At 42.6% G+C, this 70,138-nt stretch overlaps 4 protein-coding genes across 11 annotated transcripts in view; 2 read left to right on the top strand and 2 right to left on the bottom strand.

The window, feature by feature from the left end:
* Positions 1-13,500: 13,500 nt before the first annotated feature.
* On the top strand, positions 13,501-17,283 carry SLC25A35 (solute carrier family 25 member 35). 2 transcript variants are annotated; one of them, XM_069104127.1, is made up of 6 exons: positions 13,501-13,671; positions 14,240-14,636; positions 15,364-15,429; positions 15,969-16,121; positions 16,347-16,481; positions 16,658-17,283. In XM_069104127.1, exons 1-6 carry the CDS (start codon positions 13,664-13,666, stop codon positions 16,829-16,831), a joined length of 933 nt encoding a protein of 310 aa, XP_068960228.1. In that variant the 5' UTR covers positions 13,501-13,663; the 3' UTR covers positions 16,832-17,283. The 2 variants fall into 2 exon arrangements, with proteins under 2 accessions (XP_068960228.1, XP_068960230.1); XM_069104129.1 differs by lacking the exon at positions 15,969-16,121.
* On the bottom strand, positions 17,250-18,992 carry RANGRF (RAN guanine nucleotide release factor). 3 transcript variants are annotated; one of them, XM_069104132.1, is made up of 6 exons: positions 18,862-18,992; positions 18,628-18,712; positions 18,418-18,534; positions 18,108-18,261; positions 17,735-17,820; positions 17,250-17,528 (listed from the first exon to the last, which is right to left on the bottom strand). In XM_069104132.1, exons 2-6 carry the CDS (start codon positions 18,702-18,704, stop codon positions 17,396-17,398), a joined length of 567 nt encoding a protein of 188 aa, XP_068960233.1. In that variant the 5' UTR covers positions 18,705-18,712; positions 18,862-18,992; the 3' UTR covers positions 17,250-17,395. The 3 variants fall into 3 exon arrangements, with proteins under 3 accessions (XP_068960233.1, XP_068960231.1, XP_068960232.1); XM_069104130.1 differs by lacking the exon at positions 18,862-18,992 and adding an exon at positions 18,824-18,855; XM_069104131.1 differs by lacking the exon at positions 18,862-18,992 and adding an exon at positions 18,824-18,846 and having other exon boundaries at positions 18,111-18,261.
* Positions 18,993-24,417: 5,425 nt separating this feature from the next.
* On the bottom strand, positions 24,418-49,374 carry PFAS (phosphoribosylformylglycinamidine synthase). 3 transcript variants are annotated; one of them, XM_069104122.1, is made up of 28 exons: positions 49,263-49,374; positions 46,892-47,057; positions 45,018-45,153; positions 42,493-42,598; positions 40,753-40,942; positions 40,497-40,602; positions 38,754-38,894; positions 38,472-38,596; positions 38,106-38,234; positions 37,149-37,280; positions 36,543-36,671; positions 35,706-35,779; positions 35,469-35,625; positions 35,028-35,089; positions 34,610-34,771; positions 33,630-33,755; positions 33,317-33,448; positions 32,614-32,844; positions 32,117-32,297; positions 31,864-31,947; positions 31,234-31,389; positions 30,888-31,007; positions 30,524-30,669; positions 30,217-30,424; positions 29,928-30,019; positions 29,702-29,816; positions 27,658-27,981; positions 24,418-27,125 (listed from the first exon to the last, which is right to left on the bottom strand). In XM_069104122.1, exons 2-28 carry the CDS (start codon positions 47,031-47,033, stop codon positions 26,818-26,820), a joined length of 4,014 nt encoding a protein of 1,337 aa, XP_068960223.1. In that variant the 5' UTR covers positions 47,034-47,057; positions 49,263-49,374; the 3' UTR covers positions 24,418-26,817. The 3 variants fall into 3 exon arrangements, with proteins under 3 accessions (XP_068960223.1, XP_068960224.1, XP_068960225.1); XM_069104123.1 differs by lacking the exon at positions 49,263-49,374 and adding an exon at positions 48,836-49,056; XM_069104124.1 differs by lacking the exons at positions 45,018-45,153; positions 49,263-49,374 and having other exon boundaries at positions 46,892-47,014.
* A 14,520-nt stretch (positions 49,375-63,894) lies between these two features.
* Positions 63,895-70,138, top strand: part of CTC1 (CST telomere replication complex component 1) — a 48,645-nt gene continuing 42,401 nt past the window's right edge. For all 3 annotated transcript variants that reach the window (XM_069104119.1, XM_069104118.1, XM_069104121.1), the window contains exon 1: positions 63,895-64,055. In XM_069104119.1, coding sequence (XP_068960220.1) covers positions 64,023-64,055 — 33 coding nt within the window. In that variant the 5' untranslated portion in view covers positions 63,895-64,022. The remainder of the gene's footprint in view (positions 64,056-70,138) is intronic.

Here is a 70,138-nt window from a genome sequence, read left to right as displayed (position 1 = left end):
GTTTCTTGAGCTTCCTTGCTGCCATCTGCCCTTTATGGTAGAATTCTCTTTTTTGTTTGTTTGCTTATTCTACCAGCCTTTCCTGACTTGTTTTGAGGTTAGGGCTGGACCCTGCCATACTTAAGGAGGGAAGTTCTGGACTGGTCCTGTTGCTGCTTTGGGGGAATATTGAGTACTATGTTATTATGCTAGACTGCAGACCTGAAAGCCTTCAGCGCTCCCAAAGTGGTCTGATTGCTGTCCACCTGGTCTGACCTAGGTTTGGGTTTGGGCAACAGTAAAGTGCTGAGGGATTGAGCTGTTATTGGCCAGTTAGATAGCTCTGTTAGTACAGACTAACAGAATTCCAAATCCTCCTTTGGTCTAGGATTCCTGCCCCGGTTTTTCCTCTGCAGGCTGGATTAGATATTGGAGCAGGAGACCCCATTTTGCAGCTGGGGTCTGAGCCACCCCACTGCTGCTGGCTTCTGAACCTCTTCCCTTCTCAGTATACCATCCTGGACTGGGCCTCCCTACCCAGGAATTCCACGAAAGGGTCCCCTTCTCTGTTTACTCTGGATCTGTGACCTACAACTGGGTAGTGAGTAACAAAACTGCTACTTGGCACTTGTACTCATTGCAGCACCCCATCATAGATCTGGTAGTGCCTTGGTATGGATCTGGGATCTCCTCTTGCCCCAGGGTTGTACCTGGAGTGTCCCTGATTGTTATGTTACTGGGTGCTAGAGTTCTCCACCCCCCCACCCCCCCCACCGCCTGTGTGCTCCTGGCCAGACCCTCTTCCCAGGGTCTGCAGATCTCTCTGTCTGTGTCCCTGTATAGATTCAAATGATTCACTATGACTTTTTCTGGATTTCCCCCAACAGAATTTAATTATAGACTCTTTAGATTATAAAACCAATTAACGAGCATTGGCTTTCATTTAAAATCCTCTTCCACATTAACTCCCTGTAAAAATGTTAGACAATTCTTAGACTCTTTAAATTCAGATTGAGGTAAAATATAAGTTCTAGAAGGCATCCTTTTCCAGAATATACCTGTTCATCCACAGTAAAAAAAATTGTTGATCAGTGTATCCATCTTATCTGATTATTTTCTTAATCACTGTGTCCTCATCTCCACTAGCAGCCTCTCAGTAACTTTAATATTATGCAATTAATTCAATTTGCAAGATGATCTAACCAATCAAAATTTGAAGTAAGAATCTCTTCACTATGCACTCATTTCCGTTTTCTTCTCTGCCTTAAATAAACTAAACTTTTGTCTGAATGCTGTTCTGCTAAGAAGAATGCATTTTTTATTGCAGTCTTCAATCCACACAGCTAAAAGATGTGCCATTTTATATCACTGTAACACTTCTATTTCTTGTCATTGATTGCAAATCATAAAAAACTGATGCAACTTTGCCCTTTTCTTTTATTGCTTTTATGCGTCATATAATATTCTACACCATATATTCAGGCATTCCTACATTACTATGATTACAGGGTTTTTTTTAACAATTAATTTTTATTTTTTTCTCAATTACATGTAAAACAAAAGTTTTCAACATTCATTTTTTTAATTTAAAAATTTTTGAGTTCCAAATTTTCTCCTTCCTTCCCTCTTCTCCCTGTTCCTTAAGAAGGTAAGCAATTTGATATAGATTATGTAAGTGCAGTACAATTGACCACATTCAAGCTGTTCTGCCACCTGTTTTTGTATAGCCCACAAACTAAAGATGGTTTTTACATTTTTAAAGAGTTGAAATTAAAAAAAAAATAACATTTCGTGACACTTGAAAATCATATGGAATTCAAATTTCAGTGTCCAGAAACAAAAGTTTTTTGGAACACAGCTGTGCTTGTTCAATTGTGTAGCATCTATGGCTGCTTTCATGCTACAACATAGGCAGCATCGTCATCCCCTCTCATGTCTGCTTGGAGCACTACAAATTGCTGTGAGGCAGTTATAACTCAAAATCATTTAGAGTACTATGCCTATGAACCTGCTGTGGTATCTTTTTTTTTTTTTAAGTTACCAATGCATACCCATTCTGTCAAAGCAAGAATAGAAGAGAAAAAAAGACTCCAAATGTTATGCTTTTAAGGCACAGTGGAGTGTGGATTATTCTGTTATCCAATTAAATAGCAAAGATTTATGTTTATTATGCAGTGACACTATAACTGTACTAAAAGAATACAATACATGTAGACAACAATCAATCAGTAAATATTTATAGGCCAGGCCTACACAACATGTGGCCCACCAAAGGATTTTGGGCAGCCAGCAAAAAATGTAGAGGATGTAAAAGAAAATAAAGATGTAATGAGTGCATTGTCCATGCCCCCTTTAACCTGACTTTCATTAGTCACTATTGTGCCCATCATGTAACTTGGCAGCTGGGCTGCCACTGTGTACTCTCTCGTGTTTGTCATGTGACCCACAGCAATCAACAATTGAGTCAGTCTCTAGTCTGAGAGGAGCAATTTCATGATAAATAAAAATCTTAAGTAATAAGTTTAACTAATTGACATTAATTGAAAATATGGTTTATTTGCAAAATAGTTTAATCATTAGTTATACCTTTACTTGGAAAATTATTTGCTAAAAACCTATCTGTGGCCTGAAGAAGTTTAGCCTTTTTAATTTTGACCCCTATCTAATGCCAAATTGTTCAGGTTTGTACCAGGAGCTGTGCCAAATACTGAGGATACAAAAAAGAGGCAAAAGACAGTCCCTGCCCTTATAGAGCTCACAATCCGATGGGGGAAACAAGTAAACAAATATAAGGACATAAGCGATATATAGGATGAATGGGAAATAAAAAAGGTAAGACACTAGAATTAAGAATGGTTAAAGGGCATTAAAGGAAGCCAGGGAAGACAGTTGGCAGAGATGAAGAACTCCAGAGAGCATTACAGGCCTGTAGGACAGACCAGAGAAGAGAGATGAAGTATCTTGTTCATGGAAGAGCTGGGAGGCCAGTGTCACTAGGTCAAAACTATGTGTTGGGCAGTAAGGTGTAAGAAGATTGGAAAGGTAGAAGGGGGCTAGGTTAAAAAAGGCCTTAAATGCCAAATATAAGATTTTGTATTTGATCCTAGAGTTGACAGGGAAACAATGGAGTTTGCTGAGTTCAGAGGATTGACATGGTCAAACTTGTACTTTAGGAAAATCACTTTAGTGGTTGAATGCAGAGTGGATTAGAGTGGGGAGGGAGTTAAGGCAGGCAGACCAACAGTAAGATATTAAAATAATTGAGGCTTGAGGTGATGAGGTGTATCAGCAATGCCATAGTCACAATGCCTATGGAAATTATAGATATGCTGATATAATTATCTATCACAAAATACATCATGCTTGCCATATGGGGGAATAAGCTAGAAAATTTATTAAGATACCAAAAGACTGAGTCCCCAAACCAGAAGGTGAAAGCCATCAGAGTAGTTATGAAATTGGCACAGGTAGATAAAGTAGAAAACACCCACATTCTCAAGCCTTTAAAACAGAACAGGCTACCTCAGGCAAAGGTCCTCCTCTCCCCACTCACAGCAACCACCCAGCGTCCAGGAAGCGCTCTCCCAGCAGCTCCGGCCCCTGGCAGTCCTCAGCAGGAGTCCTTAGCAGAAATTCTGGCTAACTCAAAAAGGGCTTCGCGCTGCCGCTACCTCTGCTGCTGCTGTTGCCACCGTCGCTGCCACTGCTAGCCACCGCAGGAACTCTAGCTTGGCTTCCGCTTCCTCTTGCTCTGCCCCTTCCTGCTACATCAGCAAGTACAATGCGGCATGGAAGATCTTTAAATCCCATAACCCTTACATGAGGGTGTACACTAGGAAAGAAGGGGACATATTTAAGAGATGTTGCAAAAATGAAATTGACAGACCTTGGCAACAGATTGGATATGGGAAGACAGAGATAGTGAAGAGTCAAAAATGACACAAAAAATCTGTCACAAGCCTGAGGGAGTGGGAAGATGATGTTGCCCTCTATGGTAATAGGGAAGGTAAGAAATAGCAAGGGAATAGAAGAACAAAAATGAATTCTATTTTGGATATATTGAGTCTAAGATGGCTACTGGACATCAAGTTCAATATGCCTGAAAAGCAATGGGAGGTGCTAGATTGGAGGTCAGCAGAGAGTTTGGGGCAAGATAGTTAAATTTAAGAATCATCAACATTTGTTGCTTTTGTTCAGTTGTGTCTGACTCTTCATGGTCCCATTTGGGGTTTTCTTGATAAAGATACTGTAGAGGTTTGCCATTTCCTTCTCTAGCTCATTTTACAAATAAGGAAACTGAAGCAAACAAGGTTAAGTGACTTGCCCAGGGTCACATAGCTAGTAAGTTTCTGAGAATGGCTTTGAACTCAGGTCTTCCTGACTCCAGGCCTAGTGCCTGAGCTACCTAGCTGCTCCTATCAACATAGAGATGTTAATTAAATCCATGGTAGCTATTGAGATCATCAAGTGAAGTAGTATCAAGGGAAAAAAGAAGAGGACACAGGATAGAGCCCTGTGGGACATCTATGGTTAGACACTACCAGAGTAAGCATTTATCACAATATTCCCAATTCACAAGAAAGCAAAAGTCAGAAAAATTAGAAAAATATTTTAAATGGAATATCTCGTCACAAGAGAATTTTTTGGCAAAAATAAAAATGAGTCAGCAATCAAAGTTAATTTCCAAGTTTTCATTTTGTTAGCCAAACAAAGAGGGCAATTTACTAACAGCGACTTAATTAAATTGTGTTTGATTAAAGCAGCAGGAGAAATGTGTCCAGAGAAAATAAACTTGTTTTAAGACTATCAGCTTTTAGGCTCAATTAAAATCACATGCTCATGTATTGACATTAGTATTTGTCAGTACCTATCTGCATGAAAAGATGTTTTCAAAGGTGAAATATGTACAATCTTTCTGCAGATCAGCATTAACAAATGAACATTTATAATCCATTTTGATGATAGGGAACACTAACTTTGAACCTAAATTAAGCAAAACATTATACCCTTAAAAAAGAACTCAGTTTTTCTCATTAGTACATCTGTATTAGAAAAAATTTATACTCAATTATTATATTTTGAATTTTATCAATTAAAAAATTGTGGAAATTTGTTCTCTCTTGTTATATAGGTTTCTCTTCCTCCTCTCCCTTTCCCTTTCCCTTTCCCCTTTCCCCTTTTCCTCCTCCTTCTTCTCCTTCTTCTTCTTTCCAGTGATGGTGTTTCCACCTGAAGTATGCCCCCTCCACTCTGGAAGTAAAGTCCCACTTTAGCATAGAGTTAAAAGTCAAGAAATAGGATGGGAAAATGAGCAAATAGCAGAAAACGATCCTGATTATAGAAAGTGACTATTAGGGCACAGTGAGTGGAGCGCTGGCCCTGGAGTCAGGAGGACCTGAGTTAGGATCTGGCCTTAGACACTTAACGCAAAAGACTAGCCATGTGACCTTGGGCAAGTCACTTAACCCCAATTGTCCTCCAAAAAGCAAAAAAGAAAGTGACTATGATGACAGGCAAGATCAAAACATAAACTTAGAAGCAGACAATAAAACTGCTACATCCAAAGCCTCAAAGAAAAGTATGAATTGATCTCAGGTTCTGGAAGCGCACAAAAAGGATTTTAAAAATCAAGTAAGAGAGGTAGAGGAAAAATTGGAAAGAGAAATGAGAGAGATGCAAGAAAATAATGAAAAAAGAATAAACAGTTTGGTACAGGAGGTACAACAACACACTGAAGAAAGTAACACCTTAAAAAATAGAATGGGGGGCAGCCAGGTAGTGCAGTGAGTAAGAGCACCAGCCCCAGAGTCAGGGTGATCTGGGATCTAATCCAGGCTCAAATACTTAGCACCACACCCAGAAATAACTGGCCATGTAACCTTGAGCAAGTTACTTAACCCCAATTGCTCTAAAATTAAAAAAAAAAAAAATAGAATAGGCCAAGTAGTAAAAGAAGCACAAAAATGCAGTGAAGAGAAGAATTCCCTGAAAAGCAGACTTGGACAAATGGAAAAAGAGGTACAAAAATTCACTGAAGAGAAGAATGTCTTAAAAAGTAGAATTGGGGAAGTGAGAGCTAATGACTCTATGAGACATCAAGAAATAAAACAAAATGAAAGAATGAAAAATAGAAGAAAATGTGAAATATTTCAATGGAAAAACAACAGGTGTGGAAAATAGATACAGGACAGATAATTTGAAGATTATTGGACTACCTTAAAACCATGATCAAAAAAGGAACCTAGATATCACCTTTCAAGAAACTGTCAAGGAAAAGTGCCCTGATATTCTAGAACCTGAGTGTAAAATGAAAATTGAAAAAAATATCCACTGATCACTTTCTGAAAGAGATCCTAAAACTAAAATTCTCAGGAATATTATAACCAAATTTCAGAGCTCCAAGGTTAAGGAAAAAATATTGTGAGCAACCAGAAACAATTCAAATATCATGAAACCACAGTCAGGATAACACAAGGCAGCTTCTACATTAAAGGATTACAGGGCTTGGAATACGATATTCCAGAGGACAAAAAAGCTAGGGTTACAACCAAGAATCACCACCTCAGTGAAAATGAGTATAATGTTTCGGGGGGGGGGAATAGATATTTAATGAAATAGAGAACTTTCAAGCATTCCTGATCAAAAGACTGGAGCTATATAAAAATTGACTTTCAAATACAAGACTCAAGGATAAAAAGGTAAAAAGGAAAGAGAAATCATAAGGGATTCAATAAAGTTAAACTATTTACATTCCTATATGGGAAGGTGATACTTTAAACTCCTAAGAACTTTTTCATTATTAGGACAGTTAGAAGGAGTGTACATAGACAGAGGGCACAGGTTTGAGTTGAATATGATGAGATGATTACCTAAAAACAATTAAGGGGAGAGAAAGAGGAATGCATAGGGAGAAGGGGAAAGGGAGAGGTACAATGGGGTAAAGAGGCAGGAAAAAGCTTTTAGAGTGGAAGGGAAGGTGGGGCAGAGATGGGAAGTGCTTGAACCATACTCTCATTGGAATTGGCTCAAAGAAGAAATAACAAACACACTAAGCTGGTTATAGAAATCTATCTTACCATACAGAAAAGTGGGAGGAGAAGAGGACAAGAGAAGGGGGATGTTGATAGAAAGGACAGCAGATTGGGGAAAGTAAAAGTTAGAAGCAAAACACTTTTGAGAATAAACAGGGTGAAAGGAGAGACAAAGAAGGATAAACAGAGGGAAAATAGGATGGAAGGAAATATAGAAACTTGGAGAAAATCAGCAAGTTTTTCTGATAAAGAACTTATTTCTCATATATAGAAAACAGAATGAAATTTACAGAAATTGATAAATGGTCAAAGGATATAAATAGGCAGATTTCAGATGAAGTAATCAAAGCTATTTAGAGTCATATGAAAAAATGCTCTAAATCACTATTGATTGGAGAAATGAAAATTAAAACAACTCTGAGCTACCACCTCACACCTAATATATTCGTTAATATGATAGAAAAGGAAAATAACAAATGTGGGAAGGGACGTGGGAAAACTGAGGCACTAATGTACTGTTGGTGAAGTTGTATACTGATTCAACCATCTGTGGAGCAATTTGGAACTATGCTCAAAGGGCAATAAAACCATGTATACAGGGGTGGCCAGGTGGCTCAGCAAGTAAGAGCACCGGCTCCAGCATTGGGATGACCTGGAGATTGAATCCCGGGCTCAGACACTCAGCACCACACCCAGAAATAACTGGCCGTGTAACCTTGAGCAAGTTACTTAACCCCGATTGCTTAAAAAAAAAAAAACCCCTTTGGGCAGCTAGGTGGTGCAGTGAGTAGAGCACTGGCCCTGGAGTCAGGAGGACCTGAGTTCAAATCTGACCTCAGACACTTAACACTTTACTAGCCTGTGACCTTGGGCAAGTCACTTAACCCCAATTGCCCTCCAAAAAAAAAAGGCTAAAAACCATGTATACTCTTTGACCAAGCAATACCACTACTAGGCCTGTATCCCAAAGAGATTTTAAAAAAAGAAAAAGAAAAAAGTAAAAGGACCTATATGCACAAAAATATTTATAGCAGCTCTTTTAATGGTGACAAAGAATTGGAAACTTAGGGGATGTCCATCAATTGGAGAATGGCTGCACAAGGTGTTGTATATGATTGTGATGGAATACTGTTGTGCTATAAGAAATGATAAGCAGGATGCTCTCTCAAAAACTTGGAAAGACTTACATTAACTAATGCAAAGTGAAGTGAGCAAAACCAGAAGAATATTGTATACAATAAAGGCAATATTATATGATGATCAACTGTGAATGACTTAGTTATTCTCAGCAACACAATGATCTAAGACACTTCTGAAGGATTTATGATGAAAAATGCTATCCATCTCCCGGGAAAGAATTGATAGAGTCTGAATGCAGATTGAAGCATATTTTTCTTTACTTTTCTTGGGTTTTCTTTTTGTCTATGTTTTCTTTCACAACATGGCTAACATGCAAATATGTTTTGCATGACTGCCCATGTATGACCTATATAAAATTGCTTGTTTTCTAAACGGTGGGGGTAGGGAGGACACAGAGAGAGAATTTGGAACTCAAAAATTTTAAAAACAAATGTTAAAATGTGTTCTTACATGTAACTAAGGAAAAATATTAAATATTTTTTAATTTAAAAAAGAAATACATCAAACAGTGCAAAAAGTAGGTTAATAGAGAGTAAAATACAATGAAGGGAATAATTACAAATTTCCTGATCCTAAAAAGGGATGGAGGATAAGAAAAAAAACTTGGATTGTCTCTTAAACAATTGGGGAATGTCAGAACAAATTGTCATATGTGAATATAATTAAATGACAAAAAAGATGATTTCAAAGAATCCTAAGTGGTATGAACTGACACAGAGTGAAGTGATCAGAACCAAGAGAACAATGTATATACAAAGTCAACAACACTATAAAGTAAAACAATTTTAAAAGACTTAAGAATTCTGATTAATGGAGACCAACCACTTTTCGAGAGGACCTATGAATGAAACATGTTATCATTTCCTGACAGAGGTTTGATGGACACAAGGTAGAGACACACATTTTTGGACATGGACATTATGTGAATGCATTTGGCTTGACAATCTTTATTTGTTACAAGAGGTCTTCCCCCCTTCGTTTTTTTGGAGGGGAAGAGAAAGGAGTCAGAAAGGAAAAGAGATTAGCAATAATTATGCCAAAAAAAAAGAGGGTGTTGAAATTTTTTTAATGCAAAGAAAACAGAAGTTCAGAAGAAAGCTCAGAAGAGAATAGTTTGGAAAATAATATGTAGTATTTATCATATACATTTTTTTAAAAAACAAGCAGTGTGAAGTAGAGATTCACAGTTTCATATAAAATACTCTTTTTGTTTTCTGTGTGAATAAAAATGCTCTTTTGGGGTTTTTTAAATAACAATATGAAAAAACGTATGTATAGTCCTTAAATGATCCAGAAATTCATATTCTTCTTGCCATAGCTGGTGGGCCTGGAGGTTACACTCATCCTCTAAATAACAATACTTAGTTATATAATTTTAACAAACAAACCTCATTTTACAAAATTCTCCTAAGTTATTGCCAATCTTGGTGCTTGTTTCTCTTGGCTTCCACCCTCCTCCTACAAGTCCTTCCAAGACAGGCACCGTGCCAAGGTTCAGGTCCTGGGATTTCTGGGTAGTTTGCCCTTGGGTAGAATCTGAAATCTCTGGATGCTCAGAGGGCACTGGGAAGACTCTCTGTGTAAAAAGGATCACATCTATCTCCCCTAGCTCCAATCCAAGCCCTGTTGGTGATGGTCCAAAGGGTGAACCACATATATGTTGTCAGACTTGGTCTCTGTATTGGATCTTGTTATTAATTATTTTCTCTTGTTACAAGAAAGACCTCAATCTGGAGTGAGTGGGTGGAAAATGACTATGACTAATAGTGTCAATAAAATGTTTTGTTATTTTTTTTAAGGAACTGGGTAGGGGGGCCCTAAACTCTATCTGCAGCATTCCCCTGATCTGCCAGTTAGTAACCCTGTTTTTTTTTAACTCACCATTTTCCTTGTCTATTTTCTCTCTCACAAACCCCTTATCCAATTGGCTGATATTTTGCTGGGGGAAAAATAAAAACAAAAACTGAGACTTAGGGAAGTTAAGATTTGCTCAGGGTCACAAATCTTTATTCCCTTTTTAAAAATAGAACATTGGATAGTTACTTCTCACATTCTTCATCCTCTGAGTTTCAGTCAGTTTCATGTCCCAACTCTCATCTCTCTAATTCATCCTTCATACATATGCCAAATTAATATTCCCAAAGCACAGGCTCTATCATTGCCCTTTCCCTGCTCAAGAAATATTAATGCTCCCTATTGTCGCTAATACGTAGCCTACACCTTTCCAGGCTTATTTCACATTATTCCCCTTTTGTACTCTATGTTCCAACCAAACTGAGCTACTGGCTGTTCCTCACATATTTGTAACACACTTTCTGGAGTTCTGCCAGAAAGCCTGGACATGGTACAAGACGGGATGTGGACAGGGCCATCTGATGGTGAGCAGTCCCTTTTCTGACATTCTCTAAGCTCTGCTGGGATTGCAGACTTGACCTTTGGACAGACTACAAACAGGACCCCTGACACTGACCTTGGGAAGGGACTTCTGAGGAGATGCGAAAGGAAACACAGAGAAACAAGTGGAAAAGAGTTCAACGTGAACACCTGGGAAGGGAGGACAATTTGAGCATGATTTACATTCTGGACAAGTTTGTCACCACCTTCCCAGCTTGGGTTGAAGACTAGTGCCTCTCTTATTGCCTCTAGGATCAAATATCTGTTTGATATTTAGAGCCCTTCGTAACTTGACCCCCTTCCTAGACTTCCCTTTCCAGTCATCTTTGATAAACCTTGCTCCTCTCTGCAGGCCAACACTGGCCTTCCTGCTGTTCAATTCCAACAAGACATTCCATTTCTACACTCCTGGGTGAAGCCCATGCCTGGAATTCTTTCCCTCTTCATCTCTGCCTCCCTCAAGTCTCAGCTAAAGTCCCACCTCCTTACAAGGAACTTTTCCCAATCTCCCTTAATTCTGGTGCCTTCCTTTGGTGATTGTTTCCAATATATCCTGTATGTCTTATTTGCAATATAGTTGTTTGAATGTTATCTCTCCCATTCGATTAAAACCTTGAAGGCAGGGACTGTATTTGTCTTAGAACAGTACCGACAAATAGTCTGTTCTTAATAAATATTTGTTGAAATATTGTTAAGACTCTGAAAGACTGAGGAACTCTGATCAATACAATGACCAGTCATGATTCCAGAGGACTCATGAAGAAACATGTTACTCTCCTCCTCATAGAAAGGTGATTGATTCTGAGTGCAGACTGAGACATATGGGGTAGGGTGCCCCCTTCCCATGGTCAATCATAGGATTTGTTTTACTTGAATATACATGTTTATAACAGAGGTTTTGTGTTTCTTGCTTTCTCAGTGGTTGGGGTAGGGGTGACAGAGGTAAGAGGGAGAAGAGATCTTCACTTGAAAAAAAAAATTTCATTTTTAAAAATGCCCTTATTATGCTAGTCATTCCCTCATGCTAATTTCCTCTACTTCCTTTTGAAATTGGGAGGCATTTACCCTCTTTTTAAAAGTTGACTGTGTTTCTTAAGCCAGGAAATGATTAGCTGTCGACCAACAAAATGCTAAGCTGTGTATATTCTATTTAGGGGAAAAGCAAGAATGCTCCTTATCCTAGGGATATGAAAAATTTTATCAGTGGAAGCTGATATCTTAAAGTGGACACTGTCTTACTGATACAGTCTGAGATAATTTATAATATTTAGACAAAGTGGAAGAGTCACATTGACCATTGACTGATACAAGCCATGAACTTTAATACAGTATTCATATACTTTGAAAATGGTGAGGCCAGCAAGTAGCAAAACTAGGAGCAAAGGAAAAGCATTTTTACTTTTGATTTTCTCCAAGTTACTTGGAAAGGGAAAACCACAGTGCTGGAGGGAAGTTTCTAGAGAAGCGCAGCATTCAAGAAGGCAGAGAAAGCAAGTTTTAAGAATATGCTTAGCTGTTCACTGGGTAACTGACAACTCAGCCGGTCTTGTCTCCACATCGGCCTCGATGCCTATTCATCACGCTCTTTGGCACTGATTTTCTCAGGTCTGGAATACTTCTGCCTCTTGGAATCCCTAACTTCCTTTCAAGGTGCATCCAAGCTTAGGTGCCATCTCCTACTGGAAGCCCTGAGTTATTGGTGTTCTCTTCTCTTATCCATGAAATTTGCATCTGCATATTTGTGTACATGGTCTTATCCCCTCAGTAGAATTTTGGCCCTTTGAAAACAAGGACTTTTGTTTTAGTCTCTGTCTCCCCTGCTCCTGGCATGGTGTTTAGGTAGGGGTCTAAACAACCTTGTGAAGTAGGTGCTATTATTTTCCCTATTTTACAGTAGTGGACACTGAGACAGATAGGGGTTAAGTGACTCATTTCTCACCTGGATTTACTACTTTGGGATTTCTCTGACTTCTCCAACTTGACCCAGGGAGCTCATTATTGAAATAACATCATCCCCAATAGACTTCATCAGCCTTGGTTCTCCATCTCATCACGTACAGTCTGCCCCTCTGAGAGGCTCAATTCATCTTTTCGTTTCTCACCTGGCTGCCCTACTTTGAAGTTCTCCGACTGACTTCTCACCCCCACACTGTCAGCTTCCTAATATATTGCCTTCTTTTGAAGATAGGGACTGTCTTCTTTTGTAATTGTGTCCCTGGCGCTTACGACTATACCTGGCATATTATGGGCTCTTAATAAATGTTTATTGAGTAACTGATTGACTGACTTGCCCAGCATGGTTTAGACACATAGCCGACACAATAATGGATGAACGCATGAATGAATGTATAAATAGATGCTTGAATGAATAAATGAACGAGTGAGTAAATGCCTAAACTAACGCGTAAATGAATGAATAAAGCAGGCATGCATGTAAGAATGAAAGAATGAATTTCTGTAGACAGTTATGTAACCAGCATCCTGGACTGCAGATTAAGGAGAGACAGACAAGAGAAAGACACAGACACACACAGAGAGACATAGACACAGAGATAGAGAGACACAAAGAGAAAGAGAGCAGCCCACAAGCCACTTGGCTCCGAATTGTCTTCGGAACCTGCGCATCCAGAACACCTGTTTCCTTCTTTCTTTCCTTCTCTTTCCACTTTAGCAAGTGCGTGCCTCTGGAGATGGGGCAGGCTAGTAGGCCGGAGTCATGGCATTCCCTAAACCCTCGCAGGAAAGCAGCAGGGCGTGGATGAATTAAATGAAGCCTGCCAGACTCTCCCCCACGACCCGAGGGCCCTAGAGGCAGCGGCCGAGGCTGAGGCCGCGAAGGCTTCGGCGGCGCCGGGAGAGTTAATTTAGCACCATTTCCCCGCCTCCCGCCCGCCCAGGTAATTGGAGGCTGGGCCGGGGCCGTCTTCTCCCATTGGCCGCGGAGCCGGCCCGGCACTGATTGGCCTGGGGCTCCCAGAGAGGTTGTCTGCTTGCCTCCGAGTGGCAGCTCCAGGCCTCCCCAGGGCTCCCTCGTCAGGCCGAGCTGCTCCCGCCAGCGCAGCCCCTGGGTTGGGACGTGAGCCTGGAGACTCAATTCCGGATCCTGGGGGTTCCACCCAATGTTCGAGTGGGTCCATCTCCGCCGCGCCCCGGGCCAGTTGCTGAGATCTGCGTCCGGTCCCCTTCCCCCTTCCCTCCATGATCCCTCCTGTCTGCACCGCGTCCCTGTCTCCCCAGGCTCTCTCTCTGTCTCCGCCTGTCAGTCACCCTCCTCTCTGGCTTTGAACCCTCAGCGACCTCTCTTCCTTTGAGCCCTAGACCAGCAAGGACCCTTCCTACAAATAGGTCTCTCCCCCACCCCTCCCCTCTCGATTTCTGCATGCTATTTCAGCCTTACTCTAGTGACTTATTAATTACTATTCCCTTTAAGCTTCCTGTACCCCAAAAATCTTGCTACTTGTCTCCCTTGACCTCGTTTAACCCTGGTGCCATCTAGCTCCGCTGATCTCTAAACTCCAGAACTTCCTGACCCCTTGACTTCAACACTCCTTTCCTTCCTTTCCTCTTGAACTTGAGCCTTTCCTGACATCCACCCTCCCTCCTTCCTCCACACGCCCCACCCCCATCCCCTAACCCCTAACACTTCCCTCAACCTAGCATCTTTCCCTTTGTCTACTTCTTGACTTCTGGTCCAGCTCCTACAGCCTACCAGGAGCCATGGACTTCCTGCTGAGTGGCCTGGCCGCCTGTGGAGCCTGTGTGTTCACCAACCCCTTGGAGGTGGTGAAAACCCGAATGCAGTTGCAGGGAGAGCTCCAGGCACCAGGCTCATACCAACGACACTACCGAAATGTCTTCCATGCCTTCTTCACCATTGGGCAAGTGGATGGGTTGGCTGCCCTGCAGAAGGGCCTGGCCCCTGCGTTAGTCTACCAGTTCTTAATGAATGGAATAAGGCTGGGGACCTATGGGCTGGCGGAGGCTGGGGGTCATCTCCTTGACTCCAACGGGAACCACAGCCCTGGCCGTAGTGCTGCTGCCGGGGCCCTTGCTGGAGTAATGGGTGCCTACATAGGGAGCCCCATCTACATGGTAAGGATTGACTAGCTGAGGTCCTGTCTACTAGGTCAAGAGTGTACAAAAAATCCTAGGGAGGCTTTGTAAGATAGAGGAAGATCGAAGTGATCAAATTTGAAAGTGATCAATATGTAGTTTAGGTTAAGGAACTTGGGGTTGAGAACCTTCAGCCAGGAGGCTACTTGTGGCCTTGAGGCCAAAGATTCCCCACCATTAAGGATCTTCTATAGAGATAAATCTGGTTCTCAGTTCAGTAAAGGCTTTCTTGGGAAAGAGGTGGTTTGCATTTGACTCCTAGGTTTGTGAGGATATCGGGCAAACTATAAACATTACCACAAGGATCCTACAAATTTGCCCCATAGTCTGCTAGAGAAGCTGGAAATCTAGGTCCCTTAAGGCGATCTGAGCTAAGGCCTAGATACTTGGGTTTCACGTAGCTTTATGTCTTCCCTGGACCTTATCAAAGGTAGGTAGTAATTATATTCTCTACTCCAAAGGGACCAGGGAAGTGTAGAAGAAATGAGGTATCTAGTTAGTGCTAGGAGATCTTCTGGGACTGAAGCCAAGGAACACAGAGTCCCATGACCAATTTATTTTGTGGGAACAATAATTATCAGATTAAAGGATTTGCTTCTTTAGGTGCTCTCATAGGAGACTAGGGACTAAGCATCTGGGTTTCTGAAGAAAGTGGGGGGAAGGGTGCCTAGGTGTTGGGCAAGTAACACCACCCCCTCTCTCCCAGGTGAAGACACACCTGCAGGCACAATCAGCCTCTGAGATTGCAGTTGGGCATCAATATAAGCATCAGGTGAGGGATTCACTACCCACTCATCCCCACTGTCCCTGTCCATTCTCTATCACTGGACTTTCTGTTTTCCCCTTCTAGCACCTCCAGCTCTGATTGCCTTTCCCTTCACAACCCTCCTAAATCAGCTCCTGACCCTTCTTTATAAGTCCAGCCACTGAGTCTCCTCCTCATTATATGACCAATTCATCTTGCTTTCCATTGACATGTTTTACACACACACACACACACACCCCAACTTCTCTCTCTTCCTGATACCCACCACATTCCCTGACCCCCAGTCCTCTTTCTTTTTTCCCTTGAGAGGTTAGGGGAGGGAGAACAGTCACCATGAAAACTGAAGAGCCTCATTCTGGTTCTGGGTCTTGCTGGGGCGTATTGTCCTGGCAGCTAACCTCTCAGAGGAATGGAAGGGATGAACTTAAAGAGCCCATGGTCACTTCTGTTAAAAGGTCTTTGTAAACCCTAAAGGCAGAAATGTGTTAGCCATCAGGTCTGGGAAGTTATTCTGGTAACTGAGTCCCACCCCCTTCCCTCACCAGGGCATGTATCAAGCACTGTCTGTGATTGGAAGAAAACAGGGCCTGGGGGGTTTATGGAGAGGGGCATTGGGAGGACTCCCTCGAGTTATGGTCGGATCCTCCACCCAGCTCTGCACCTTCTCATCCATCAAAGATCTTGTGACCCAGTGGGAGGTACCACTTGGTGGGGAGTGGGCCCCTGCCTCATTTGGGACTGGGAGGAGGGGGGAACCACTGATTCACCCTTGACTGCTGAGAGACACCACCAGTTTGACCCTGATCAGGGAGATGCTGTCTCCCAAATGTGAGAAAACTGGCAGGGCCTCAGGAAAGGGGAGGGACTGGGTAGCTTTTGTATACTGCTTTTTATCTATTCCCCTCCACCTCCCACTGCTTCAGGTGTTTCCACCACAGAGTTGGAAGCTGGCTCTGGTCGCAGCAATGGTGAGTAGCCTGGCTGTTGTCCTTGCCATGACACCCTTCGATGTAGTCAGTACCAGGCTCTACAACCAACCCACAGATGCCCATGGCAAGGTGAGAGGGTTCAGGGTGGGGGAAGCAGAATTGCATTTCCATACAATAAGAGCCTGATGGGGGTGGGGAGTGGTCAAGGAGGTGGGTAGATAGGTGGGGGGAAGGTTACAGGGAGGACAAGGGTGGGTTGGGAGAAGTCCATAAAATAACCCCCTTCCCATATCTACCCTACCCAGGGTCTGATGTACCGGGGACTACCAGATGCAGTGATGCAAACAATTCGAACTGAAGGCATCTGGGGCATGTACAAGGGCATGGGCGCTTCCTACTTCAGACTTGGCCCCCATACCATTCTCTCACTCTTCTTCTGGGATCAGCTTCGATTCCTTTACCAAAAATACAATCAATGACCCCTACCCAACTCCAAAATTTCCCTTCCATTTGGGAAGGACTACCCTTCTCCTTGATCTGATATTTCCTGGACCCTTCCATACTTTTAGATCTTAGTGACTGATAATCATATACTCACTCCAACCCCCCACACCCTTTTTCTCAGGGTTGAATCACTATTTGGGGCACTCCCTCCCATCCAACCAGCACTCCTGCCATCACACACAGCTTAAAACTTCTCACCCTTACTCTCAGGGTTGAATCAATCAAAGGGATATTTTCTTCTTGCCCAGACTGCTAGCTTCCAGTTTCCATGCACAGCTTTAAACCTTGTCCCCCAAAACCAAAGGGAACTGGAGAGACCGTTCTTCATCCCTGCCTCTAGATTCAAATTGTACAAATGCTTCTTCCCTCTTCCTTCCACCAAAGCCACAGAGATTGTATTGGTATAAAGCAAGTTTATTTCTGCAAAGGTGGTGCCTTATGTCGGTATGTGAAGCAAGGATATGGGGGAACCGCAAACTATCAATCCCTTGCTTCTGCTGGGGAATCCAGACATTCAGACACCAACAGCAGAGGGCAGTTCAGGTTCTTTCCCGGGGGCCAAAGATGCTGGGGTCAAGCAGAGTCAGAGAAGTTACTAGCCTTTCAAAGTCAACCAGGGTCCAGGGTGGGAGGTATTGGGCTTCATGGCCTTGGGGTGGCCTACTCCCAGACCTGGGGAAGAGAGTAAAATGATTACACTGGGCTCCGATTTCTTCCTCCACAGGAAACAGGCATTTTTGCCTGCCGCTCCCACACGCCAAATCCTCTCCTTTCTGCTCCTTCAGCACGAATTCTCCCAGCTCCCCCCTCCTCCCCAATCCCCCCCCCTTCAGGGACCCAAACATCCAGCCCACACGCTCCACCCCCGCCACATTTACATAGGCTCGTTGAAGGTCAGCAGGAGGTCAGTCCCATATTGGGGCAATCGGAACAGGGCCAGGTGTAGGATCACATCTTTTTCATTCTGAGGGCAGCAGAATCAGCTCAGATTATTGTGCAACCAGTGTCAGAGCTGCCGGGCACCCCGAAGGCCATCACTCTTTTTACATGGGGAAACTGAAGCTTCCCATGCTTCGCCCAACCAGTCCGCTGTCCCAGAGGATTTCGGAGGCCTTTTCTCTTAACTCCACTCCAGCTATTCCTTCCACCACCACTTCCAGCCCCCGGCTTCCCTCACGGTCCTCCCCGCCCAGGATTTCTACATCCTCCTCCCGCAGGCCACTCTCACTACCCAAGGCCCAACGCCCTCACCACCTCATTCTCCTTGGCCATACGCTGCCGACCGCAGAGGACCCAGGCATCCCGGCAATCCCGAAGGGACAGAGTGTGGAGGTAGAGGGGCTGCACAGCCTCTACTTGCTCGTCCCCTGACCCTTGCACCCCTCCCAGAGCCTCGAAGTGGTACCTAGGGGAAGAAAGGGTGTGGAGGCGCAGCAGCTTCAGACACACCCTCTCTACAGAGGATGCCCCTTGGCCACGCCTTCTCCTCCAACTGGGCCTCGTATCACCTTCCCATTGGCCAGAAAGATGCCCCGCCCCCGCCCTTGGCGGAGATGCTCACCGCGCGGCTGTTTCTCCTTGCACCTGCGCTTGCAGCTCCAGGAGTTCCACGATGATACTCTGCTCCGTCCAGCGGTGGCAGAAAACTTCCTGGTTGTCCGGTACCGGCCGGAAATCACTGAGGGGCAGAGATAGTGTCTGAGTAATATACCCCACCCCCAGCTCTCTTCCAGGCTCCCGGGCCCACCCTACCCAGCAGTGTACCCCTAACCTCACGTCCAGAGCCCCTGGGGGAAGGGTGATGGAGAAGGCTCCCCCGAACAGCGGATGGTTTCGTTTGGGCTCCATAGACTGGTCTGTAAGGGGGCGGAGAAAGAAGGGAAAAGGTTTGTGGAGGAGTGATGCATTTTCCTCCCCTTACCCCGCCAGCGTCCTTAGTCATGAAGGCGGGGCGGCTGTGGGCACACCTTCTATCATCCTCTGGGATATGTCGATCTTTCCTTACCTGGTTCTTCCTTCTTCTTTGGTTCCGGGGCCCTTTAAGGTCTGGCCCCGCCCCCGCCCCCCAATGGGCGCCGGTACCTCCCCCCTCCCTGTTCTGCCGGGCTCAACTCAACTGCCTAAAAGCTGGAGGAGGCCGTGGGGTCAAATATCTTGCCCAGCGACCAATGAGAGAGATGAACGGGATCTCTAGTCTTGTGACGTATACGGCCGGCAAGCTCCCTGGGCTAGCGGCTCACGGCCCGACCCTTGTCTCCTTAAAGGGGCTGCCACTGAGATAAAAACAGGCCGAGAGAAGTAGGGAGTAGGAAAGAAAGGACGCAATCCGGGTTCAGTAGTCTGTCTTTTTCCATGTGGTTCAGAAGGACTGGACGACCTCCATCATCTCCCGAGTGAGAATAATATGTTTTTTATCTGTTAATCTCCGGGGGCTAGCTGTGAGATTAGGGAAACAATGGGACCAGGTGCCTGTCCCTCCCCAGCACTCCAAACATACACACCCCTTCCTTGTTCCTGGAACCTGAGACCTGGAGTCCGTAATTGCTGGAATAACCTGATTAATGCCCCCAGCTCTTTTCCTGGGAACGCTACAGGGCGGGGGGAGGGAAGCGGGGGATTCCTCCTACACGGGCACCGGAACACCCAGAATCCTAGAATTGGCTGAAAGGAAAGAATCCCTTCTACAAAGTCAAAGATTCTTTTCCTGCGTTACACTTTCAACAGGATGCTGAATTTGGGAGTCAAAGGACACCTGGGTTTGAACTGTGGGTCTGCCGTTTGGTTGGGGTTGGATTCAAATGTCATAGCTCCAAATCTGTGATCATACCCTGATGATTCCAATCCTTTTTATACCAAGTAACAGTGGACAAATTAACTTCCCTAGGATTGAGGACGCTCTTACAGCTTTGAATCAATGATTATCTTGTAATTCCACTTTTGCACAACTCTGGGACTCTAGGGTCAAACCCCATCTCTGCCATTTACCATTTGTATGACAGGGCTTGTTTCCTCCTATCCTATCTGAAGGGGTGGAATTATAATATCATAGCCCACCTCCCTCATTTTACAGATGAGGAAACTAAGGCTCAAAATGACTTGTCCAGGGTTCCATAGCTAGTGTCAGACCTGTCATTTGGACCCAAGTCTTCCTGACTACAAGGCCAGCACTTTATTCATTCTTCTTCACTCAAAATCCTAGACCTGCTGCAATAAATAGAGGTACCTGCCCTGGAGTCAGGAGAATCTGAGTTCAAATGTGGCCTCAGACACTTGACACACTAACTTTGTGACCTTGGGCAAGTCACTTAACCCCTTATTGCCTTACCTTACTCCCTCCAAAAAAAAAATCCTAGATTCTAGGATTATTAGGAATTTTTTTTCATGAAGCTAAAATCTGCCTTTCTGCAATTTCTCCATATTGCTCCTAGATTATTAAATCCTTTTCCTTCCCTGTTTTGGGTATTTTAGTTGAGAAAGGAATTATATAACTCAACATCTTCCATCCCCACCAGAAATATTCTTCTCATTTCCCATTAGAGAAGTCTATGAGGCCTGATCTTGCTGTGTCCAAGACATGGTTTCCACTTCCTTCCTTAGAATCCCACACTGCAGCTCTATGAGCCCCTTCTCTGGCTCTTATCCTGGTGACCTCTCTAAGTTTCACATCTTTTCTTGGGGCCAAGAAGTGTCCTACCTCTGAGTCAGATTTGGAAAAAAACACTAGTGTGCTTAACCAGAGACTAGGTTTGAAAATCGTACCACCCTCTCTCCCCCAGGGTTTCCTACCTCTTCTAGTTCACTCCTATCTAAGGACATGGTGAAGCTTAACCATAATCCATGTAGTTATCACAAAATAACTCTATTTATTCGAGATGGAAATCTGAGCTAAAATCATGATCTTGAGGTGACCTTAAGTGCTATGCTGATGAAGTACAAATCTCTCCCCTACCTTGACTTCCTGCCCAGTTTCCTAGCATGAGGACTTGAGGCCTTCCCCAGAGTACCTGTGCCTTGCACCAGACCAAGCTAGTTCTAACAGGAGTTCTTTGGGAAAAACTTGACAAAATTAGAGCTGTGAAACAAATTTTGATATTGGTTTTCTGGACTGAAAGGCTTGAGGGTAGAGGGAGGATGAAGAGCCTATTTAGGGCCCAAGCCCTATATCCTCAATGTCATCTCTTCTCAGCTTCTAATCTCAAGAATCTAAACTTTATAGGAGAGGAGGAGGGGAGGACAAAGGATCTAGACAATCAGGAAAAGCTGAAGCTGCAAAGCAGAGGATGAAGAAGGTAGAGGACAAGTCATCCTTCTCACCTTACCCTCCCCACTCCCCCCCCCCCAGTTTCTCAATCTAGCACCTAAATGGAAAAGGAAAAAGGGAAGGGATTCAGCTCCATAGATCTCAGTTTGAGAGTTTTCAGTGTGTTGTAGATGTAGAAATCAACAAGTATAAAATCATATCTTTAATTAAATATCTACAGTGTTCGATGTACCATTGCTACATGCTATGGGCAATACAAAACCAGCTTATAAGACTAGTCCTTAATGCTCCAAAGAAAGAACCAGTCTACCCAAGTAAGATAGGATGTTAAGTTCTTTTTTTTTGTGGGGGGGGGATGCAGGGCAATTGGGGTTAAGTGACATAAATTAATTTCAATTCAGTGTAGTACTGAGGCCTAACTCAAGTCTGGGATAGTACTCATTGATATATTTGTTTTCAGTAACAAAAGTCCAAGGCAAAAGACTTAAAGTGACAAGAAAACATCTGTAATGCACATGTGGGGAATGCTCTTACACTGTATCAACACTCTCAGTGATATTCACACAAATAGAAAACAAGCATGGAATGAACACATCTAGTGACATATGGGGGATAATATGTGGTTATATGACCAGATTATTTGCATGGATGGAGTTTGCAGGTATTTGCAGATATTGCCAGTCTGCCAATATCCTGTGAAGTTCTTATACTAATTTAGACTGTTTAGGAAATAGGATGTAAGAGAAAGATGACAATAAATTTTGCAGCTTGTTAGGTGAGAAAGATTGAGCTAGAAATTGCCCTACTTGGTGAACTGGATAAAAAGGATCCTTTTGTCTTGAGGAGAGGTCCACAGAAGGAAACAAAAAGAGGGTTCCTAATTGTGGTGTGTGCCTCTAAATTTTAGCTCATGGTTTGGATAATGGTAAATACTTAAACATATCTGTCCTAAAGTAGTTTTGTCCCATTCATGGAAGCAGTTGAGAAGAGTTACATTCTTCAATTGGAGAATTATTCACACTCCCTTCTCCAGTCATTTCCTAGGTGGTGACAGAAGAGACAGTAACAGCAGTCAGATGATAGTAATTGATCTAATATTAATTATAATGGAAACTGAATACCGTGTGATCATAATGATCAAGTTTGTCCCTAAGTCTAAAAACATTTTGTAAACAAAGTACTTTGTAAAAAAAATGTGCCAAGAACTGTGCTAATGGATAGGGGTACAAAGAGAGGCAAAAAAAGGAGACAACATACAAAAATGTATATCTGTGTGTATTTATAATAAATAGGAGATAATCATATTGGATAGAGTATGTGGCATATAATAGAGCAGGTTGTGAAGGAGCTTAAAAGTCAAAGAGTATTTTCCTTGCTGAAAACATATTGACTTGGTCAGACATGCTTTAGGAAGATACCTGACAGCTGAGTGGAAGATGCACTGGAGTTTGTGGAGAGACTTGAGGCAGAAACTAAACCAGCAGGCAATATTAGAGTAGTCTAGGTGTGAAGTGATGTGGGCCAATTGTGCTAGGGTGATGGTAGAGTTAGGAGAGATGGGGACATATACCAGAAATGTCATAAGGGGTAGTATGGACAGAACTTGACAACAGGTTGGATGCTGGCAGGGGTTGGGGTGAGAGTGAGATGACAATGACATCTACGTTGTGAGTCAGAGTGATGGGGACAGGGAGAATGGTGGTATCCTCATTAGTACTAAGGAAGTCAGGTTCCTTATTGAACCTGATTTGAATTTTGGAATGTTGAGTTTTAAATGTCAGTTTGAGATGTCCAATAAACAGAAATATAGGCCTGAAAATCATTTGCATAGAGATGATACCTGAATCCATAGGAAAAGTATAGAGCAAACCCAGGACATATTGTGGGAGACATTGAGTTATCAAGCATAACCTAGATGAAGATAAAACAAGTAAGATTGAGAAAGAGTGGTCAGATGGGTAAGAAGAGGACCTGGAGAGGGCAGGGATATAAAAACCTGGAGAAAAGGGAATATTAAGGTGAAGATGGGTGTCAAAGGTGACAGGTCAAGGATGAAGACTGAGAAAAAGGCTTTAAGATTTGGTCATTAAGAGATCTGATGATTCTGGGGAGAGAGGTTCCAGTTTAATAATGAGGATCAGAAACCAGACTACAGAATTAAGAAGAGAGTAAGAAGAAAGGAGTGGAAGAACCAATTACTTATCACTTTCTCAAGGAAATTTATCCACAAAAGAGACATAGGATGATAGTTAATGGGGATGGCTAGGTCAATCAAATGAAGGTTTTTTTGTGGGGTAGAGACAGAAGCATGTTTGTAGACAGGAGAAGCAGACAATAGACAGGGAGAGGTACACAAGTGGGGATGATGAGGCAATCTGCTAAAGAAGATGGGAAGGGATGGGATTACTAATGTATGTAGAACAGTGTGCCTTAGTAAGAAGAGCCATCTCTTCAGGAGAGACAGGGTAATTGTATAGAAGACATTTGAGTGATGCAAGATGAGGGGGAGGGGAAAAGAGCTCTAGGCAAATGGCCTCAATTTTTTCAATGTAATATTAAGGCAAGGGTCTCAGCTGAAAGGGTGGGGAGAGGGGTTGCCATGGGAAGTTTGAGAAGGGAGAAAAAGATTGGGAAGAGCTGTTATAGTGAGTAGGACAGTAAGTTAAATAGACGGATTGTAGAAGTATAGGACTATTTGGCAGCAGTGAGGGCCTCGTTGAGGTTATGTAACAAATTTGTAGTGGAACCAGTCAGCAAGATTGTGATTTTCTCCAGCTTCATTCTGAAACGTGAGTAGGAGGGAAGGCACTTTCTTATTTTTAAAGAAGTGGAAGTAAAGAGAGGAAAAAAGAAGACAGGATAGAGGTTCACAATAGTCCTGTGAATGTGAAGAAATTGTTCATAATATGAAAGTTATGAGAATGGATTAGAAAAACAATCCCACAATATGTTGGAATTTTGTGGGATTTGGGCCATGTGTTTAAAAGAAACACAGATTTACAGTTCAAATGAGGTGGAACAAAAATCTATTATGCTTCAGCTGAACTAAAAAAAAAAAGCATGGGTAGTAGCAATCATTTCAGATGTTACAGTGGATAGATGTAACACTGACCACCCTGGCTCCCACTACCAGAAGTCCAGCTAGGTAAGATTTCGCTCTTCTCCCAAGGTTCTCTGGTACTTACGGGGATTTGTGGTCTAGCTTCTCTGCCACTGGCTCCAGCTTCCATCGATGGTGTTCCCTTAAGTGTAGAGGGGCTCTCTTGGACTCTAGTCCTATTTAACCCCTGGATAGTAAAATTAGCTTTGACAAAGCAATATTTATTTCAGAAAGCATAATCACAAATTTACTCCCCCAGCTCATGAGCCCCCTTATACCACCTCAGTCTCTGTGGAGGGGAAGGAGATTAGGTTCATAGCTTAGCTCAGTTCCTGTAGAACAGAGGGCCCTTCCCCCACCCCAAAACTAATACCCTCCTAGGGGGAGCCAGACAGCCTGGCTTCTCAGGACTCCCATGCTGGTCCATCTGGCTTCACTACCCAGCCTGCAATGCTGGCTTCAAGGTCACTCAAAACACCCCAGGCTAATGGAGATCACCTCTAGCACCAGAAACAGAACAACACAGAACAGAAACAAGTACTTCCAGTTCCATTTCTGGAGCCAAGATAAAAGAGGATGTAGGGAAAAGAAGGCCTCCTTTCACTTCAGGTCATGGCACCCATGCTATGGGTGAACTGTGATCTTCACCTTCTAAATGCAGAAGAGTGCAACAGAAAGTGAGGGGAGGAAAAGAAGGGCGACGTTCCAATCTCCCCAGTTTTAGATTAAGAAGCCAATCAAAAAGGATACTTCCACCCGTGTGGTAGGCCTCCCAAGTTAAGGGGGCAAGCCGAAGACCAGCCTAGGTTTCATAGATAAGATAGAAATAAGGAGGGAAATTCCATTTTATTTAAAGGCACCATAGACTTAAAGATCAGTTGAGCAGTATTCAGATACTCTGGATCTGGGCTGAGGTGTTTTAAAAACAGCTTTCTGGGATCTTTCTTTCTTTTACCTTTTGGAACCCCTGTTCCAAACACTCTGGAGAATAAATGAAAGAGTTGAGAGTAAGCACACTAATGGAAAATGACAGAATATTGTCAGTTCTGAGCAGTTTTTAAAAAGACTGACTGGAATGGACAGCTTGGTGGCCCAGGAGAAACTGCTGCACAGGGATCACCTAGTGGGGCTGAAGCCCACTCAGATGCAGAGAAACTCCACTTGACAGTAGAGGAGGTGGTCCAGCAGGTGAGGAGTTACTTGGGAGAAGTGTCCTGGGGCTTTCTGGTGCTCTCAAATTCCATTTGAAAAAATGTTTCTTGAGCACTTGCATGCAAGGATCAATGAACTAAATAAAACCACCACAGCCATTGCTGTGCACAAGGACCAGGAAGAAAAGACTCAAGTCTCCAAAGCCTACACAATGATCCATATTCTACTCCCAACTACCTCTCTTGGCCTTCCTCTACCTTTCCATTGCTGGAGAAATCCTAAAGGATGCACTAATTCATCCATTTCCCTAGTCTTTGGCCACTTGTTCAATAAACATTAAGGGTCTATTAAGTACTCCGTACTGAGGAAAGATAACTTTATTGGGGGATGAGGTATGGTACAACACTCTGCTATCATATGCAATACTATATATGGATCACTAAAGAGGTGCCAAAGTTTGTACCAGCTGGGAATATTAAAGATGTCTAGAGTCTGGTAGTCAGGTTAAAGTACTGATTTTTTTTTACAGTGTCAAAGAAGTATTTAAGCACCTATTATGTGCTAAAATCTTGCCTCAAATTCTGTTTGTTCCTGGAAGAGTTATTTATGTCTATTTCAGTTTTCCCATCTGTAAAATAAGGATAAAAGACTGACAACCTAGAGTTCTATGTATATATACACATGTATAAATGTCCCTATTTATACATGTGTAATTATAAACACAGGTATTTGAGACCTGGGACATTGGGATGGGAGTTAGAGTAGGATCATGGAGTAGTTAAGTATCCTGACTAGGAAAGTATAGGTTTCTATCTTCCTTAGGGCAATATCTATGTAACACATTATCAGAAAAGAATAAAAGGTTGGCTAATGTGGCAGAAATGGAAAATGACAAATATTGGAAGGAATATGGAAAAATTGGGACACTAATGTACTGTTGGTGTTGTGAACTGATCTAACCATTCTGAAGAACAATTTGGAACTATGCCCAAGAAGCAATAAAACTGCATAGCTTTTAACCCAGCCATACTATGTCTATATCCTAAAGAAATGAAAGAAAGAGGAAAAGGATCTATTTATAAATATTTATAGCAGCTCTTTATGGTGGCAAAACTGGCAACTGAGAGGATGCCCATCAACTTGGGAATGGCGGAACAAACTGTGGCATACAATTGTAATGGAATACTATTGTGCCATATGAAATGACAAAGGGGATGGCTTCAGAAAAACATGGGAAGACTTATGTGAACTGATACAAAGTGAAATGAGCAGAACCAGGAGAATGTACACATTAAGAGAAACATACAATGTTTCACAACTGTGAATGACATAGCTTCAGCAATAGAATGATCCAAGAAAATTCCAAAAGACTTAAAAAAATGCTATCCACCTCTAGGGAAAGAACTGACAAAGTCTGAATGCAGATTGAAGCACAATTTTTTTGGTCCTCAACATCCTTCTTGGCACCAGCGTCGGGCATTAGTGAAAAGTTGGAGCCAAGGTGAAGTAGATAAACTGTCAAATGGAGGAGGTCGCCATGCCCACTGCCAGGGCCGCACCGTTCTCTCAGGGTGGGGCATAAGTGCCAGATGGCGGCCATCCTGGGAGCAGACACCAGCCACACCACCTGGAGAGCCATTAGGATTTAAGGGGTAGTGATCAGTAGGGTTCCCATCATCATCCACCCAATGGAGTGGAATCAAACCCTTTGCTTCCAGTTTAGCCTGGAGTCCAGGTGATGAGAAAGCCATATAACCTGTGGAAATCGGGAAAAGTGTCAATACAAAGCTCTATCATCCACTGATTCCCTTGCACTAAAATAAAATTCCCTATCTTGGAAGCTGCATGGTTCTGTGTTCTGAATAGTTTGTTGTCCTGGGATTCCAATCTACTCCTGCCCCACCTTTGGGTCTTCTCCATGCTCAGTCCTTTGCCCACCCAGCTCTACTGATTTTGGTGCAGATCTCACTTCCTCATTATTTTTCCCCAGTCCACCTTTCATCTTCTGTCTCCCTTTCTTAATACTAATAAGCCCTTCCACCACAGTTCTCATCTTTCTACCAGCACTTCAACTTTGCCTTTCTCTCTTCTGCCTCCCCCATTCATACCCTGTGCCTATCTTTTTGTCTTTGCTGATACTCCCTCCCCACCATATGCCTAGATCTCCATTTTCATCATCCTAATCCTTACCTCCTCGGGTCTCACCCGTCCTAACATCTCATTCTCTCCATATCCATCATAGACCTTATAACCCACCCTATGTACCACTTGCTTCTGGTTACTTTTACCTTCTCCATGAGCACTCCATACTGGCAGCACTCCACCCTCCATTCCTTGAAGCATCAGGGCTGGCCCAGGGCCCACACGCACTGTAGCCCATCTTGACTCAAAGCGACCAGAAATGTTAGACCGAAGGAGAAGGCCAGGCTGGGTGGGGGAACTATTAGGGGTAGGGTCCTTCTCATCCTCATTAGGGTTTCTCCCAACCCAGCCAAGTAGAGCTAACAGCTGGCAGCCATTACACACCCCCAGGCTAAAGGTATCAGTTCGCCTACGAAAGCGCTGCAACTCTGTACTTGCATGGACATTGAATGTCACAGCTGCTGCCCAGCCTGGGGATGGAGAATAAGAAAGACAAACTTTAGGGAAAGAAGATGGAAGCTTTACATAAGGAAATATTCATGCTTGTTTGTCAAGCTCACAGCAATAAGATATTTTTTTAAAGAAATAATTAGGGGGCGGCTAGGTGGCACAGTGAAGAGAGCACTGGCCCTGTAGTCAGGAGGACCTGAGTTCAAATACCACTTCACACACTTAATACTTACTAGCCATGTGACCTTGGGCAAGTCACTTAACCCCAATTGCCTTGCCTTCCCCCCTCCAAAAAACAAACCAAAAAAAGAAATAATTAGTTTTTGCACAAACAAAATAAATGTAACCAAGATTAGAAGGAAACTGGGAAACAATTTTTACTGCAAGTATTTTGGATCAAAGTCTCCTTTCTCAAATATACAGAAAATTGATTCACATAAGAATCTATAAGAATTTATAAGTCATTCCCCAATTGATAATGGTCAAAGGATATGAACACGCAGCTTTCAGATGAAGAAATCAAAGCTAATGCTCTAAATCACTACTGATTAGAGAAATGTAAATTAAAGCAACTCTGAGGTACCATGTCACACCTGTCAGATTAGCTATTATGACAGAAAAGAGAAATGACAAAATTTGGAGGAGAAATGTGGGAAAACAGGGACACTAATACACTGTTGGTAGAATGGTGAACTGATCCAACCATTATAGAGAGCAATTTGAGAGCGTGCCCAAAGGGCTACATAGGGCAGCTCTTTTTTGTAGTGGTAAAGAATGAGAAATTGAGGAGATGCCCATCAGTTGGGGAATGGGCTGAACAAGTTGTGGTATATGATTGTAATGGAATATTACTGTGCTATAGAAATGAGGAGCAGGCTGATTTCAGAAAGACTCGCACAAAATGATTAAAAGTGAAGTGAACAGAACCAGAAGAATGTTGTACACAATAACAGCAATATTGTACAATGATCAACTGTGAATGACTTAGCTATTCTCAGCAATGCAATGATCCAAGACAGTTCCAAAGGACTCATGATGAAAAAATGCTATCCCACCTCCAGGGAAAGAACTGATGGAATATGAATATAGATCAGAACATATTATTTTTTACTTTCTTCTTTTTTATTTTTTTTTGCATTTGGGTCTGTGTCTTTTTTCACAACATGACTAATAAGGTAGTATGCTTTAAATGATTTAGCATGTATAACCTATATCAAATTACCATCTTAGAGAGGAGGGAAGTGAGGGAAGGAGAAAATTTGGAACTCTAAAAACTATATGTAACCAACTACATATTATTTTTTAAAAAATTTAATTCATGTAAAATAAAAAAATATGGGAGATCACCAGAGAACAGAATGACAGAAGGAATGTTTATGAAATAGGGAGTTTCATAAACAGGAGAGGCAGAAGAAAGACAGGAATCTGTAGGGGGCTGGATGATTTAGAACTGATTTTCATTTCCAGTACACATTATGATACTTCTATCCTGAAACTACCATCATTTTACTGAGGGCAAGTAGAAGCAAAGAAATGAGCTTATCTGTCCAATTACTGTATTGTCTTCTTCCCCTTTACCCAGTTTAAGTGGAATAAGGTTAAAAGCTAGAAATAATTTCAGAGGAGACTGGGTCCTTTGAGAACAGATGAGGGCAAGAAAAAAGGACCTTTTACACTAAAGGAACTTCAACTGGGGATAGGGAAGGAATCTGGCAGAAGAAAGTTGGAATAAAAACCAACCTTTTGCAGAACCAAGGACATCTGCATAGCTGAAGCCACCAACAAAGGCCACACCTTGAAATGTGTCCAGTCCAATGGTGCCAGAGCAAAGATCCTGCATTGTCACATCCCAAACCTAAAGTTGGGAGAGTAAGAGTCATATTAGAAATTAAACTCCTAGGACTGGTACCTCTAGTTGCCAGCTCTCTCCTTTTGTGAGGGTAAAGGTTTTTGTTTCTCTGCTTACCTCAAACCCAGCCATGTGGAAAGCATCTGCCATCTCTCTGTCTCCATTGCTTCCTTCCTCACGCAGCACAGCAACTCGAGGGACAGGGCCTCCTGGATGGAGAGGCAGAAACAATCTCAAAGGCTGATTAAGGAATCTGGTCCATCCACCTGCCCTGCCCCCTTCCCCTTCTCCCCCCCAACTCCTTCAACTTAGCAGGCCAAGCATCTAGCTCTTATCCCCTAGATCTCTCTCTTTCTTGTCCTCCTGCCTTTTCCCCAGAAGCTAAGCATTCAGGTTCTAATCTCACCAGGTTCATGGGGCACAGAGATTTCAATAGGAAAAGGTGGTAAGCTATAGCAAGGCCCTTTCCGCTCTCTCAACGCAGCTTCCTCCTCATTCACACAGCTTGGCTCAGCCTGCAATCGCTCCAATTGGAAACTTGTCTCCTCCCATAATGCTCGTAACTGTCCCACTGTCTCCTCCAAAACAACTGTTCCATTCACTGCCACCTGAACCTGAGGAGAATGGGGAGGGGAGAAATAAAAATGGTAGAGGTCATCCTGGCTACAAGTCCTGAGAACTCTAGCTTGCCCAGCTCCTTCCCAGCTTCTTACCCTGGCATGGGGGCCATCCCCAGCTGTACGGCCTATGGAAAGGCAGGTGAGGCCTGCATCCTGAAACCGCTTTTGCACCTGGGCCTCATCCGGCTCTTGAACCTCAAGTACCAGACCCAGCTCCTCTGCAAACAGCACTGGGAGCACTGAAAGGAGAAGTAGGAACACAATGGGGCAAAGGGTCCAAGAGGGATGGCAGGAAATGGGGAACCAAAGGGATGAGTAGAACTGACGCTGAACATGGGATGTCTGAGAAAGGAATAGAGGCTGGGCCATTTAGATGAGAAAAATCAGTCTAAGCAATGGAGAAGGGAAATGGGAAGAGGAGAGATGGGCTTAAACTTTAGACCCTTGAGTCTCTCACCATCATCCCCAGGAAAGGGCAGATCCACTTCTATCCCACAATTCCCAGCAAATGCCATCTCCAGGATGCAAGTAATGAGACCTCCGTCACTGACATCATGGCCAGAACTTAGGAGACGGTCTAAGGAAAAAAGAGGAAGAGGTCATCAGTCTTAGGCTGGTCTCTTTCCATACCTCACCTTCACAGAGAAAAAGTCAGGCAAAGAAAGACAAGAGAGATAGAACCAGGAAGAGGTAACAGATAGATCCTAGAGAGATAAGCGCCCCTTCCTCTCATCTTCATTAAATTATGGATTAGGCCCTCAGTGCTGTGTCCCTGACTCTTCTGGTCCCTGTGACTCACTCACCTTTCAGCAGCCCCTGGGTAACAGTGAAGGCCCAAACAAGATTATCGGGAACATCCAAATCAGGAGGTTCTGTCCCAAGCTGGGAGAAGCACTGAGCCAGGGCGGTGCCCCCCAGTCGGTGCTGGCCAGGGCTCAGAGGCACATATAAAAGACGTCCTGAAAAATTAAGGAAGTTTGAGGGCAGGGAATGAAAGGAAACCAGATAGGGAAAGGAATAGGAAGACAGACTTGTGATTTCATTTGTATAGAAAACTGCCAAATGAGAATGTTCCCTTTACCAATGCATGTCAGCATCTTTTCTGCAACCTAGAATCTTAAAAGAGTTGCCTAGAACACTGAGAGTTAAGTGACTTGTCCAAGGTCACACAGCCATGTATTAGAAGTAGAACTGAAACTCAAGTCTTCATAGTTCTAAAGTCAGCTTTCTACCTACTGAGCCAGGCAGCTCTGAACTCACTGTATCTCTAATATAGGACAATACTACCTGCATGTATGAGGATCCCCCAAAGACCACAACTCTCAGCATGCCCCAGCCTCCCTTCTCCATTTTCCAGGTGTGTAAGCCAAGGGTTGTTAAAAGGAGAAAGGTGACCTGCCTGACCTCTGATCTTTCAGGAAAGGGGGTGATACCTTGCCCTCCAGGGTTCTTGAGATCCGGGGTCACAGTGGCCATTATGTCAGGACAAACAGCATAGGCTGAAATTACTAGGGATCCTAGTATAAGAAAAGAAGACTTGGATGAGATGAGTTCAGCTTCTCACACTGACCTCTCCCTCCACCTGACACCTCCACAAGGCCTCCTTCTGTTTTAACTTTCCTGGGCTTTCCAGCTCTTCCCACTTCACCTTCCCCTCATTATCTTATTAAGGTCGTCCCATCTCACCAGGAGCCCTCACGGTTTCATTTCCTACACGAGCAGCCATGCTAAGTGAGTCCTTGCCACCATCCACTGCCACCCCCAGGGCACGCATGACGGTCACCATGGCCACACAGGCATCCACCAGGGTCACTCCGTCCCCAGGGAGCTTAGCTGGCCACATCCAGTTTCCACTGCATTTCACATCCTGAGTGAGACAAGGAATGACATGTGAGGGTTAGAGAAAACTGGGATATGAGAGAAGAGTCAAAAGGAGGTAAGATGGGATGGAAAATTATGAGTGTAGACTATATGGGTATAAGGTCCAAGGTAGTTGGGAAACTGGTATTTGTAGAGAAACACCAGGTGGGGGGCTGAGATGCCAAAGAAGTGAAGGGTTAAAGGAAAGAGGCAAGGGAGACAGGAAGGTGAAATAAGGGTCATGGTGAAGATGCAGTGGTAAAGGTTATGGGACTGGGATAGTCAAGAGAGTTTGGGGATTGGGGACAGGGCTGGAACCTCACCCGTAATTCAGTGATCTGTGCAAACACTAGGTTGGTGAGGGCTTCAGCCACAGCCAGGCGAGCAGCTGCCCTGGGGTCCAGCAGGCTCTTGATTGGCTGTTCTCCTAGAGCTGTGGCTGCCCCTACCAGTTCCCCATGACTCAAAGCCATCACTGCAACATCGGCTAGAGGTGTGTGGAGTGGCCCCACACACTGCTGTTGAGCCACTAGTCCGCCTACTGACCGGTCCACCTGTGGGATTAAGGCATTAAGACACAATAACGAGATACATCCAGGAAGAGATAGCAGTGATTCATGAGAAGTGGGGAGAAGAAAGGAATTATGTAGTCCTGAAGAGAGTAAAGAATATGAGATGTCTTCAAAGGGGCATCAAGAACTAAAAAAAGAGGTCCTCAGCCCCAAGAGGGAGTGAGCAGGGAAGAAGAAATGACCCCAACTCAGCTGGCACAACCCTCATTCAAACCCCTGGTGCTTGAAGCCTAGGATGAAGCTTAGTCATGTGGGTCCTACAGATGGAGTAGAAGAACTTGAGAGACTGTCCTCTGGTAAAATCCACTACAACTCCCCTCTTCATCTACCCAAACTCTCCCCATCTTGTCCCCTCCCCCTGGGCTAGAAGGGACCAAGCTTGGAGAATTGGGCAAAGCTCAGTTTTCTTGTAATAAGGCCTCCTGGAAGATGGGCCCTTGGAAGGAAGAAGTACCTTGTTAGTTAAGTAGCGCTTGCTGGCCACAGCAGGAAGCCGAAGGACCCTATCGAGAGCCTGAAGGACACGTAACCCAGGAGGCAACACCAGAGGCTGCAGGACGCAGGGAACTCTCTCAAGGAAGAAATCCTGGAAGAGAAATGCAGGATACTGGAGGTCCTGAGGTCAGGAAATCAGGCAGAGATTCAAAAACACAAGGGGAGGATCAGATGGGGGTGAGAAGAGAGTCTGCAGTTATAAAGGGGTGGGAGGCCTGGAAGCAGCCTCAGAGATTTCTAGACAACACTCTCTGCTATTCCCATCTCAGTACCTTTCGGGGCATCTTCCCTAGCACCCAGTCCAATTTCAAGTCCACAGGGGTTGAGGGTAAAACAGACAGCCCATCTCCATGATCCTGTTTGCCCACAAGACATTTTCGGTCTTCTATTAACACAATCTAGACAGAGACAAAAAAGAGAAAAAGATAAACAAACTCCACAAAGGATCACAGACTCCACATTCCACACCCATCACCCATGCTACTCTCTCCTCTTACTCTTTGCTTCCCACATACTTATATACAATTCTAAACTTCACCCGTTTCCTGAACACATTCCCACCTAATATCTACAAACATTTATATAGTACTTTAAGGTTTTCAAGGAGTCAAACATTTGTAATCTCACTTGATCTTCCCAACAATCCTTTGAGGTAAACACTATTGCTATCATCCCTATTTTACAGATAAGGAAACTGCAGCTGAGAAGTGAAGTGTCTTGTCCAAGGGCTCACAGTTAGTTTATGTCTTAGGCAGAATTTGAATTCAGGTCTTCCAGACTTCAGGTCCTCCAGACTTCAGGTCCAACACTCTTCACCACTCCCCGCCCCCACCCCTGCCATACCCCCACCCCCAAGGGGCTGCAATTATCACTATGCCTCTTCTTTAACGTCTTGTTGTTCAGTCATTTTAATTCTGTCCTATTCTTCATGACCCCTTTGGGAGTTTTCTTGGCAAAGATACTGGGATGATTTGCTATTTTCTTCTCCAGCTTATTTTACAGATGAGGAAACTGAGACAAACAAAGGTTAAGTGATTTGCCCAAGATCACACAGCTAGTAAATGTCTGAGGCCTCATTTGAACTCAGGTCTTCCTGACTCCAAGCCTGGCACACTATCCACTATGACACTTAGCTACCCTTGTTCTAGGCAGACCCATCCTGTCCTTTATAAGACTCCAACCCATCCTTCCTTGCAAGCAATTTTCCCCTCTCCTCTGTTCATCCCCATGCCTGGTTGTCTAGGCTTCTCACCCGCCCATCTCCCGTGATGGTTCCAACGTAGCAGACAGGACATCGTTCTCGAGAGCAGACTTGGTTCATGAAATCCCGATGAGAAGATCTCATCAGCAGGGCATTTGATTCCTGGTACTCAGCTCCCCAGATTTCCAGTGCATTCAGCGTTGGGTCTCCCAACTATAACACCACATTGGAGGAGACAGAAGAAGAAAAGATAATGATGGCCAGATGACCCTTGACAGCTAAAGCAGAATGGACTTAAATAAGCCAGAAAGGTAGAGAAAGGTTGTTTCTTCTCCTCTGACTCCCTCAGATTTCTTCCAATTCCTGGGGTTAGAGACCTGGAACAACTATAGGGGTATGTGTATGGCATGGTAATGGAACTTCAAATTTCTTCAAGGCACAACATGGAACAGGGTGTGGACTGACATACATGAAAACGGCTGGTATAGATCTTGGCTCCAGCTGGATCACTCAGTTCCTTCAGGACATTCCCTAGAAGAATGGGTGAGACAGGAGTCAGACAGGCACACAATACACAGATCCTCAGACTGAGAGGTCTCCATGTCAGATCTAATTTTAGTTACCTAACCTTACTCTGGGGCATGGGGGGGTCTTTGGAGGGGAAGACCTTAATATTAGTTTTTCCCTGCTCGTTTCCATACTCCCTGCCTTTCCCACCTACTACCATAGTTCCTATTCCCCTTAATGAACTAGGATTTTTATCTGGAAGGAATAGTGGAAGTCACAGTGTTGTGTGGCAGTGGGAAGAAGACCATATGCTATTCCTAAAAGTTCCTCCCTAACCCTGTCTAGGGGACTTGTGTTGGGAAAAAGGGCTCTGGGCTCCATATTTCATCCTGCAGCTCCTTACCATTGCCACCAGCTCCTTGATCATGAAGGCTGCAGATGGGATTCCCTCCAGGTGCCTCCACACAGGCTCGGATCACCCGATTCATCTTCTGTTCCATCTCAGGATCTCCTCGTTGCACTGCCCCAAAATCCAGGTCACTAGCATTGTCTCCTTGAACCTATTTGTGGACAGAGCCAAAGATCTTACTCCCTGTGTACCTTGGCATCCAGCCCACATCTTTCACCTTCTTCTACTCACCTGGATGGATGAAGCAGCTCCACCCCCAAGTCCAATCCTATAGACAGGCCCCCCAACTTTCACAACCTCCATGCCTGTGAAGAAGGGAAGTGAGATGAGCTGGAGTTAGAGAATGGAGAGGTACAGCAAAGCCCTGCTTTTGGGGTCTCCCAAGATGGGGTCTCCAAGCGAAACCTTTCCTCTAGCCCAATAACATAGGAGAAGAGAACTAATATTATAGGCTAGAAAAGGAGCAGGCAAGTAACAAATGTTTATTAAAAACTAATTTTTCATGTTTTACATAATTGAATACATTTAACCTTTATCAAACTGCTTGCCTTGTCAATGGGGGGGAGGGCAGGGAGTGTAGGAGAAATTTAGAACTCAAAACCATAAAAAAAGGCTAAAAATTGTTTTTACATGTAATTAGGAAAAAATAAATATTAAAAAATTTTTTTAAACTTAAATTTTTTTTTGGTGGTGGATATCTATACCTATGATTTTATCGGCATGGGAAATTCCCAGTAAGGAACCAATGTAGACCTCTTTCTCTTCAACTTATGGTCATAGAGTGCCATTATATGTCAGAGGAAAGACTTGAACCTAGTTCTTTCTGGCTCCAAGGCTAGCTCTCTATCTACTACACAATGCTGCCTCTTCACTGACTTAGAGGAAAAGGAAAAACGAGAGGAGGAAGAGAATATGTAATGAAGGTGGTACCTTGCCACAAGAACAGAACAGCAGCAAGTAAGAGAAAGTAATTCCCCATGCCTCTTAGACTTTGAAAAAGACTTGGCTTCAGTTTAGGAGATGAAATCTTTTCTTTCCTAAGACCTGTACATATGAGAAGGACCTCACCTTGCTCAGGGGCTTCCTTGTTCACATGCTCAGCCTTTATGGATCCAATACCACCAGTAAACATGATTGGCTTGATCCATTCCCGCCGCTGCCCATTTGGGAGACAGAGTCCCAGGGATCGGGCAAAGCCTGGATAGAAGAGACATCCAGAGAACAATGAAGACTGCCCAGCTTCCATACTCTTCAGTAGTCCCAATGCTGAGCCCTCAATCTTCTCAAAGATATACAGGGATTATGGCACAATGGGAGAAACACTGGTTTACTGAATTACTAAAACTGGAGCTTCATTTCTTCTTCTAATTACTTATTAACTATGTGCCCCAGGACCAGTCACTTAACCTTGCTAAAGCTCTTATCTCATCTGTAAAATGGGGATAATAATTCATGTAGCACCTGTGCTGTAGGGTGGCTGTGAAGATCAAATGAAAAAAAGCATGGAAAATACATAGTGAACCTATGCATTCTAGCTGTGACCACATAAAGCATTCAGATCTCTTAGACCCTGGCTCTTCCCTTCCAAGACCTAGGAATCTAGCTCCCTCACTTTACCCTATACTTATTTGAAGGGCCCAGATGATAAATAAGATTCCTGCCCATTAGCCTTACCTGCCAATACTGGTTCCCCGAATTTGTTCCCATAGTCAGAGGCCCCATTGCTTGCTTCAATTGCAACTTCAAGAGGATGGGCAAAGTTCCTTGGATACTGGAAGTTTGGATCTTCCCAGGGTAAATTATATCCTGGGAGAGTTACAGGGAAGAGAGGATACCTGTGAGACTTAAGCAGAGGCATATAGACCCATGTCATATGGAAACTGTGAGAATCAGCTGGATTAACAAGATCCATCACTACATCTCAGATCATATGCAGGCTTCATGGGCCATCTGTAAAGCCCGGCTGACTGAAGAGAGTAGGAACGAATCCCTGTGTCTCACCCCAACCTCCCCAGCAGCACCTTGCTAAGCTGTTTGCCCTCCATTCTCAGAGGACCATGACGTCAGGGAGGTGATGCCATGACTTGCAAGTGAATTAGATTTAAGGGGGGACTGTATAAAGTCACCAGTCTCATTTTGTCCCCTGGAGCCATCTGGATCCATTGGCAAGATATAGATTAGGATGACTAGAGATGGCCCCACCTTTGTTATGAATGTATATTTGGAAAAAGGAATTGCAAATCATAATTTTCTCATTATAAGAATTCTCCTATTTCAAAGAGAATATGGATTTGAGCCACAGGCTATCAATGTAATACAGGGTGTTCCCAAAATCTTAGCGCAATCTTAAACTATTAAAACTTTAATATAATAGATGACAAAATATTAATCTTATAATAGCTTTAATAGTTTAGAACTGCACCAAGACTTCTGGGACACCCTGTATTACCAAACTACTCTATCCCCTTACAGAATAAGCACCACCACCAACGAAAGCCCATCCACTATAGGACCTTCCAATGAAGCCTGGTAGAGACAAGTCATTCCCTTCTGCTAAAGGAAGCAGAGTGTCCTCACGCCTACCAGGACAGATCTATTAAATACAGCAAGGGACTTTTATTTAGAAGAGACCTGGGATGTGCAGATTGCCAAAGCAATAGCCGGCAGTGCCAGCCACGACATGGGCCCCCCGGCCAGTACACTGTACGTCTCGAATCCGCCCCCCAGTTCCTGTGGTAGCACCACTGAAAGGAGCAACACCTAGAGCAGAGAAAAGAGGAGATACAGTGACCAGCACGGAAATATGTGGGCCTTCCCAAGGCCCTCAGCAAACAGTGAATCCGGTTTCCTAGTCCCTCTTCTCCTTATACAGTTTTTGCTTCCTTTAAAAAATAATATATCCCCAAACCACAACCCTCCCCAATAACTCCTATTTCTGTATCAAGGATTCAGAACCCCACAACCCCAAGGCTTTCCACACCCTGACTCCTAGCTCACCAGTGGGAAAATTGTGAGTCTCTGCTGTGAAGATGACATGTCTTATCCCTCTCTGCTTCTGAAAACGGCTCGGCTTGGAAGGGTCCTCAGGGCACAAGGACTGTACTTCTTGCCCCTGGATAGCACTGACAACATAAGAACCATCAGGCACAGTCCTCACTTGAGTGCTGGGACAAAGGCATCTATCTGTCCCAAACAAAGCCCTGGGGCCCCCTGCTCTAAACCTCAGGCTCACAGGGGCTGAAGTTGGAACTCCTGGCTTTCCCCAGTCTTAGCCCTTACCTGCTATTGTCACAAAATTTAATGACATTGTTGAAGTTAGAGGTTGCCTGGGTGCTCATTATGGCATCAAACAACGAGTGCTCCAGTTCTTGCCCATCAACCCAAAGTCGACCCTTGAAGAACCAGTGTCGACTATGTTCACTAGAAGAGGATAGATACACAGGGAAAAATTATGAGGGTGAGCGATACAATGAGGAATCTGAACAACTTGCCAGATTTTTTTTTTTTGCTTTTTAGAAGGCAATTGGGGTTAAGTGACTTGCCCAAGGTCACGTGGCTAGTTTTTGTGTTAAGTGTCTGAAGCTGGATTTTAATTCAGGTACTCCTGACTCCAGGGCCGGTGCTCTATTCACTGTGCCACCTAGCCGCCCCTGCCAGCTCTTTTCAATTCAAGTCTTTAATAAGGTCTCATTTTCTTTTTTTTGTTTTGCTTTTTGGAGGGGGGAAGGCAGGGCAATTAGGGTTAAGTGACATGTGACATGGTCACACAGCTAGTAAGTGTTAAGTGTCTGAAGTCATATTTGAACTCAGGTCCTCCCAACTCCAAGGCCAGGGGTCTATTCACTGTGCCACCTAACCGCCACCAAGGTCTTATTTTCTAATGTGAAATTTGATACATCTGTAATGGTAATCGGAATTTGAAGATCTTCCCTGCCCCTTAATAAGCCTAAATTGAACTTGAGGACCTTTCCTGATTTGAAAATAAACTTTGCCCCCTAATAGGCTGAATGTGGTCACATGGAGTCTGTGGTGGGAAGAGTTTGCTGAAGGGGGGAGCAGAGCCCACAGGCGAAGGTGACTTTGAGGGAGGCTTGTTTTTCAGGAAGGCACAACTTTTGTTACTTCATAGTCAAGTGGGTCAGGAGGATTGTGATGTTCTCTCACCCTGGAGAAGGCTATATATACCTCTGATGCAAGGTTTTGCTTTGGGGCTCACTTTAGGAAGAGTTGTGTGATCTGACCAGATGACACTCTGGGCAGCCAGACATTGAGCCCCCCGGCTTTGAAAACCCAGATGCTGGTGCTTCTCTCTCCAGTGACTAACTAGGTATGGACGTAATGGTCAGACAGCTAGAAGCCCTGTCTGCTGAATTGTGTTATTTTTCTCTGTCTGTATTTTTGTCTGCTTGTAACTTCTGTTTGTATTCTCTGAAGTTCAGGGTGCTGACTTTTTCCCCTGAACTAGGTAAATGATAATATGTTTGATTGATTAAAGTAAGGTTATTGACCCTTTTTGAGCTGCTTTCCTTTAGAAAAGCAGATCAAAGAACCTGTGCTAGCAGCCCTCCTGGGTATGCTAGAGTGCTTGCTGCTACAACATCCCATCAGTCAAACCAACAACACTAACCATGGTGGGGTTTTGGGTTTGTTACTTTGGATTATACATATCATCTCCACCACTGGCACTTCCAACCCCCAATTTAATACTTCTTCAATGTTTATACTGAAAAATACCTTTTTGATAAGGATGTCCCTCCAATAATGAAGAGAGCTCCTCATCCATACCTTCTCAGAGGGTACCATTCTTGCCTGGCTTATTCCCCCAGATCTACTATTAGTACAAACTGAAGGGGCCTAGGATCGCACAGGGAGGTTTTTTTCTGAGAGCAGTCCCTTAACATCAAGAACTGAGAAATGGAGCAACAATACTGGACACAAAAAGCTCAAAAAGGAAACCCAAGCCACTGATGAACCAAACCCTGCCTTTCCCTTACAAATTACAAGTATCCCAACTCATTTCACCTATTGGACTGAGCCAGGTCAAAGGCCTCCACTATGCTGGGGTTACGTTTCAGCTCCTGAAAGCAGCGGGTATAAAAGTCCAGGTCCCAGGAGTCCATGGCCAAACCTAAGGATCAGATCACAGGCTGCTAACCCCTGGAGCCCAAACCTTCCTGCCCACCCTCCCTGGGTATCTCATTCTCCTCCTCCTCTCTCTCTGCTCCCCATTGGTAACCCTAGGTTTCCCCAATGCCCAGGTCCCACCCAGGATACAAACCTAGTTCTTTATTGGCCTTCTCTAGGGCAGTTCTTCCCTCAGCCAGGATATCAATAAAACCATTGCAGGAGGCAGGGGGATTCCCTGTAGAGAAGCTCTGGATAGGCCTGGGGAAGCATTGCTCTGTCATCTGATCATGGATGGTAGCTAAAGCAATAGCCTTCTCCTCAGCTGAGGGGGCAGAGGTAAACTGAAGGGAGAACCAAGGAGAGAACAGGATAAACAATGAGAGGGGTAAGAAGAACATGGAATATATGACCTATTAGACTTATGGATAGGAGAAGAATTTATAAAGAAAGAGATAGAGAATTGTGACATGTAAAATGGATTAATTTTGATTATATTAAATTAAAAAGGGTTTGCACAAATAAAACCAATGTAGTAAAATTAGAAGGAAAGCAGAAAATGGCGGGGAGGAGGGGGGGAATTTTATAGACAAGTTTCTCAGATAAAGTCTGTCAAATTTATAAGAATATTCCTCAATTGATAAATGGTCAAAGGATATGAATAGATGGGTTTTTGGATTAAGAAATCAAAGCTATATAGTCATGAAAAAATGCTCTAAATCATTATTGATTAGAGAAATGCGAATTAAAACAACTTTGAAATATCATCTCACATCTATCTAATTGGCTAAAATGAAAGAAAAGGAAAATGATAAATGTTGGAATGGATGTAGAAAAATTGGGACACTAATACACTGTTGGTGGAACTATGAACTGATCTAACTGTTTTGGAAAGCAATCTGGAATTGTGCCCAAAGAGTTATAAAACTTTGACCCAGCAACACCACTATTAGGTCTGTTTCCCAAGGTGATCAAGGAAAAAGAAAAGGTATCTATAAGTTCTAAAATATTTATAGCAGCTCTTTTTGTGATGGCAATTGAGGGAGCTCCCATCAATTGGGGAATGGCTAAACAAATTGTGGCATATGATTATGATGGAATACTGCTATGCTGTAAGAAATGCTAAGCAAGTTGATTTTCAAAAAACATGGAAAGACTTGCATGAAAAAATGAAGGGTGAAATGAGCAGAACCAAGAGAACATTGGATACAGTAACAGCAATATTGTTCAAAGAATAACTGTGAAAAACTAAGTTATTCTAAGTATTATAAATACTCAAATCAACTACAAAGGATCTATAAAATATCTGCCTCCTGAGAAAGAATTAATAAATTAAAAGTATGCAGAGAAGGGGCGGCCAGGTGGCTCAGCGAGTAAGAGCACCGGCTCCAGTGTCGGGATGACCTGGATCAAATCTGGACTCGGATACTCAGCACCACACCCAGAAATAACTGGCCGTGTAACCTTGAGCAAGTTACTTAACCCCTATTGCTTTAAAAAAAAAAAAGTATGCAGAGAATGGTTTTTACACACACACACACACACACACACACACATTTATGTGTATGTCAGTGCAAAGCAGGGAGGGAGGATGGGACGGAAAGAGGAAGACAGTTCAGAATTTAAAATGTAACCAAAAAAATGTAATTTAATTTAAAAAATAAAACAAAACAATAAAAAGGAAACAAAAAGAGACACATATTCGGAAACCAAGAGATAGTCAGGAAGAGAAATTAGTAGCAGAGTTTGTACCCTCTCACCTTGACCCCTTTATGCCAGGCTCTTTCCCTACTACACCAAATTATTTCAATAACTTTGTTTATCTTATTCTAATAATTCTCCTCCCCCAAATTCCCTGTCATCAGTCCTTCATCCGAAGCCAGTATTTTCTTACGGTGAGCCGGTAGCGTCGAGTTGTCTCCACTCGATCCACAGCCCTCAGCCCAGCTGCCCAGCACACAGACACAATGTTGGTAGATGATGGGCTAGAAAAGTTCAACCTAGGAGAAGTTGAGAAAGGACAATGAAGCACTACTAATGTCAAGTATCGCTGGGTTCCCACAATGAATCTAGGAGCTTTCTAAGAAGGATGCTTTACCTCTTACAAGTTGACATGAGAATTTCCCTGGCCTTTGTCATCATTACCTTCAGAGTTTATTCAAGCACCATCATATTATACTTCAGACAAAATGCTTAAAGTTAAATTCCCACACATAATCTATTTAGGGCTAAAAATCCACAAATATAATCTTATCTGCTCCAAAACCAAACCCTATCCTCCCTTGTATCAGATTAGACAGTTCCCACAATTCCCTGGGAGTCAAAGTCTAAAAGAAGATGATTACTTCCTAAAACCCATATACCAAAAGTATGACCAAAAATGATGTGGATGGGCAAAGTAGCCAAGGTTATCAAGAGAGGTAAAAATACGGGGTAGCTAGGTGGTGCGGTGAATAAAGCACCAGCCTTAGAGTCAGGAGGACCTGAGTTCAAATTCGACCTCAGACATTTAACACAATAACTAGCCGTGTGACCTTGGGCAAATCACTTAACCCCAATTGCCCTACCTTCCCCCCTCCAAAAAAAAAAAAAAAGAGAAGTAAAAATATGACACAAAGAGGAAACATCCTTATACACCACTAATCCCCTTGCCTGACTGCCTATCCCTTCCTCAGGACAATTGTATTTTACTACCCACTCCAGTATCCTTGCCAAGAAAACTCCAAATGGGGTCACAAAGAGTCAAATACAACCGAATAACATTAATCCAGAATTGTTCCAGAGACATACCTCACTAGAATGTTCCTGACAGACTTATCTGCATAGGCTCTTATGAGCTCAGAGTTGTTGACCACTTTACAGAAGCCATGTGTCAAGTCTTTATTTCATTATTCATTTCTTAACTCATCCCTGAATCTCTCTGTTCACCCCTGCATACACACACTTTACTTTGCACCCCTTTGTTCCAACTAAAATCAATGATAGAAATTATTCTGTTAGCTCAAACAGGTCCTCTCACAATTGGTAGAATCCTAATCACCTCGGGCAAGACACTTTATTTTGTCAGCCCACCAGACATGATCATAGGATGGAAACCCAATCCACACTAACCAAACTCATAAGCAAATTTTACATAAACTGGAATGCTAATTCATTCTTTTCAAATGGTACTGAGTATTCCCTCCAGGTAGATACTTCAGTCACTCAGGACACAAGATCACAGATCAGAAGGCTATGTGGTAAACAAAGAATCACAGCAAAGAGAGCTGGATTTACTAACAGCTTAGTCTGCCAAGCAATGCTGGGATCTAAAAAATGCATCTCTCTGGAACTTCTATCATCATTAGAACTATAATATCCAGTGTTAGAAGACTACCGATAATATCTTACTTTGGCTTTTCTCATTCTAGATTCTATGAAGACCATTTCTCTTCTGTTAATAACATTACACTGAACAGGTATATAATTGAATATATCACTGCTTAGTGATGTATCACCTTGACTACTTTAGACTGATATTTTACATGCACACACACATACAAATACATATGTTGTTGTTCAGTTGTTTCTCAGTTGTGTCTGACTTTTAGTGACCTGACAAACAGTGTTAAGTGACTTGCTCAGGGTCATACAACTGGTAGGTGTCTGAGGCTATATTTAAACTCAGCTATTCCTGACTCCAGACCTGGCACACTATTCACTGTGCCATGTAGGTGCCCATGCAAATACATGCAGGTATATATACACACACATATGTTTCCCTGAGGATCCTTGAGTATGTAAGTTCAATTTCTGGTACATAATAAGCACTTGATCTTGTTGACAAATCAATGCTCCCCTCAGGAGTCCCTCGAGGAGACATTCAATCTGAGATGTAACACATTTAGGTGACATCTGATGATGGGTTATTTCTGAGAACTAGACTTTTGGTCAGATCTGGATTATAAACCAGAGTCCTACAGTTACCATACACTAACTGGAAAAGCCATTTAATTATTATTCCAACTGTACAATGCCACCCCTTTGAAGAGAGTTTGTTTCATTTTTGTCTTTGTATTTTCAGTGCCTACTTACACATTTAAAAAATATTTGATTAATTTAACCTATTATTCCCCCTGACCCACCATTTCTGAAAGACTGATGAGCTCTGGTCTAGAGACAAGGGAAGTCAACATCCCTGGGAACTCATAAAAGCTGTTATTACAGTCTTCCTTCCTCAGTTTCTTCCCTGAAAATTTAGGAAATGGCTGATGGCAGAATAGGAAAAGTTTAAATATATTCCCTGGGGGGAATGGTAGAAAGAGAAACAGACAAAAAGTATCCCAAGAGGTAGAAGCAGCAGAAGCAAAGGGAAGGTAAAAGCTGGTAGAAGGCAGGATAATTTACAGAACAGATGATTTACACAAGGGCTAAACTCACCTGGGTCCCACCTCAAGCAGTAAATCATTGGGGCCTGGCAAAAGCCAGGACTCCCTTGCCACATCATCTGACTCCAAGGGACATCCAAATAGCCATTCCAGCTTCTTTGTCTCCTGGGGGCTTGGAAGGGACTCAGCTGTGGAAGAAGTAAAGCAGGCTCTTGACCCTTAGTCCCATGTGGCACTTCCTCAATACATGCAACATCATAAGTTCCAATTTTGTATTTAATTCTTTTTGCTTTTTGGAGAGGGCAATGTAGGGCAATTGGGGTTAAGTGACTTGCCCAAGGTCACATGGCTAGTAAGTATTAAGTGTCTGAGGCTGAATTTGAACTCACGTCCTTCTGACTCCAGGGCCGGTGCTCTATTCACTGAGCCACCTAGCCACCCCTGTGTTTAATTCTTAATAGCTAAAATTTTTATTGTTAAACATTACAACATAGAACATTAAAATCAAATTTTAGTTTAACTAGTGGAAAGAAATATAGTTAAATATATGGATTTAGTTAACATAAATCCCCCCCACCCAAGGTAACAATACCAGGAAGACATTTTTAAAAGCTCCCCAGGGCAGTCCTTCAAAATTAATAAAAGGGGTTTAGATTTATTATTTCAATGGCACCAGAAAACTCCAGGATGAAGAAACTTGTTCTAACAATGCAGGCCAGCTCTGTACCTTAGTCTTAGAGAATAATTCACAGAGCCCAAAGAGAGACAACTGCCAAGGACCAAATGTCTGTTTACTCAATCCTGCAGGTATAAGGACCTACGCATTTTCAGTGTTATCCCTGGCCCAACTTTCTATTCATACTGTAAATGAAAACTGAGATAACTTGGTTGAGAAAGTCCAGTCCCAATTTTATCTATTCTACTGGTTACTATGCTTTGCATATTTTTGTCTGCATAGCTGTATTTTATTGCCTGCCTTCCTGAGAAACCAGGAATACAGCCAACAGAATGACAGGGAGGATAATGTGGTTTTATAATCATAAGCTAAATCTGTGTTGCTTAATGATCCCAGCAGTTTATTAGAAACAACTATGTGTGAAGCTCACACAGTGAATGACCCATGAAAATGTTCTGTACAGAAAAGATTTTTAAAGTGAATGTCATTTTTGAAAGCAAGTGCAATTGCATAGGAAAAAAAAAACAAATAAAACTCCCAATTTTAAAAAAGTCAGAGTGGAGGTAAGAATTCATTATTTAACAAAAACTGATAAGAAAACTGAAAAGCAGTGTGGCAGAAATTAGGTAGAGAACAGTATCTCCCACTATATACCAAGATAGCCTTCAAACAGTTATGACTTGGATATAAAAAGTCACATCATAAGCAAATTGAAAGAGCAAGAACTTGCAAAAAAAACTTTTTTTTTTTTGCTTTTTTGGAGGGGGGGAAGGCAGAGTAACTGGGGTTAAGTGACTTGCACAAGGTCACATGGCTAGTAAGTGTTAAGTGTCTGAGGCCAAATTTGACCTCAGGTCCTCCAGACTCCAGGGCCAGTGCTCTGCGGCACACTGTGCCACCTAGCTGCCCCACAAAAATAACTTTAAAAAAAAACCCTAGACTGTTTTTTAACTGGACTGTGTACTAGTATGGTTGGATCTCTCCAAAATTAGAGAAATTCTTGCTATCTTTAACACCCATAGGAGGATTTCTTTTCAACTATCTGGTACCTGGGTTCAAGACTTAGTTCTACAACTTTCTACCTGTTTGATCTAAATCAATTCTCTAGTTTCCTTATCTGTAAAATGAGAGGGGTGAGCTAGATAACCTTTAAGATCACTTCCAGTTCTAAGCCCATAATCCTTTCATCTTGACCCAGGTTCCCCTTCCCCCAGCCCCCAACAAGCCAGGCAAGCATTCAGATCCTTTACCTGTCCAGTTCACATTATAACACAGTTCTGTCTCTATACCCTGTAGCTCAGTCAGCTTCCCCTTGAGTTTCCTCTGGATGTGCCCAGAGGCTGCTCCCTCATGACCAGAAGAATGGACATAGAAGCGAAGCACCTGGGACATCTGCACAAGTATACCTGAAAATACCTGAAAAATAACAAAGCAAAAACTGTATAAAGTTGATTTCCTTCCCCCTCCACCCTATTATTACTTCTTTTAAAAACTGGGCCTCAAGTGCCTCAAGGAAAAATTTCAGAAGCAGAGAGGTTGAATGAGTGGTGCTGGCATTACAGCAGAGGGTTAGGGGACAGGGCTAGAGTAGCCATTTAAGAAATTTAAGGTTTGAGGAGCAGAGTCCCTTTCCACCAACATACAACTGAATCCATTCTATTAAATGCTTTGGGAGAAAGAAGAAAGGTCAGGGTCAGGGAAACACAATTAACTTGAGAAACAAGAATAGCACTGCCATGTTTTCAAGCCTGAAGCCTTAATTTCTTGTCATTCTTTCCTTAAAGATCTTCACTGACTCCCCAATCTCCTCTGCCTATTATTTCCCATTCCTTATTCAGCACTCTGCTCCAGTCAAGCTGTCATCATAACTCCTCTGTACTGCTTCTCCCACCTAGAAGGCCATCTTCTCCCCAAATAGCAAATCCTACCTCAAACCTAGCCATTGTGGTGGTCACTTCCTATCCAGCACCAAATACCTGTACTACTTACTGGGCATTTACTACACACTATTTTATAGAATCATAGATTCTGAACTAGAAAGGATGTATCTACTTCAGCGGGCATCTAATCCACTCTCTGGCAAAGTCAAGATTTAAACCCAAAACCAGGGCTCTTTCCACAGTACTAACTTTTCACACGTTTTTCATTTCCTCAGTGAAACTAAGCTCTTAGACAACATGAGAAGGGGAAGACTATGGCAGTGGAACACTGCATACATTATTAGAATTGGCTGCTAAGTTGGTTAACTTTCCTGATGTGTTTTTCCTCCCTCTTTATTACAAGAATTGGTTCTGGAGGGAAGAGATGAGAGAGAAAAGGAAGAGTAACTTTTGACAATGAGAGTGAGGTTAAGCAAAAGATAAATAAACTTTTTTTTAAAAGGAATACCCTCTCGTCTTGTAATAGTTTGTATCTCCTACTGCATTTTTAGTGCTAAAAGACATATTGATAGTGTGGTGGTAAGAACATTGGATTTGGAGTCAGACAACAAGGATTTGAATCCTAGTTCCATAGTTTTTTTTCTACCTGTCTTGGGCAAGACATTCAATCCATCAATATATTCCTCTGAAAAATGAAGAGGGTTACATTCTATGATCTCTAAAAGGTGCTTCTAACCCCAAATCTATTATGTATCCTATGGTGGTGATACTCCCTCTCCTTCGAAAGGCCACAAATCCTCTAGGTCTTAGTAGTGAATATGCTATATAGTTAAAAATCTATCACCCAGAAACCAACTTCCAAATTTAGCTAGTTTCGTCCTGGGACAACAGATAGTGGACAAAAGTCCACTGCTGTGACCCCTCGTTTCAACGTGTCATTTCCTATTTTTCACAAAGCCCACTGGATAAACCATTTTATAGAGGAGGTCACATCATTCTACTTAAATATTTTCAGTGCCTCTTTACTACCTAAAAATGGTTCATGGTAATTACTAGCATTTATAGGCTTTTAATATTTGCAAAGTGCTTTACAGAATGCTATCTCAATTTAACCTCACCAACAACCCTGGGAAGGCGGGTGACATTATCTTCTAGCACCACTTTTATGCCAAGTTTATTATGCCTTTCTCTCTTTTCAACGTGACCACAGCTCCGCAATACACTCTGCACTCCAATCAAATCGTGCAACTCACTCCCTCGCTCCCCTGACAGTGTCTTGAAGGCCCCCTCCTCCAGGACCCTCCCTACACCTACCCTGGGACCCAGAAGAGTCTGGGCCTGCCTTTCCCTCAGGGGCCTTAACGAGTCTTTTCTACAGACCCAAGACTACAAACGTAGGCGCAGCGAGTAGCAGGGCACACGTTCAGAACCCTCCCATCTCTTTAGGACCAAATACCGATGCCCGCCCGAGCTGTGCGCGGCGGACGTGTTCCCCCACCCCGCGTGCGGTGAGCACCGGTGCCGAGGAGCTATCGCGCCTGCGCACTTAAGCAGCATTGGCAGGGTAGAGCACATGGGTCAAAGGGGCTGGGCAAAGCTGGCTGGGTAGGGTGAGTGCACCAACTGCCCCGGAGTGCCCAGGCCCCAGCATAAGTGTCAGCAGCGTGCGCCCCAGACCCGGCAGCGAGCAGGGAAAGCCTCGGGGATGGGGAAGCGAGGGAGGCAAAAAGCTTTTACTCACGCCAGGTCAAAGACAGCAAATGAGATAAGGGCTCCGCAGAAGCCCGTGCTTCATAAACTCCGGGTGGGGGCGGGAGGCGGGAACGGCGGGAAAGATCTCCCCGAGTGTCTCTGTCTCGCGACAGGTTCCCAACCCCGCCCCCGGCTACTCCCCCTCCTTCCCCCACCGCCTCGCCTAGAGGCTTCTTGGCCTTGCGAAAAATAGTGCTTTATGTCGCAAAGCTCTTTACAAATATCTTATTTTTATTCTTACAGCAACTCTGAAGATGCTTTTTATCATTGTACCAATGATTATACTGAGGCAGGCCAAGGTTAAGTGACTTGTCTAGGATCACACAGCTAGTCAGTGACTGAGGGAGTATTCTAACCCGTCTTCTTGACTCCAGGCTCAGCCCTCCAGGAGACTGGAGGTGAGTAGTTGTGCTGGTGAGATGCTGGTTATAATAAGGTTACAGAGGTAATAGAAACGACTGAACTCTGTATAGAGCTTTACATCCTCTTACTTGAGCCTGGCAACAACCTTGTGGGTTAGATATTAAAAGTATTATTATTTCTGTTGTACAAATGAGGGAACTGAGGCTCAAAGGAATGTTGTTACTTGGTTAGGGTCACACAGCCAGTGTCCAGGAGCAGGACTTTTGAACCAGAAACAAAAGTAGGTACTGATTGAGTACCTAATACTGCAGTTCCGGAGGATTATTACTGTGCATTTATTAAGTACTACTGTATGAATTAATGAAGGCATTTGTTAAGTACTGCTGTATATGCAAACTATAGTGCTAAGGCTGGGGATGCAAATGAAAAACAGATTTTACTTGAAAGAAGCTCACATTCATTATAAAGAAAGAAGAAACGTGGACGGTTGCAGCTGCAAGTCAAATGGAAAGGTCCCATGGAAACTTCGGGTGCAGTGGCAAAGCAGGTGGGGAATGCCTCTTTTAAAATGTCATTTCCACTGATGAAATTATATCAATTTCTAATGTTAAGCCAGTTGAAAATGCCAAGGATTTTGGTGACAGGAACTTTCTTTTCTTTATCTTCAGGAGCACCAGAAGGAATAACTAGACTGTATTATCACAGGAGTTTCTTCCCAGGTGGATAGTTGAGGGCACTGCGCTAGAAGTAATGTTCCTCCCAGATCTTTTGGACCCAGGGTCCTTGGCTGTCTCCGTCAGGTTATGAGAATAGATGGCGGTCAAGGTGGTGATAGTGGTTTCACCTGTCTGGCACATGCTTCTATCTTCTTCCTCCAGGTGCCTCAATGTAATAACTAGGTATGGAAGTTGGTTGGGATGGCTGACCCCCTCTGCACAGAAGTCCCTTTCCTGAATGATGGCTACAGGAATGACCTGGCAGAGATGACTGGTGGTGTCTCTTTTTGGGCAGGGGAGGGGAGGCTCCCACATTCTAAGGCTCCTGTACCTATCTGCTGACATTTGGTTAGGAGTTGTTTCCTGTGGTGATGAAGAAAATGGGGTCCCTCTCAACAATGATTTTTCCCTTCAATGATGGCTATGGAGACTGGACTACAAGCAATTCTGGTGCTTTGAGGGTCTCTGTTTTTTACAAGTCTTGAGTTCAGAGTACTGAGCTGTCTCTATCAAGGCCTGGTGGGAAGGAAAGGCCCTAGCTTTGGCCTTGACTAGGTCTCCACCCACCCTCTACTTTGACTAGAGGAAGACCTTTCAAGTTTCAGACAGTCTAGAGTTGTTTGGTTTCCCATGTTCCCATTAATGTCCTAACAGTGTTGTCAGTGGAAGCAGACTAAATTCATGACATTACAAAGAACTCAGCAAAAAACTATTTCAAACCTGAGAGAAACTTCTTGATGGTCCCACAGATGGGACAAGATAACTTCCAGGAGGGGAGGCTAGGTGGTGCAGTGAATAGAGTACTGGCCCTGGAGTCAGGAGTACCTGAGTTCAAATCTGGCCTCAGACACTTAACACTTACTAGCTGTGTGACCTTGGGCAAGTCACTTAACCCCAATTGCCCTCCAAAAAGCAAAAAAAAAAAATTAACTTCCAAGAACCAGAAGCTCTGGGTTATTCCTTTGCCATATGTGTTCTCTAAGCTTGAGTCCACTTTTTCCCCAATTATTTTACTTGTAGGAGAGTGTGTCACAGACTTTGGTGGGATGTTTTGTACCAGCTGTTCTTACTATATCTCTTTCTAAAAACTATTAAGAAAAAATAAGAAGATTGGCTGACTACATTTTATTCCCAACTAATAATTTGGAGACACATATACCAGTGGAGGCTTGAGTTAATGGAATTAGAGAATCATCCCTGACCTCTCAGGGGGAATACCTAGAAATTTGAGGGGGAGATAGCTAGCCTAGCTCTGGGAACCTAAGAATGGGAGTTGGGATAAGGATGTCACCAAAGCTTACATGGGCCACACGAAGCAGAGTAGGGTAGAAAAATTTATTAGAAATCAGAATCCAACAGTATATTGTTTACAAGAAATAGATTTGAAATGTGACGATTCACAGAGAGTTTTTAAATAAAGGGCTAGAGCATAATTTCTCATGCTTTAGGCAAACTTTTAAAAGCAGAATAACATTCATGATCTCAAACAAGAACACAGTAAAAATAGCCATGGTTAAAAAGCAATAACAGGTAAACTGCATTATGATTAAAATCAACATAAATGAAAGAATATCAATACTTATTTATGTACTGAATGTGGCATAGCATCTAAATACTTGAAGGAAAGATTAATTGAATTACAGGGAGAAATGGAAAGCAAAACTGTAATAGTTGTCCAAAATGTGTCACTTTCAAAACTGGGCAAATGTGATAAAAAGAAATTTAAAAAAAAGTTAAGGACCTGAACAGAAGAATTAGATGTTATAGATCTCTGGCTGTTACTGAGAATGCACATATTTCTAAGTAGTACAGAGCACTTTTACAATGCTAGGACATAACATGTGCTAATGCATAAAGACTTCACAAACCAATGCTAAAGAGCAGAAATGTTAAACACAACCTTTGCTGACAATAAGGGGCGGCCAGGTGGCTCAGCAAGTAAGAGCACCGGCTCCAGTGTCAGGATGACCTGGGGATCAAATCCGGGCTCAGATACTCAGCACCACACCCAGAAATAACTGGCTGTGTAACCTTGAGCAAGTTACTTAACCCTGATTGCTTTAAAATAAATAAATATATAAAGGTGGTGCAATGAATAGAGCACCGGTCCTGGATTCAGGAGGACCTGAGTTCAAATCTGACTTCAGATGCAACACAAAAACTAACTGTGTGACCTTGGGCAAGTCACTTAACCCCAACTGCCCTCCAAAAAGAGCAAAAAAAAATTAAATAAAAATCAATAAAAGGCATTTGAAAAAAAGATTCAAACTTAAGACTCAATTCAATCTGAAAGGATGATAGGTCAAAGAACAAATAGAAACAACAGATAATTTCATGAAAGTAACAAAAGTTGATACAACATAGCACTATTTTTGGAATGCAAAGCCAATCCTTAGGAGAAAATTTATATCTCTAAATTCTTTCACCACAAAAGAAGAAAGGAATAAATCAATAAATTGAGCATGTAACTGAAAAGTTTATAAAGCAACAAATCTAAAAATCCCAGTCAAACACAAAACATTCCCAGTATCAGATGTGAATTCACTCAAATATTGAAAAAAAAATTTAATTTCAGTGTTAAATTATTAACAAAAATAAGGAGAGAAAGGGTCTCTCCAAATTCCATATAAAGCATATATGGTCTTATTACCTAAAGGATAGAGACTAAGCAAAGTAAGAAAACTATAGGTCAATATTCCAAATATCTGTATCATTGATTGATCCAGTGATTAGCTCACCACTATCAATTTAATCTGTTGTAATGGTAATGGGAATTTGAAGACCTTCCCAGCCCCCTAACAGGCACATGCTGGTAGACTTTCCATATAGAAGACAGAAGCAAAACACTTATTCAGACACCAGAAAGCCAAATCCCAACACCAGAAAGTCAAATCCATCATAGCAACAAAGAAGTTAATACACCACAACACAGCAGGGAGCCACACCATCCTTTAGCCTTCCCCCAAACAAACACTCACAAGCCTAGTTGTCTCCATGCCTTGTCTTCTCTTTCTCCCCTCCCCCAGCAGCTCTGACTCCCACCAGTTCAGCAAACTCCTTCCACCACAGGCTCCATGTGATCACATTCAGTCTATTAGGAGTCAGGAAAGATCTTCAAATCCCCATTACCATTATACTGGTTGATTTCTCCTAATATATATTATCTGTTGTTCAGTCTTTTCAGTTGTATATGAGTCTATAATCCCATTTGGGGTTTTCTTGGCAAACATACTGGAGTGGTTTGTCATTTCATTCTCCAGTTCATTTTACAGATGAGGAAACTGAGGCAAATAAGGTTAAATGATTTGCCCAGGGTCACATAGCTAGTGTCTGAGGCCAAATTTGAATTCAGAGAGATAAATCTTCCAGATTCTAAGCCATGTGCTCTATCCACTGTGCAGCAAGATATAGCAATAATGGAAGTACAGACATATCCTTCACAATCAGGGGCACCCTATCACCTCTCTCACCTTAGTTGCTGGGGGAGAGTGGGCTCAAACTTAAAGTAGTGGCTACTAAACATTTACCCAAGTAAGTTCACTTCTGGGTGAGCTATAGCGTCTAGATGATGTCTTCTCTTGCCTACAGGACACAGCAATTTAGCTCCCAGATTTTACTGGGCTGTGTCAGAAGGTGGTTCTTATTTGATGCAGCAACTATAGTTACTGGCAAACTCTGCTGGCCCATTAGATTGTAAACTCCTTGAGGGCAGGGACTGTCTTTTGCCTCTTTTTACATCCCCATTGCTTACTTAGCACAGTGTCTACTGATAGTAGGTGCTTAATAAATGTTTATTGTCTCTTCCAACATTTCAAAGTTCATAAGGTTGTTCCGTCTTATAATCTCCTTCACCTAAAAACAGTAAAGAGTTGACACAACTGAGATAGAACTAACATGTACTTTATGTACTAAGATCCCCCATCAGGAGGCCCTCTGTAGAGTTTGTTTCATTTGCAATTAGGAAAGAGATCAAATTGGCTAATTAGTGCCTTTTGTATTCAAATTTAGGAAAACTAAGCCAATTAAAAGACTTAGTAAGCAAAGAGGAAACAGAATACCTGCACATGCTCTGAGGTGGAAAGCTAGGCCCTTCATAATGCATCATCACATGCTTTCTTCAAAAGCAGAGTGAACAAACATCTATGTGCTTCCAAGATTGGACCCTCATTGCCAAGTCCCCTGTCACATATATGAAAACCAAAAGCCAATGTTATATGTAATAGAGGAAGGCTTTCATATTAGATAAAGAGGTCTATTGGCAATGTGATATGAGCAACTACTATGAATATTATATATATTATGATATATATTATATATATATATGATTTAATCGCAAAGTATAATAAGCACTCTTCACTCAAAAATAAACCAGCACAACATTTATTCTGCACATTAGAATAAGATAAAGCATCATTATAAAAATATAGGGAAACAAAACAACAAAATAACAGAAATATTTACATACATCACCAGACCAGGAATCACCTACATCTGACAGGTACTTCTCATAAGCAAGACCACCCCCTCCCCGCCTAAGCAAACCTCCCAAGGCAATATCAATCTCCCCGAATACATAAGGTTTTCAAACAAAGACTCAGTACCTGACTGGCTAAGTGAAGCATGAGAGCCTGTGTGCCTAGCTGGCTCTATGTAGGTCCACATGGGATGTATCACAGATGTGAACTGGGCCAGAGTTCAAAGGAGCAAAACACGTGTGATTGGTGAAATAAAATATCTGTATTTATTTAAACCTGGGAACAAGGTCCCTGTTCCAAGGAGAAAAGGGGAACACATATAGTCACATAGGCCTTTTAATGGACAGGGAAGATCTTCATATTCCATTAACCCTACAAGAGGTAAAGCAAGATTGTTTATTGTCATCAGTATTAATTGACGCACTTCTAGAAATGCCGACTATAGCAGTAAGATAAGAAAAATAAACAATGCACAAGCATAGGTAAAGAGAAAAAGATTGCTTTTTTCAATTCTACTTTAAAACCCCTAGAGATGGAATTAAAATGTTATTGTGTGACCTTGGGCAAGTCACTTAACCCTAATTGCCCTACCTTCCCCCCTCCAAAAAAAAAGCAAAAAAAATGTTATTGAGACAATAATTTCAATAAAGTAGCAGTCTATAAAATAAACTCATGTAACTCATCAGCATTTCTACATATTACAACAAAACCCAACAGGAAAAACTAGAAAGAAAAATTTCATTCATAATAACTACAGAATATATATTTTAAAAATTTGGAGTCTACTTTACAAAGATATATGCATAAATCATGAATACAATACAAAACACTCTTTACAGACCTAAATAGATACTAATTGCTCATGGTTGGGCTACACCATTATAAAAATGATGCTAGCAAAATTAATTTACCTATTTAGTGCCATTTCTATCAAATTACCAAAAGGATAATTTATGTGGTTAGAAATAATAGTAACAAAATTCATCTAGAGGAACAAAAGCTCAAGATAATCAAGAGAAATAATGAAAACTAGTGGGAAGGAAAGGGGCCTAACAGTACTAATGAGGTGAAGTAGAAAGGAGTGCTCCAGGCAGATGGAGCAAAACAGGATGTAGGATGTGGTCAGCCAGAAAAGTGATTAAAGAAGAATATGCATTGAAGCCCCTCACTGTGAAAACACCCGTGTGTTTTCACAAAGCATCCCCCATTACCTGATATTCCAGAACAACTCTTAACCTCCCCTTTCCTCTTCCCTTTGCTTATCTGTATGGACTCCCTAGCAGCTCCCCTTTGCCCCACCTTCCTATTCTCCTTTCTTATCTGTATGACAAAGGAGACTACCTGATATTCCAGGGCCTTGCTTGCCCTCCTCCCATTCTCTTGCTCCCCTTCCTCCTATTCCATAAAATTATATTTAAACTAGACCTTTAACCTGACTAATGGCTTTGTCTCTCCTATATGGAAGCAGGGCCCACTTGGGTGCATCACCCCAATAAATGCCTTTCTTTAAGTTGGAGACTGTCCAAGTGTATTTAGACACTGAAACATCTTTAGTCTATCAGTACCAGATCTCAAATTTATGACAAAGCAATAAACATCAAAACTATTTGATGTTGGTTAAGAAATAGACATTTTGATCAGTGGAACAGATTACATAGTGATAATAATTTAATATCAATTTAATAAACCTCAATAAGGGCCAGGGCCTGAACTAATCAACCAGAAGTACCTGGACCTAACAGCTTCTTTGTTCTCTGAGTAAACTCAGAGAATACCTCTTTCTATGTCAACAAAGCCATATGGGGCTTGCTTTATGGCTCTTAAGGATGAGACCCTTAACCTGAGACACTAACTTCAGTAATAGGACTTTTTTCTTTTCTTAATATTTTTTGGACATATACTGTGTTATGGAATGTTAATAATAAAGAAAACACAGATATTCTGAGTCATAATTTTAATTGACACTTTGTCAACTCTCTAATTTATCATCTAGGTAACTAAAATCTTAGGGTAGAGCCTTTGATCTCAAAATTCAAATAACATCCTTTTAAATGTAGCCCATATCAAAGGTTCCAGGAGCACAGCTTTTGAAAGCCACATCTCAAAATATTTCCTATAGAGCAAGCTGTGGAGATTTTTATCTGAGTCCTGGAGCAGGCCTCCTTGGCTCCCCACATTATCTGAGTGCTTGGCTTTCCACAAGCTACAGTGTGAGCCTCACTGGTAATGGCCCTGGGCCCAAGTCAGAAAAGTCTGGAAGTGTATATGAGGTGAGAAGCCAGCCAGACTCTGCAATTGGTAAGCCCATCCTTAATAATTTTTATATGATCTGGAAATGCAATTGATGTTATCTGAAGCTTAAAATTGTAATATTGTTGGTTTTAATGCTAAAACCTAAAGCTGGTAATTGATTACAGTGTGTGTAGGAAGGAGGGGATGAGGTGAAAGCCTCATCCAGATTGATTCTGCCAATTTGGAGCAGTCCTCAGCTCTAAGGGTAGATGTGGTGAATAGGAAGCCCCTTCTCTGGGGTCCCTGTTGACCCTCCACCTTATTCTGTAAACTTCCCAAAAACCTTGTTTGGATTATGGAGTTCCTAAACAATGGACTTAGCTTTCTGAGAATTTACAAGTATATAGAAATGATCTCTAATGATTGGCTTTTACACTAGGGCAAATTTAAATTTGGGATATAAATTCTGGAAAATTTTTCCCTAAGTCGTGATTAGTGAAACTTGCTGTTTGAGGTGAAAGCTCTTGGGACTATAATAGATTGTGTTTTGAGTTGTCTGATGGATCATAATAAGCCATCTATAATAAATATTTAATAATCTATTATTATTATTAATAATAATAACATTATTATTATCTGAGAGAAATACCACAGGCTACTTGGAGAATGTGATATAGATGGAGAGCTACATCAGAAAAACTGAGAGGACAATTTTAGCCTCAGTCTAAGATGGGATCCTCTTGGCTCAGTTTATCCTTGTATTCCTTTGAAAAGGAATTTTGGTCACTTAGCTATTCCTGAGTCTGGTCATGAGGTGGGATTGATATTGCATGACTGGAAAACTGAAATATCTGAATTCTAAGGATGTTTTATCCTGTCATACTTTGGTATAAATCTTTTCCCTGCTTTATCCTTTAATAAACAAATTTCTATAATCAGAGCAAATGGTCAGCAAAAGACATAAGCACAATGCAAGTGTGTGAGATCTTGTTGTTTGACCTGAATGTATAGTCATTCCATATTCCAAACCAACTGAAATTAAATCAGAAATATCTTCAGTCTGGTTTAGGAAAGAGAATTTCAATACAATCAAGTTTTTTTTAGAAGGGAGGTAACCCATTTGGTCTAATCATTACTTAAGTATCCTCCCAAACCTTTTGTTACAATTGGAGTAAAAGTCAGCCTGGCAAATTCATTTGTGTATTTTTGTTCAATATTTGTCCAATATCTAACCCAGGGATAGAAAACTTCTATGTGATGTTACTTCCTAATAGCATCTGATCCTCCTAAAGGCATTTGGAATCAGAATGGAAACTTTTGGGAAAGTAACAAGATCAGATAATCCTAAGGGTCAAATGTAAATGATTTTAATGGGACTCTTACACTTTTACTTTTCCCTAAATTTGGGCCCTGCAGACTTGCTTCTCAGATTTGTGTCTTCCAGATTACAAGCCATTCACCTACAGTTGGAGTGCAAACAGTGGGGACCAGCCAATGACCCCCTATCATCCCCTGGATGCAGCCTGTGTTCTGTTCCAATAAACCTCTTCTCTGGGACTCCCTCTATGTCCCCTGCCAGCAGGAAACAGTTTTAGAAGCTGAGACCTTTGCCCCTTACCCCAAAAGAATTTGGGTCCCATCTGTTTGAGGTGGGAATGATAGGGTATGGGTTCTGGACCCCTCCCCCTTTCAACTTTCAGCCCAGCCCCTGAACTTTCCCACATGACCAAGTCTCTGGCATTAACCTGAGGCATCGCCATCCCAGAATAATTCTTTTAATTGCTCTTTCATTGTGGCCCTCATCATCTACACCTGGCACCAGTCCAGATCATTTTGCCACTCCTTAATTCCATCTAGGGGGATGCTAGGTGGTGCAGTGAATAAAGCACTGGCCCTGGAGTCAGGAGGATGTGAGTTCAAATCTGACCTCAGACACTTAACACTTACTAGCCTTGTGACCCTGGGCAAGTCACTTAACCCCAATTGCCCTGCCTTCTCCCCTCCAAAAAGCAAAAAAATAAAAAGAAGAAGAAGAAATTCCATCTAGACCCCTTCTCTCTTACCCCAGCCAATTGGTCACTCCTAGATCACATCCAGATCTTCCCACAGTCTTTCTATATAAAAGATCCATCTTGTCCTCATTAAATTGCTCAAATCTCACCCACACCAACAGGTGTTTTAATAAACCTTGTCTGACAAAGAAGGCTTGAGTCAAATTCTTTCAAGGCAGACCCTTGCCTTTTGCCCTTGAATTTCAGGGTTCTCAGTACTCCTGGACCACAAAAGAGGTGGTGAGATCTGTTCTGCAGATTTTAAAAGGAAGATGTGGGGGTAAAAATTAACATACTGCTGTAGAAAGAGGAAGATGAGGGTGCTACAGTAGTATATAGCTATTTCTCCTAATTGAGTTGTGTGGGTAGTAAATAAATGAAGAAAGGGTGAAGGGAGCATGCAAGCATGCATCAGATGAACTTCATTCTTTTCATTAACCACAAAAGAGGACTGAACACACACTGTGTGGTGCAGAAATATATTAAACTTAACAGGCAAGCAAGATGGATAGAAGGAGATATAAAGAAAATACCTGGGGAAAGACTGCTGCAAGAAAAACAAATTCCCTCTGAATGGGAATTAAAAGGGGAGGGACTGGGGAAGAAAAGCAAATCATTAGCATCTGTAACTTGTGGGTTTTCAAAGCCCATTATTTTAAGACTCTTCTCATTGGTAGAGATTGATTATTCAATGGTCCATGTCTGACTGAGAGGTGGAGTTGTTAAAGTTTGAGACCAAAGAGAGAGAGCCCTGTTTGCTGACTTCCAGTGTTTAAGAGATTTAGTTCCAAACTCTTTCCAGGTTTCCTAATGGAGAAAAAGACTGAGAAGAAGTTGACATATAGAGGTGCTGGTATTTGATCACGGACCTATTTAGCTTACTTTTGTAGAGATTTTGGGGAATTTCCCCTTAGGTGAGATCTGGGACTCTTAACTATTGGTTGAGATGGCATATTTCATGCTACAGCTTCAGAGGTGAGAAATGAATGCCAGGTAGACACCAAAGGTGGAAAAGCAGCCCTGAAAAGGCAAACCAGTGTAGGATTTTTAAAGCCAAATAAAAGCTTTATTTTATGCTAGAGGCAATGGAAAACCACTGGAGGTGACTGAGTAGGAAAGTCACATGTTCAGATGTGTGTTAAGGGAAATTACTTTGGTAGCTGTGTGTAGGAAGGGCTGGAGTAGATATAGGCTTGACATTAGGCCTGTTAGAAGGCTGTTTCTCTTAGCGGGGTGAGAGGTTATGAGAACCTGAATTAAGGTCTTATCTGTGGGTGGAGAGAACTGGAAGAGGGAGAAAAGTTTTGAAGCAAGAAACTTGCTTCAGAAAAGAAACAAGATTCTGCAACTGGTGAGATTCACATAGCGTGGTGGATGAGTAGCCCATCAACTCAAGTACCACTTAAAGCCACTTTAGGAGACAATGAGATTCAAGTAGGCTAGTCCACAAGATAAGGAAACTAATTGGGTGAATTATGGAACTATGGAATAGATAATGCACTAAACTCTTGAAACTATGGTCCCTTGGTCACCTCATCTCCCTACCCACCTAGCCTCTCCTGGCTAGTGGGTGTCCTAAATCGGAGGGGTTCTTCCTTAGTGGAAGGGGGGGAAGGGGCCCTAAACCTTTCCCTTGGGGGCCTGCCACCATCGTTGAGGTCTGGGAGTGCTAGAACCCAGAAATTAAAGGGCATAGGACACAGGTCCTACGTCAAAAAAAAAAAAAAGAAAGTCTTCTTTCAGCCAAAGACAAGGTTTATTAGAACACGGGTTGGGGGAGGCAAGATTTTAATAATCTGCACTATTGTGCCACTTAACAATCAGGTCTGACAGAATCTGAGCCTTGGCTAGACTCTTAAGGAATCTGAGCAATTGAATGGGAGAGGGGGGCAAGATGAACATTACACCCAGAAAGCCTATGGGGAGAATCTAGGAACGGCCAAGTAGTCTAGGGTGACTGGGAGGTAACAGATGGGTACTAGCTCTGGGAAACCCTTGAACTCTGATTGAATCTTCTGAATGGGATACAGGCTCTGGGAACGCCCTTAAACTCTCCTTGAATCTTCCCACTTGAGGCATTTGCCTGAGGCCATAAAGCCTTTCATTATAACTTGGCCCAAATCTCCATTATTAGCCTAGATCTCCATTGTCCAGCTACTCCACACCCTTGATCCTCCCAAGATATCTATGCCCAAATCTGTTATCTGTTACCCTTAAACTAGCCTAGCCCTCCATTGTCTGTCATCTCCAGGTAGCCTCCAGCTATTTCCCACCCTTAATCTCTCATCTCTGGAGTCTGACCTCATTTGACTCCTCCTCTAAGATCCTCCTCAAACTCCTCCTCTAGAACCCTCCCATAATCTTTCTGTATATAAACTCCATCTTGCCTCCTCAAGAGCTGAGAATTATCTAGGGCAGACTCCTTCCATGTCAGATTATTCTGGCCCCCTTGTCCAATACAAGCATCATAGATACTAAGGCTCTGTAAGAGTCTACCCATTATGGCAAATCTCTAGTAAACTTTGTTTTACTTTGGCTGAGAGAAGATTTGAGTTTAATTCATTTGGCAGGACCTGGCGTATTGGTATTTTGGGGTCTTGTGCACCCCCTAAACCTTAAACCTCAACATTTTATGATTCCCTGACCTCAACAGAAGGACCCAGAAGGATTGGGTGCTCCAGGTGAACACCAGGAACCTGGACCACATAGGAAAGTCCAGGGGCTATTCCTTGTAGTGGTTCAGATACCATTCCCATCACTACCATCTCCCTTAAGCTGGGCTTTCCCTTAAGGGGCAGGGGAACCTGCTTGGTGTATCACCCCCCCATTAAACCCCTTTACTTGATCTGTAGAAGGCCTGAGCAAATTCTTTCAGAATTGATCTTGTACCCCAAAATATACCCTGATCTCCTCACAAGCGCTTGGATATGTCAAAGGAGGGAGAATGAGGAGTCCAGGATATGGAAACTGATAGGATAGTGGTGCCTTTGACAGTAATAGAGAAGGTCAAAGAAGGGAGGGTTGTTTGGGGAAAAGATGAGTTCCATTTTAGACATTTTTAAGATGTTTCCTGGACATCTTAGTTTGATAAGCCCAGCAAGCAAATGTTCAGAGATTGAAGCTTGGGGGGTAAGAGACTGTGCTTGATCTATAGATTGGGAATCATCTGCATTGACAAGAGAGTTAAAGCTATGGAACCTGATGAGATTACTAAGAGAGTTATAGAGTAATAATAGCTAGCACTTATATAGCCTTCTAACATTTGAAGAGCCCTTGATAAACACAGTTGACTGAGAACTGACCAGGAGCTGACCAGGTTTTGGTTCCCAGGGCAATGAATTGCCTGGGACTGATCAGACATTGCAAACTTCTCCCCTTTTCAGATTCTCAACCTTTCTTGAGGGACTTTTGCTTGTTATGCAAAACAACTTAGCTAGTGAAATCGAGAAATACCTAACCCCTCCCTCCTGAGGCCTAGTCATCCTCTCTGCCATATATAAATGCTATTTCCAGCTCTCACCTTGGGTACCCCAATGATGAGGGATAGCTCCCAATAGGTTCAGCAGGAACTCTGATCTTATCTAAGACCAGAAAACCTCCAATAGCATCTGGAAAGAATTCAGGCTTAATCGGAGTGAGAGTTGTAGTTAATTTTTATGCTTCCTAGAAGCAGGCATGAGTCCTTAGGGGAAGTGCGAGTGAGAGGGGTACATGCTTTTACTTTTAAAGGGTAGGGCTGCCATTTTCAGGGCTGACCTGATGGAGGGAAGGGACCTCAGTGCATAGAGATAAAGGTTAGAGCTGACTGAGAGGAACTTGTGACTTTAGTGCATAGATAGTTTAGATGAGATTTGGGCCAGACAGGAGGAGACATGAGGCAAGAACAAAGGAGTATTTGGGCCAGAATGGAGGAGACATGAAGAGATTAAGTAAGAACAAAGGAGTTACAAGTTGTTGCCTAAGCAAGAGTTCGGATAGGGGGAAGGGGCAGAGTTTGAGGCTGGGAAAGGGATTTTACAGATTACAATTTTACAATACAAATTGCAGTTACAATTGTACAAACTGGTTTTACAAATTGATTTAGACCCCAGGTACCCCATCACCAACATTTGCTGTGTCGTACCCCAAACTGCAAGTCACTTGCCCCCATTAAAGACCTCCATTTTGTTGTACTAACTCCATTATAAAATTCAAGTTGACACACTTTGCAATGATCTCATTTTATCTTCACCACAAGCCTGAGAGGTAGGTGCAATTATCATACCCTCATCTTACAGGTCAGGTAAGTGACTTGCTCAGGGTCACATAGCTAGAAAATGTCTGAGGCCAAATTTGAACTTTCTTACTCAGTCTCAATTCTCTAGCCCCTGGGCCCAGGACTGGGTGCTTAATGGATTACTTGACTGAGTTGGATTGTTCCTATTTCTTTTGGGAAAGAATCCCCCGGCCCACAGATCCATTCCCTAATTCCAATATCCCTGTACAGAAGGGGACGTTGGGAGGTGTATGAGAACGGCACGCAAAACTACAGACGGAAACGGGTGAGAACAGAATCGACATGCTAGGGCTGCGGCGAGGGCTGAGCAGGCGCAGAAGCTGGAGGGCGGGTGATACCGTCAGAGACTCTGACACGCGCAGATACCAGCATTAGCCAATAACCAAAAAACTGCCAGCACTCAGGATGGAAGGAGGCAGGCTCCAATGGACGTGACGTCAGAAAGGGCGGAGAGGGTTGGGCCGCGAGTTTCTGCATCCCTCCAACCGAATTACATCCCGATCCCCTCATTTGTATATGCCCCGCCCCTTCCCTTTGAGAGAGCGGGAGAGAGACCAAGGACTGTGAAGGCGCTTGAGCGCCGGGCTCTTCTCGCGGCAAACTTCCTTCCACAAACCGTAATTGGAGCCAGCGGTGATGGCTGTGGAAGAAGTCGGCTCTTCGGGCTCAGTGAGTGTTCTCTTCCCGCCCGTCTAACTCACTCTTTTCTCCTCGTAGCCTTTCCCTTCCACGTCTCCTGGTGTCTCTTTCCTTTCCACCCCTCCCCCGCTCATACACTGATCAGGTCTTTGAGTGTATGGGAAGGAACTGGAACCACGCCTGGCCCGAAGAAGTCCTTGGGCAGAGGCTGCTTGGCCCAGCTAGACAGCTAGGGTCTGCTAGTGCATAGAGTGCTGCTGCGCCTGGAGTCGGGAAAACCCGAGTTCGAATTCTGTCTCAAGCTGTGTGACCCTGGGCAAGTCGCCTAACCTTTGCCTCCCTCAATTTCTTCGCCTGAAAAATAAGTGTAATCAATCTATCAGTAAACACTTACCAAGCGCCTACTACATGTCAGGCACTGAGCTAAGCTCTGGAGATGCAAGAAGAGGCAAAAGACAGCCCGTGACCCCAAAAAGCAGTTCATAATCTAATCATATCACCCCCATTGCCCCAGGTACTGCATGGATCAAATGACATGTTTGTAAAGTTTTGCAAACCTTAAAAGCGCTATATAAATACTAGCCGTTATTAAAAATTTCTGCTCATGTATAACCTATATCAGATTGCTTACAGTATCAGGGAGGGAAGGAGAAAAGGCTTTTAAAAAATGTTAAAAATTGTTTTTTACATATAATTGGGGAAAAATTTTTTTTAACTTCTGTAAGAATGAGGTCTTCCAATTGAATTCAGTTAACATTTGTTAATTGCCTCTGGAGGACATGGATTTGTGTGATCTGTCATCAGTGACACCTACCCACAGATGGAAAAGACCTTAGTCACCAGAGAGACCAACTAGTACCTGAAGGGAACCACATTCTCCAGACTTTGAGATAGAATCCATGAGGAAGTTGTCAGTAGGCATTTAGAAGTGTGCTGGCACTATGTGCCAGGCACCATATTGAGCAATGGAGGAAACAAAGGCAGAAGCAGGGTTCATGACCTCAAAGAGCTCACATTCTAATGAGAGAGATAACATGCAAATAGTCGTGTACATACAAGATATATACAGTGTAAGTGGAAGGGGGAAAGCGGGATGGGTTTGGAAGAGACCTCCTTCAGAAAGTGGTCATTTGCAGGATTTGAGGTGAGTTTTGAAGGGAGCCAGGAGGCAGAGGTAAGGAAGGAGAGTTCCAGATATGGGTCAGGACACCCAACTAACTAGAAGCTCCATTGTCACTGGATCTTAGACTATGTGGGGAGTAAAATATTTGAAAACTGGAAAAGTAAGAAGCAGTCAGCTAGGGGGACACAATTGAATAGTAAAAGACTTTTAAAAGCCAAAGAAAAAAATGTTCATTTGATCCTGGAGATAATAGGGAACCACTGGAGTTTGAGTGGGGAGTGTGACCTGCTTAGATTTGGGCTTTTTAGGAAGATTATTTTGACACCTAGGGGAGAATTAACTGAAATGAACCCAAGTCTCTACTTGAGGCAAGGAGACCAACTTCCAGAAGGCTACTACTTTAGTAGGCCTTGTGTGAGGTGTTACTGGCTATTGGAGTGGAGAGAAGGGAAGCTTTAAAAAAGATATTGTGGAGATAGAAACAGCTGCTCTCTCATTGGCCATTTTTATTTTGTCCTTTCCATGAGGATACTTAGCAGAGCAAACAGAATCCTCTTTTATCCTGTGCAGTTCTTGTCCATATCCTTTTCCAGTGCTGGACAGTTTAAGTGGTTAAAGGATGAAACAATGTGTTGGCCAGAGAGAGAGTACTGGATTTGGGGTCCTGAGGTTCAGTTCCAAAGTCTTGCATTTAGTTTCTATGTTACCTTGGGCAACCCTCTGGGCTTGGGTACCTTTATTTGAAAATGAGAGAGTCTGTGTAGTAGAATGAAAAGAGCACTGGGATCCATAGTCAAGATATCTTCTCACTTATACTTACTACTTGTGTTAACATTAGGTTAGTGGTTCTTTTTTTTTTTTTGGAGGGGGGAGGATAGGGCAATTGGGGTTAAGTGACTTGCCCAAGGTCATATGGCTAGTGTGTGTGTGTGTGTGTGTGTGTGTGTGTGTGTGTCTGTCTGTCTGTCTATGTTGTGTCTGAGGCTGAATTTGTCCTCCTGACTCCAGGGCCAGTGCTCTCACTGTGCCACCTAGCTGCCCAAGGTTAGTGGTTCTTAACTTGGTCCTTGGATAGATTTCAAGGGTCTGTGAAATGGAAGGGGAAAAAAAAAATCACATCTTCAATTTAACATAATTGGTTTCCTTTGTAATACTATGCATTTTATACATTTAAGAACATTATTTTGAGAAAGGGTCATAGGCTTGAGCAGACTGCCAAAGAGGACCATGATACAAAGCAGTTCCTTTTGCTTTGAAGAAGTTTCCTTATACAAGATGGACAACACATTTGGCCCATCACATTAAAGATTAATTATGATAATTTGTGTCTCAGGGTAGTTTCTTCCTTTTCTGTAGCTCTGTTTTTGCCCTCTTGTAAGGCCAAGCCCAGTGGTTCAGCTCAGATATTCCGGCCATCACCCAATCATCCTCAGTGTGTTGTCAGTGGGGCCAACAAATATCCTGAGCAATGGTAGAACCCATAAAGATACAAAAGTTTCATGGGAATATCCATACCTTGTTTATGGAGATATCTTGAAAGCTAGAACAAATTCATCATCATTTTAAATCTTCTGTTGACCAGGTTCCGAATCACACCCTCTATATACCTTCTGTGATTTAAGATCATAGGGTCATAGATTTAGAACAGGAACAGACCTGACATGTTATCTTGTCTCATCCTCACATTTTGCAGATAAGAAAGCTGAATCCCAGAGGTAGCAAGTAACAGAACTGGAATTTGAACCCATGTCTTCTTAATCAAGATCCAGTGTTCTTTCCATGTAGGCCTCAACCTACTAGAAGCCATCCTCTGACTCTTTTACTATGCATGGATGTTGGTGTGACACTTGGGCTGTCCCATCACCCCTGACTACCTTGTCTCCCATTTTTCTAATATATGACCTACTCTTCTCTTCCTTCATACTACCTCATCACTGTCATGGATTCAGTTGTCATCTCTATGATCATGATTCTCAAATCTGCTTATCCAGCCGCAACCTTTCTGCTGACCTCCATTCTCACATCTCCAGCTACCTGGTAGACAACTGGATGCTCCCTAGATATCTTATTTAACAAGTACAAAACTGGACTCATTATCTTTAGCCCTAAACTCTCCCAGTTCTTACCTTCCACATTACTGTAGAGGTCAAGGCCATCCTCCTGCTTTCTCAGGTTCATAACCTAGGTGTTATCCTCAACTCACCCTTCATCGTCATTTTGCTGCAAAGTCCTGTCATTTCTACCTTGTCAGAATCTCTCAAATATGCCCTCCTCTTTCCTCAAACACTGCTGGTACCCTGGTTTGGGCCCTCATAATCTCATACCTGGACTAATGTAATAGCCTACTGTTTGGTTTCCTTGCTACAAATTTTTCCCCATTGCGGTCTTTCCTCTATTTGGATGTGAAAGTGATCTTCCTAAATCATAGATCGGAACACATCACTCTCACCCTATCACCCCCCATGCAACAAATTCCACTGGCTCTCAATCGCCTTTAGATCAAATATAAAATTCTCTGACATTCAAAGCCTCTGGGCTCACCCCAACCCTCCCCTTTAGTCCTCTTACTCCTTATATTCAATCTCTTAACTCAGGGTATTTTCACTTGCTGTCCCATCCCTGCTCCTCCCCACGCCTGGAATGCTCTCCTTGTTTTCCTGACTTTGTTCAAATTCCAGAAAAAAACTCACCTTTGGTTGATTATTTCCAATTTATCCAGTATATGACTTGTTTGTCCATAATTTTTTGCATGTCTCCCATTAGACTATGAGTCCCTTGAGATCAGTGTCTGGCTTTTACCTTTTCTTTGTATCCCTGGCACTTAGCACAGTGCCTGGCACACAGTAGGTAGTTCTTAAATGCCTATTGACTGACTGACTCAGTGTCATTCCAGAGACTCACTAAGACTCACTATCTCATGGAAGTTGTTGTTGGTAAAATGAGATAGTCTCCTCACTCCCACCATGTAGTTGGATTCAAGCTTGGAATTTTCTTTAGACAAATCAGTGTTCTCATACGTGTCATAGTCAACTGTGTACTTTTTATCCACTGGGGAGTTTTTGGTATGGGTTTTCATTGTCTTTTTCATTGCTGTGGATTTCACTGAGGAGGCTAAATTCACTTAATAAAGCTATCATATAATCTGGCTTTTGCTTTTTACTGCCTGTGACCTTGGGTACTTAACCCATCTGGGTCTCATCTGTAAGATGAGAAGGAATAGATCCTGTGGCTTCATCAGTGTAGGGGACTGCAGTGTGAGGAAACTGCTTTTACCCCTGTGGATCAGCAGCTTCTTCTCTGTACATCTAGAGTTGGGAAGGACTTCAGAGACCATCCAGTCCAATTCCCTGATTTTACAGATAAGGAAACTGAGGCTCTCATAGGTTAAATGACATACCCAAGGTTACCCAATCATTATATGTCAGAGGTGGGACTTAAACCTAGGTCTTTCAGTCTCTCTGGTTATCTCTCTCCACTATGCCAAGCTATGTAAACTCCACATTTTGAGAGGCTGTCCATTAATAGATACTTTCAGGGGGTGGCCAGGTGGCACGGTAAGAACGCCGCCCTGGAATCAGGAGACCCAGGATCGGTTCCGGCCTCAGATACTTAACACCCACACAAAATAACTGGCCGTGTAACCTTGAGCAAGTTACTTAACCCCAATTGCTTTTAAAAAAAAAAAAACTTTGAGGCTGATGGTTCCCAACCACTGTCATGACCAACCCAGTGCTTCCTACCTTGTTAATTTTGTTTTGCCTCACTTAAGCCCCATATTCCAGTTCCCTGTTATAGTCTCAGGTGCCTAAAAAAATTAAACTTTTTATAGTTTGAATTTTGAACCCTCCAGACAAAACTCAGATCGTTCCTGTGGAGCTAATAGCACCCTTTCACCCAGTGTTAACCCAAGTGCAGGAGTTTGGTGTAGTGGGGAAAGCATTGATTGAAATGAAGATCTGGGTTTGAATCTTGGTTCTGCTGCTCACTATCTGTGTCACCTCAGGAAAGACGTATCTCATTTCCGAGTCTATTCTCATCTGTAAAATAAGGGAGTTAGACTAGGTGACTTCTGAGGTCCCTTCCAGCTTGAGTTTCATGATCCTAGACAAGTTGAAGAGATGTTATTATGTATTGATGGGAGGAGTTTCCCCACTGTGAGTTCTTTATATTGATGAAAACTCAGACTCCATTCTTTCCCAGCTCCTCACTAGGACACTATGACTGACCCTAATTAATGAAATTAGGCAGCAAGGACTGTAATGCTGTGCTGCTTCTCCGAACACCTTTTCTTTTCTTCCCTTTTTTCCACTTTATTTTCTTTTTATTCTGAACTAAACTTAAAACACCAATTTGAATCAGCATTGCCCTAAATAATGTGGAACAGGAAAGAAATTAAACTATGAGTCTTACTTTATAGACTATATATATATAAGTATATAGACTTATGTAGATAGACTTATTATAGACTATATATATATATATATATATAAGTATATAATAAATTCAACATGTGACTTTCAAAGGTATCCTGCTTTTTATGATTCTCTCTGACTTTCCATTCTGTTATTTTTTTTTTGGAAGGTTAAGTCATATTGTTAGACTCCTTTTCTCTACATTATTCTCTCCCAAAATGAAAAATAAAAGTTTTGTAACATTTGAAGTCCATCAAAAAAAAATTCCTAAATCAATCATGTCCAGAAATGAATGTCTCATCCTATATCTTGTCATTACCTCTCAGTGGGTGGGTAGCATACTTCATTGGTCTTCTGGAGTCATGGTTGATCATTGCTTCAATCCTAGTTCTTAAATCTTTCAAAGTTGTTTACTTTTACAGTGTTGCAATGTAAATTGTTCTGGGTCTGCTCACTTGATTCTGCATCAGCTCACTATTCCTTTTATCATTTCTTACTGCACAGTAAAATCCATGGGGAAGGAGAAAAGGAAGGGAACAAACATTTATTAAAGTACTTATCAGGCACTGTGCCTTAGT

Source organism: Petaurus breviceps, unplaced genomic scaffold (assembly GCF_028583685.1).
Source record: "Petaurus breviceps papuanus isolate PSGF00001 unplaced genomic scaffold, PetGlider_PUasm1.0 673, whole genome shotgun sequence".
Taxonomy (NCBI): Eukaryota; Metazoa; Chordata; class Mammalia; order Diprotodontia; family Petauridae; genus Petaurus; species Petaurus breviceps.
This window is presented reverse-complemented; position numbering and strand designations above follow the sequence as displayed.

What these genes read in the sequence shown, in the direction of transcription:
- SLC25A35 (XM_069104127.1), top strand. An exon ending in TAGGGAGCCCCATCTACATG is followed by an intron (nt 14,637 to 15,363) that starts GTAAGGATTGAC and finishes CCTCTCTCCCAG; the next exon opens with GTGAAGACACACCTGCAGGC. An exon ending in GGCATCAATATAAGCATCAG is followed by an intron (nt 15,430 to 15,968) that starts GTGAGGGATTCA and finishes TTCCCTCACCAG; the next exon opens with GGCATGTATCAAGCACTGTC.
- RANGRF (XM_069104130.1), bottom strand. An exon ending in CCAGGGGCTCTGGACGTGAG is followed by an intron (nt 18,535 to 18,627) that starts GTTAGGGGTACA and finishes TCTGCCCCTCAG; the next exon opens with TGATTTCCGGCCGGTACCGG. An exon ending in TGGCCAAGGAGAATGAGGTG is followed by an intron (nt 17,821 to 18,107) that starts GTGAGGGCGTTG and finishes TGCTGCCCTCAG; the next exon opens with AATGAAAAAGATGTGATCCT.
- PFAS (XM_069104122.1), bottom strand. Translation starts at nt 47,033, where the DNA reads ATGTCCCAGGTGCTTCGCTTCTATGTCCATTCTTCTGGTCATGAGGGA. An exon ending in CTCGACGCTACCGGCTCACC is followed by an intron (nt 40,943 to 42,492) that starts GTAAGAAAATAC and finishes TTCTCCCTTCAG; the next exon opens with TTTACCTCTGCCCCCTCAGC. An exon ending in ATGGAGTGCTCATGGAGAAG is followed by an intron (nt 27,126 to 27,657) that starts GTAAAAGTAACC and finishes CGATTTCCACAG; the next exon opens with GTTATATGGCTTTCTCATCA.